This window comes from Macadamia integrifolia, chromosome 9 (genome assembly GCF_013358625.1).
Source record: "Macadamia integrifolia cultivar HAES 741 chromosome 9, SCU_Mint_v3, whole genome shotgun sequence".
Taxonomy (NCBI): Eukaryota; Viridiplantae; Streptophyta; class Magnoliopsida; order Proteales; family Proteaceae; genus Macadamia; species Macadamia integrifolia.
The window spans coordinates 20356807-20428027 of record NC_056565.1 but is presented as its reverse complement, the minus strand read 5'-3'; the positions used below and the strand labels follow the sequence as shown (position 1 = coordinate 20428027).

Below are 71221 nucleotides of genomic sequence, written 5' to 3'. Positions count from 1 at the left end.
TTTTCACGAAATTCACGTGGCTCCATCCTTGGTTTGGCTAGGCTCTGATACCAAATAATGTAGAACTAGAATCACAAGTGATCTTAATCCCAGAAAGGATCTAAAATTCTGGCTGAATAGAGAAGATGTCCTCCAATAGGCTTGGTTCTAGCTCTCAAACACTCTCTCACAACAAACAAATAAAAGGAAAAAAAAAATGAATAGAATTTGATGGAGGGTTCAGAAGGGGGAAGAAGAACTAGTGAATGGGCATCTCACCCCTCAGGTTTGGGCATCTTACCCCTCAGGTTTAGGCATCTCACCTAAGACATCTCACCTCCGACTCAGCACAGTTAAGTACTATCTTTTGTGGTCATAGTGCATCTGTTGCTTCCCAGGCCTGGATAATTGAGTCTGGGGCTACTGATCTCATGACCGTATTACCCGCATTTTTTTTCTACATATTGTCCATCCTCAGATAATTCCAAGGTTCGGGTAGCTGATGGTTCCCTTACCCCTATTGCTGAAACGGGTTCCATTAAGTTTTCACCCATTATGTTTCTATCCTCTATTCTTCATGTTCCTCAGTTTTCTACTAATTTTTTGTCAATTGGTAATATTACTAAAGATTTGAACTATAAGGTCACATTCTTTCCTACTCATTGTGTGTTTTAAGACTTGGTGATGGGGGATAATGATTGGAAATGATAGAATAAGTGGTGGTCTCTATTACCTGGACACTAAACCTTCAAGGGCACTTCATACCACTTCAGATTTGGCACTCTCGGAGCTCCTGAGTTGGCATCGTCATCTGGGTCACCCCCCATGGGGAACTTTATTTAGATTATTTCCTGCTTTATTTAAACATTGTATTCAGGACTAGCTTACTTGTGATGCATGTGTTTTTTGAAACAAACTCGGAATGTTTATCCTAATTCTGATAATAGCAGTACTGTTTCATTCGCTTTAATTCACTCTGATGTTTGGGGCCCTGTCCATCGTGTCTCTGTATCTAGATATAGATGGTTTATCACTTCTATTGATTGCAATACTTAAGCTACTTGGATTTATTTATTGCATCATAAGAATGAGGTTTTTAAGTGCTTCCGTGAATTTCATTGCATGGTTAAGACTCAATTTGATGCTAAGGTCAAGATTTTACGTATTGATAATGGCAAAGAATATATGGATGGTTCCATTTCAATCTTATTTGGTTGATCGTGGGATTATTCATCAGATGAGTTGTGTTGTTATCCCAGAGCAGAATGGGGTTGCCGAGCGTAAGATTAGACACTTATTTGAGGTTGCTCGAGGCGTCGCCAAGGCGTTCAGGCGGTTTTCCTGGGGCCTAGGCGACAGTCGCTTTGTTGCACTACATGTCGCCTTGCGTTTTTACCCTTATTTATGCCAAATATCATTTAAGTAAATGTTTTTACTTAAGATATTATTCATAAATAAGCAAATACACCCTATTTGAATCCAATAAAAATAGTTTAAAAATCAAATTCTAAAAGGATAAAAAAGTCATCCCCCCAGTCCAAGAACAAAAATTGGATTTTGGTTATAGGGGCGATTTCAACTTTTAAATGCTGGGGTTTTTCTCAATTATGAAAATTTTATAAATTCTATCATGTTAAAACATTACTACAACTAAAAGTTCAGTAAAGTAATCTTTTGTTTTGATATCCATAAAATTATTTTTATTCCGTCGATTTTAACAACATTCGTGCACTTAAAATTAAGTTTGATAGGAGCATAACTTTTTCATTAGTCATTACAACTCAGATTTAATTAATCTTAGACTTGTTAGAAAGTTGATTTTATGCTATAACTAATACAAAAAGTCTCATGTAAAAATAAAATCATCTGACCAATCAAACTTACTATAGAACAAGAGCATTTATCTAAATGTTGATTTTTTATAACTTAATGCTAATTTTTTATGATTTAATATGGCTAATTGTTGATTTTTAATGACTTAATGTTGCTTAAATCTTTATTTTTTATGATACAAGGTATATATAGCTTACTAGATAATGTTAGAAAATAGAGAAAATAAAAAATAACACTTGGTTGCCTTGTTCCCCTTAAGGTTGGTGCCTTCTCACCTAAGCGTTTAGACAACCCTCCACCGCCTTGGTTTGCCTTGGCACCGTGACGACTATGGATGCAGGTCTATGCCCTTTATTGGAGTGAGGTTGTCCTTACTGCTTCTTATCTCATTAATAGAATATCTTCACGAATGTTGGGGTTCAGGTGCCCTATTGAGATGTTATCTAGGTCACGTACCTTTGCTGTTCCACTTATGGTATTTCGCTATGTTTGCTTTGTTCAAAATCACCAAATTCCTAGAAAACTTAACCTTAGGGGTCTCCGGTGTATTTTTCGTTGGCTACTCCCAACTCAGAAGGGATACATGTGTTATCATCCTCCTTCACGGCGCCTCTTTGTTTTTTATGGATTGAATCTTTCATAAGACAAAGGCCTACTACTCACCTCTTCAGGGGGAGTCTTCTAATAGCGAAGAGGTTCTACAGGTTCCTTCACTTGATGATCCTTTACGTCTCCCTATGGATGATGGGGATGAAACTCAGAGGGATACAGGAGAGAAGACTAATGGTCAAGAGGTTCCCATTTAGGGGGAGCCACATAGTCAGGATCCAGAGGTTTCCACTCTGGGGAAGCCACATGTTCAGCAAAAAACACAAGATGGTCTAGTGATACAAGTGCTCTCTCATAAGAAAGGAGAACTGACACCACTACTCATACTACCACTGCTACTTAACTGCCTTGATCCTAAGTCTACTCTCCCAGGTTTCTCTTTTCACCTCACTTTTGATTAGTCTCTTGATGTTCCTATTGCTCATAGAAAAGGTAATAGGATAGTACTCAGTACCCCATTTCCAATTATGTGTCCTATAATGCCTCATCTCCATCATTTCGTGCTTTTGTGTCTTCCTTATCTTTTGTTTCCATTCCTCAGACCTAGCAGGAGGCAAATGCAGAACCTAAATGGAAGGAGGCAATCAATGAGGAGATGAGAGCACTCCACAAAATAGCACATGGGACTTGATTCCTCTTCCACTACAAAAATGACCAATTGGCTGCAAATGGGTGTTCACAGTTAAACGCAACATTGATGGGACTGTGGATAATATAAAGTAAGGATGGTTGACGAGGGATTTACTTAGACATATGGGATCGATTACCAAGAGACCCTTGTACCTGTATCTAAGATGAACATAGTTAGAGTCCTGATCTCCTGTGCAGTGAACTAAGGTTGGGAGCGACAACAATTGGATGTCAAGAATGCATTTCTTCATGGAGAGCTGACAGAGGAAGTGTATATGGACATTCCTCCAGGCTACTCTAGTGCAGAAACCCAAAGCAATGTGTGTAGACTGAAGAGGGCTTTGTATGGATTGAAGCAATCACCTAGGGCATGGTTTGGTCGGTTCCACAAGGCCATGATAGCAGTTGGTTTCACTCAAGTAATGCCGATTTCACTCTGTTCATTAAAAAGGTGGGTGATCAGATTACAATGCTGATAGTATATGTGGATGATATTGTGGTTACTGGCAATAATGCAGCTGAAATCTCGAAGCTCATGATCTATCTTAGTAAGGTGTTTGAGATCAAGGACCTAAGAAGGTTGAAATACTTTCTTGGAATTGAGGTGTTACACTCTACCAAGGGTATTGTTCTCTCCCAGAGGAAATCTACTTTGGACCTCTCTGAGACTGGTATGTTAGGATGTAAGCCCTCAGATACTCCTATTGAGGCTAACTCTCATCTCAGAAGCAAGGAAAATGAACATGTTGATAAAGGTCGGTATCAAAGGCTGGTTGGAAGACTCATCTACCTCTCTCACACTAGACCAGGCATAACTCATCCAATCAATTTAGTGAGTCAGTACATATAGGGTCCCCATTCCTCACATATGGAAGATGTGTACCGTATTCTTCAGTAATTGAAGATTTGCCCCAGGAAATGGTATCTTATTCTCTCCTTCAGGTCACATGAGGGTCGAGGTGTATACTGATGTTAATTGGGCAGGTTATCCAGACGATTGTCGTTCCACTACTAGCTATTATAAATGTGTTGGTGGCAACCTGGTTATGTGGCGCAGTAAAAAGCATTCAGTTGTGGCTTGATCAAGTGTAGAAGCTGAGTTCCAAGCGATGGCCCATGGTATATGTGAGTTACTTTGGTTATAAGATCTCCTCCATGATCTAGGTATGTCGATTCAAGTGCCAATGTTGTATACTGTGACAAGAAGTCAGCCATCAGCTTGCACACATTCTAGTTCAACATGACCATACCAAACACGTGGAGATTCATAGACACTTCAAGGAGAAGTTGGAGCAAAGCCCTATATGCATTCCTTTTGTGAGAAGTGAAGATCAGTTAGTAGATATTCTCACGAAGGGACTATTTTGTGCAAGTTGGGTATATGTGATATCCATGCACCAACTTGAGGGGTAGTATTCATTAATGATTTATTTTGTAATAATGGGTTCTAGGGTATTATTCAAACAGACCTTTAAGCCCACTTTAGGGTTATAGTTTATTATAAATAAAGAGGTTTGTTCTCATTATTGGCACAAGTCACAAGTTTCCCAATTCTTCAACAAATTATGGTCCAAGAAAAATAAATGGACTATTCAACTCACAACAGACTACCTATTAAGTACATTAAATACTAGCAATTCTAGGGCAGATTCCAATTACCCAGGAAATTATCAATGGCTTTAGAAATGCCCATGAGTACATTGTAGAAGTGACAAACAAATGTATGACCATGGGCCATTTGCCTGTCCACCCTGCTTGATGTCTTTGTTGGTGTTGCAATAATGAGTTTTAGAAAAGTGTCAGTTACAACGGACCCTAAGGGGTTTAATGGTCTTTGTAATTCTCTAGAACATTCTCTCCATTGTTATAAATAAAGAGGGCTAGTGTCATATTAGACATAAGTCATTACCCCATTCAACATGGTATCAAAGGCATAGAATCCGAAACCCTAAGGGCTCTCCCTCTTCTCCATCTCTTTGCCTGTTTCGCATTTCTCTCTCTCTCTCCTAGTGCCTCCTTCATCTGCACCTCCCTTTCTCTCTTCATCTGCTTCTCTCTCGTGGTGGGAGCTTCTTAAACCACCAATAGTGTTTCTAGCCTCCATCCATCCTTTCCCTGGGCTCTCAAACTCTCTTCTAAAATGATCTGAGAGACCCAGAAGCTTTTTTTATCACTTTTTCAGGGTTTTCTCCCTGAGAACGTTTTTTCATTGCCAGGATGCTTTTTCCCCTCTTGATGCTCCGATCATCTTGATGTTTGTTGCGATTGGTGCCTCTTATCCTTATAGTGGTATATACCGACCACATTTTCGTTTGAGGTCTCTATTCTAGAGTTATCCCCAAAATCGTTTTCTTAAGGTTTTACCCTTTATCCATTTTTTGGTTTTCTAGCTTTTTCTGACTATTTTGGTGCTTTCTCTATCTCCGGCTAGTGTCTCTTCTATTTGCACAGCCCCCTTGAGTAGCAACCATGTCTACCAACTCATCTGCTTCTACTAACAGAGGCACCATGGCTCTTCCTACCTTTCCTCCTTGTGCTATCAAGCTTGATGGCACAAACTACCTTATGTGGTCACGCTCGGTATATATCTCCATCAAGTCCCGTGGCTATTATAGGTACCTTACTGGAACCATGAAGCGTCCGACCAATATTGAGATTGAAAAGTGGGAGTGTGCCAACTCTCTGGTTATGGCCTTCCTTGTCAACTTCATGTTGCCATAGCTTTCGCGTGGTTATCTCTTCCCTGACTCCACTGCGAAGATTTGGAAAGATGTCCAAGATATCTATTCCCAGGCAGGGAATGATGCTCAGGTCTTTGAGCTTCGTCAGAAGGTTCGTGATCTGAGGCAGAGAGGGATCACTCTGTCACAATACTATTATGAGTTGTGGTCACTATAGACTGAGTTGGATTTCTATGAGGAGTTTACTCTTTCCACCCCTAAAGATGTCACTAAGTTTCAAAAGCGAGAGGACAAAATCAGGGTCTATGACTTTCTGGCAGGTCTGAATGTGGAGTTTGATCAGTTGGGGTCCCAGGTTTTGAGTCATGACCCCTTTCCTACCTTGGATCAAGCCTTTGCTGTGATCCAACTTGAGGATAGTCGACGTACCACTATGCTTCCACAGTAAGCTGCCACTCCTACTGAGAGATCTGCACTTGTTTCTGACACTCAGTCCCTTAGTGCAACCCCACAGTCTAGTGGCTCTTCTACCGGGACTCTAACGAAGTGAGATTACTATGGGAAGGAGCGTCACACCAAGGAGCACTACTGGAAGCTTCATGGCCGTCCTGCTGATACATCTAGAAAAGGGCGAGGGAAGGGTCGTGTCGGTACTTCTGGGCAGGCCAACCATACTGAGAGCCCTGACTCTAACTCTGCTCTTAGCTCCTTAGTAGCCTCACTATCATTTGACGAGCTTACTGCCCTCCGACTCCTCTTGACACGTCTAGACTCTCTTGCACCTGCCACTACGAGCTCTGCTCATTCCACCCCTTCTGGGTCAGGTATCTCCTTTTGTGGTCATACTATGTCTGCCCTTTCTACCCCTTGGATTATAAACTCTGGGGCTTCTAATCAAATAACAGACCACTTGTCTCTTTTATCACATTGCACTATTTGTCCTGGTAATAGTAAGGTCAAATTGGCTAATGGGACTTATTCCACTATTCTGGGGAAGGGCTCTGTTAGTTGTACCCCCTCTTTATCCCTTTCTATTGTATTGCATGTTCCCTCTTTTCCCACTAACCTTTTGTCCATTAGTAGTCTTACTTCAGTCTTAATTGCGAAGTCACTTTTTTCCCATCTCATTGTGTTTTTTAGGATCTAATGATTGGGGCAACGATTGGCTCTGGTAGGGTACATAGTGGTCTGTATCTGCTTGATGATGACTCAGCATTGGTCTCTGGTTAGGCTCTTCAGACATCTACGTCACCTCCCATCTCTGAGTTATTGCAGTGACATCGTTGGTTGGGACATCCCCCTTTGGGAACTTTAGATAGAGTTTTTCTTTTAAAAATTGTAATTCGAGTCAGTTTTTTTGTGAGGTATGTGTTTTGGCCAAACAAACTCGAATCACTTATTCTGTTTCTGGAAATAAAAGTGCCACTCCTTTTTCATTGATACATTCTGATATTTGGGGTCCATCCCACTATGTGTCTATCGGTGGTTATCGGTGGTTTGTCTCTTTTATTGATTGTCATTCTTGGACTACTTGGGTTTATATGATGCGAATCAAGGGCGAGACCTTATGTTGCTTTCAGCAGTTTCACCGCATGGTTCAGATTCAGTTCGGTACTACCATTAAGATCCTTCGAAGCGACAATGGTCAGGAATACTTTGAAGGGTCCTTTCAAGCTTACCTTTCCGATCATGAGATAATTCATCAGACTAGTTGTGTGGATACTCCGGCTCAGAATGCGGTTGCTGAGCGGAAGAATTGCCACCTTTGTGAGGTAGCATGCTCTTTTATGTTTGAGATGCATATTCCTCCCTAGTACTGGAGCGACGTAATTCTCACTACTGCATTTCTTATCAACCAAATGCCTTCTCGGGTCCATGCCTTTCATTTCCCTCTGGATCCTCTCCAAGGTTCCCCTGCTTTTCTTGTTCCTCCTAAGGTATTCGATAGTGTTTGCTATGCTCACGATCATCATCCTCATGGAAAGTTTGATCCTCGTGGTCTCCGATGCATTTTTCTAGAGTATGCTCCTACTCAGAAAGGCTATCGATGTTTTCATCCTTCTACTCGGCGTTGGTTTGTGACTATGGATATTATCTTTCACGAATCTGCGTTATACTACACTTATAGTTTAAAGTATCTCCAATACCGATACGATACCCTCCGATATGATACACATCGATACGATACATGGAATTTTTAAAATTCTTTTGTATTGATATATATCCTACGATACATACCGATATACACTAATATACTATTGATACGTATTGATACTCTGTGAAAAATATAAAATTGAGGTGAAATATACGTTTCGGTATGTATCGGTATGTAACGGTGAGTATTTGTATATATCGATCTGTACGTATCGATGAGTATCGGTATGTATCGGTGAATATCTATTCTCACCGATACGATACTCACCAATACGTACCGATACAATGCACTACGATCATATAATGGCCAAGATGGGTATTTTTTCAGAAAACATGATTTTTTAAGGGATTTTTGTTCCAAAGTTACTGCCAGCCATATTTCTCTCTAACTAAAGTGGAAATCAATGTTGGGAACAAGGATTTATGGGACAACTACAAACTTTGAATTCCTAGTGCGATACCCTCAATTTTGTGTTTATGCATAATACATGTTATCAATAGTTTTTTTTTAACAAATTTTTTATGCAAAAGTGTTTAAAAAGATGTTTCACATCCATTTATGTGCGTATCTTTAGCTTATCTTAGTGTATCTCCGATACGATACAATACACTCCGATACGTATCTTAATTTTGGTCGATCGATATGGCGACCGATACCTATACTTTAATCCTTGACTACATTGCGACACCTCTTCAGGGGGTCTCCTTCCATTGTGGAAGATGTGCCGCCATCTCTGCCGTCTCTTGAAATTGCTATCCCTGCTAGTATCCCGTTTCAGAGGGAGAGTGGCACTCCTATTTTGCCTCGGCCAGAGATACGTGTGTATAGTGGCAGACAACAGACTCAGACCACTACACATCCAGCATCTACCCTACCATGCCAGTCGTCTCCTCTCGATCCTGATCTTGTCCCCTTGGACCCTGGTAATTCTCCTTCTCCTTCTGTTGATCAGTCTCTTGAGTTGCCTATTGGTATTCATAAAGGCTTAGTTCTTGTACTCTACATCTTGTTGCTAAAATTGTTTCTTATGACTCACTCTCTCCTTCCTACTATAGTTTTGTCTTCTTTTTCCTCTGTGTCCATTCCTCATACCTAGCAGGAAGCGAGTACAAACTCACAATGCCAGGCAACTATGGCTGAAGAGATGCAAGCTTTGAAGAAGAATGACACATGGGATCTGGTGTGTCTTCCTTCACAAAAGAAGACAGTTGGGTGTAAGTGGGTCTTCACAGTAAAATAGAAGGCTGATGGCACAGTGGATCGGTATAAGGGTAGACTTGTTGCCAAAGGCTTCACACAGACTTATGGGATTGACTACCAGGAGACTTGCTCCAGTTGCTAAAATGAACACAATTCGTGTTATCTTGGCTTGTGCCGCCAACTTAGATTGGGATCTCTAGCATTTAGATGTGAAGAATGCCTTCCTTCATGGGGAACTTGAGGAGGAAGTGTATGTAGATATTCCTCCTAGGTTCACTTGCTCCAAAACCCAATGGAAGGTATGCAAGTTGAAGCGTGTTTTGTATGAACTGAAGCAATCCCCTCGTGCTTGGTTCGGACGTTTCCATAAGGCTATGGTCGCTACAGGTTACTCTCAAAGCAATGCCGACCACATTCTGTTCATTAAGAGATTTTGTGGGAAGATTGCTAACCTAATAGTCTATGTAGATGATATTGTTGTTATTGGTGATGATCTGGCAGAAATCTCTTACCTCAAGCGATACTTGAGTGAGGAATTCGAGATCAAAGATCTAAGACAACTTCGTTGCTTCCTCGGCATTGAAGTTGCCAGGTCTTCTCGTGGGATTTACTTGTCTCAGCGGAAGTATGTGCTTGATCTTTTCTCTGAGACAAGCATGTTGGGGTGTAAGCCGACAAACACTCCTATTAAAGCTAATGGTCACCTAAGAAGCAAGGAAGGTGATCCGGTGGATAAGGGGAGATATCAGAGATTAGTGGGGTTGTTGATCTATCTCTCTCATACACGCCCTAACATAGCATTTTCCGCCAGCCTGGTTAGTTAGTATATGCATGATCCCTACTCGATTCACAAGGAAGTTGTGCTACGTATTCTCCGGTACTTGAAATCTACTCCAGGATGTGGCATCCTTTTTTCTCCTCATTATCACCTTAGGTTGGGGGCCTTCACAGATGCGAATTGGGCAGGTTCCTTTGATGACCGTAGGTACACTTCTGGTTATTGCACCTTTGTTGGTGGTAACCTTATTACATGGCGAAGCAAGAAGCAAGTTGTGGTTGCCTGTTCAAGTGCTGAAGCAAAGTTCCGTGCTATGGCACATGTCATTTGTGAGCTCCTATGGCTTCATGGTCTTCTCACTGATTTGGCTAATCCTGCTACCATTACCATGAACCTCTTTTGTGACAGCAAATCTGCCATTAGCATTACTCACAACCTTGTCCAGCATGATCGAACCAAACATGTGGAGATCGATCGACACTTCATCAAAGAGAAGCTGGATGTGGGCCTTATCACTGTGCATTTTTTTCACTGTAATGAACAACTGGCTGATGTATTTACTAAAGGTCTTAGTAGTAAGATGTTTCATCCTATTATCTGTCAGTTGGGCATATGTGATATCTATGCACCAACTTGAGGGGGAGTGTTGTATAATGGGTTTTATGGGTTTTAGGAAAAGTGTTAGTTACCAAACAGAACCTAAGGGGTTTAATAGGCTTTGTAATTCTCTAAAACCTTCTCTCTATTGTTGTAAATAAAGAGGGCTAGTGTCATATTAGACATAAGTCATTACCCCATTCAACAGTTGAAATGGTCTAAAAGATACTAATCACCTTTTCTTCGAATTTCCCTTCTCATCCCGCATCTAGAAGACCGTCCTCACCAAATGCTGGCCAGCTAAGCATTCTCGTCTTCCCCTTCTAAGAGAGCGGATTTGGATCGACATGACTTTCTCTGGTAGATCCATTTGTGACACTGCTGGAAAGTTTGCATTTGGGGCAGCGATTAGCCACATCTAGATGGAACGCAACATTCGTAGATGGACTTCCAACTCTAGATCTTTCGACAAGATTTGGATGGCCATCTACTTTGATGTCTCCTCCAAGCTTGCCTCCCTCTCCCTTAGATCTGTTGTTAACTCCCTAAAGAACAGGCTCATTGTTGTCTCCTGGGGTCTGCCTCTGTCTATTTTGACCCCCCCCCTCTTTTCCACTGTTTTTAACTATATTATTCATCCAAAAAAAACAAATGTACGACCAAGCTGGAGGAATTGCTTGACTCCAATATATGGAAAGTAACTTCTGAAGAAAATTTAATGAAAAAAAGGTCTTCTATTTATTCTGATTACTTGCTGATTTCGTGAGGTTAAAAGATAGTGCTATTCAATAACACTTTGGGGCTGTAAATAGACATTGAAGATTTGAACTGCCCAAGCAAATTAACCTTTTCCTGAGTAATCAAAATAGTCCAGGAAAACAATAAATGGAAGATTCAACTTCTAATACATGACTTTTTAAGTACATTGGAGATTATTAGAAAACTGGAAGGGAGTGATTTCTAGTAGCAACCTTCTGAACTGGAAGGCCTTTAGTGTGTTCTTCTGAGTAACTTAAAGCCTGTAGTTCTGGCTTGTGTGTCTTTGCTGGCTAATAAAATTCTTCCCATTCCTCTATGAGTATGATAATGAAGTCTGTATTCCTTTTGTGAGTCCTTGCTTTGTTATCTGTTTTACCCTAAGGATATGCTTTTCAACTATTCATATTTCAGGTAAGGAACTCGGCAATTAGGACACTTTTTCAAACCCTTGGAAGTCATGGGCAGAAGCTTTCTAGAAGCATGTGGGAGGACTGCCTTTGGAATTATGTCTTTCCTACACTAGATTGTGTTTCTCAGATGGTACGTTAACAGGATTGAAAATTACTTTTCAGTTATTTATCTTTCATTTTGATTGTGCTGAATCAATGTTGCAGGCAGCGTCATCATCAACAGATGAATGGCAAGGTAAAGAACTTGGAACGCGAAGAGGAAAAGCAGTTCATATGCTCATACATCATAGGTACATAAATCACCAGTTATCTTCATCATGAAAGTTGTCTTCTTATTCACATTATAATACTCTAATTACCATCATTTACCTGTTTGATGACTGTGTAGTCGTAACACAGCTCAGAAACAGTGGGATGAAACACTTGTATTGGTCTTAGGTGGCATAGCACGCCTTCTGCGTTCATTTTTCCCTTTCCTTAGAAGTTTAAGCAATTTCTGGTCTGGTGGGTCCACTCATTGAGCTTACTTCAACTTACAGTTTTTCACATAAATTTTCACTGTCATAACTAGAGCTACTATTTCACAGGTTGGGAGTCTTTGCTAGTTTTTGTTAGGAATAGCATTTTAAATGGGAGTAAAGAGGTCGCACTTGCAGCAATCAATTGTTTACAAACAATTGTTCTTTCTCATTCTCCTAAGGTGAACTATCATATTGTCTTCAGTCAGTGATATTGCTTCTTTCGTAAAGTGGCTGGTGGTTAATTATCCATCTGTTACTTTTTGTTATGAAAAACAATGTCTTGAAATTGTCTGGATTATGTAACTATTGTCTCTAATGTACACATAGTTTATCCAACTAAAGAAAGTTTGGGTTGAATCAGGGGAACTTGCCAATGCCTTACCTTAAGTCAGTACTTGATGTTTATGAGCTTGTTCTTCAAAGACGTCCAAACTACAGTGGTAATGCAGCAAGCAAGGTGAAGCAGGAGATTTTGCATGGTCTTGGTAATGCTTCAGTATCCGTGAACTTAATTATTAAGCAATGTTTGTGTCTTTCGATTTATAGAGGAGTGTGGGTGTCTGTTCTCAACTCCATGAACTCCACTAGACTGAATCACTCCTGAGAGATTAGAAGAGCACAGGAGAATAAGAAAGGAGGAGAGAAGATTGGAGAAGGAGAAGAGGAGAGATGGAGATAGAATGTTGTGTGTTAGAGAGAGTCTCTAGACTACCACACCTATATTGCTTTATTAATAAGATGAGAATTACATACACCTCCCGAGGGAGGGAAAAAAAAAAGAGAAAATAATATAGGACAACTAGACATGTAATAAGTTCCTAAAGTACCCTTATTACATAAAACAAACAAGTGAGCTATGAAGTCATGCTTTAAATGATAGACAAGGACCAAAATAGCAAAGTTTGGGGCATTGGTTCCATAAATAATGGAATTTCCTGTATATTCTCATTTATTTATGAATTTGATAAAATTATTTTGCAGGAGAAATATATATGCAAGCACAAAAAATGTTTGATGAAGGAATGTACTTGCAGTTACTAGAGATCATACATTTGGCTGTCGGGCAACCTAAATGTAATTCTGATAACATGGAAGCAGAAACAGTAAGTTCTTTGGTATCATTACCTGATCTGATTACTTCTCTTTTCATCGGAATTTATTAAAGATAAAAGAAAAGCTCCAATCTCAAAAGAGATACTGGGGACCTGACTATTTGGTGCAAGACGCATCTAAACAAAATATTAGATAAAAAAGTATCCCATCCTTGCCTATTGAAATAAAAATAGTGCCTCACCGTGGTCTCATATCCTGGATATTCATCCGCCAAAATATTTCTTTGACCTTGAATGCCACCTTATCTCATTTACTGGATATTCATTTGCTAAAATAAAACCATTTTTCTGGCGTACACTGCATGAGCTGGGAAAGATGCATTATCTAGATTCTAGACTGCTGCAGTTCGTCTCCAACCATTAGAACCAAAGAAACAAGAAGCAAGATTAAACAACCTAATTTAGAGCTCTATGCTTTTAAGATTATTTTCTTTAGGAAGTCTCTGAATTTCTCCATATATGATATGGCTTATTAGATCCGACTAATTCCAAGGGCACTTTTTTTGTCTAATGGGATTTCCATTGATTTCTTCCAGTTACATGTTCCACTAGTGCAGCGTACTATGCTCGAAATTCTTCCACAACTGTGTCCAACAGAGCACCTATCTTCAATGTGGACCCTGCTTCTCCGTGAGCTTTTGCTTTACCTTCCTGGATCAGAAGCTTCTTTAGAAGAAAAAGAGGCTGAGACAGAGCAAGCCAGCTGCAGCAGAAATCATAATCAAGAAGGTGTAAAAGTGGCACCTCAACTAGATGTTGGTTCTGTAGCAAACAAACAGAATGTAGCAGTTGCAAAAACTATGCTCACAGAAACTCATAAGATTACTTCAGATTTCCCAAATGGTGTTTCTTCCACGTCCCAAAAGAAAACAGAAACTCCATTTCTCAGTTCTGGCTCCCTCACAAAGGATGTAGTAGCAGGCTTCTCAAGTAATTTATTTGGAGAAAAGCTTGTTCCAGTGTTGGTAGACATTTTTCTATTAGCTCCTTCTGTTGAGAAGTACAACATATTCCCTGAGATTGTTCAAGGTCTTGGAAGGTAAGGACTCTATGACCTATCAGATTTAAATTTGTTTTGGTGTAGTTGAAAGGCTTTCAAAATGTCAGTATCAAATAACTGAATTTTATGTTTTGTTTTTCTGCTGATTTGTTGTATGAATTCTTAGAAGAAGTTCATTTAATCTTTGTTTCAGGCTTGCCTTGGATAGTGGCAATCCATGACTTCTTTCATCAACTTCTGAATATTCCCTTCTTTTTCTCCTTGTTTGTCTGACAGAATGAACATTAGCCCGCTAAATTTTTTTTTTTTTTCCTTGAATAGAAGTTCTTGGTGGCAGAGATAAATTGTTTACATTTATTTACATATTCCATAGGGGTATATAAATGGTATATTTTACAAAATATTTCAATTTTTAACAATAAATACTTTTCATCTTCTGAAAACAGGTTACAACTAAATTAAGTACTAGGAAAATACTTTTTTTTTTGGTTGGCCATGTTATCAGAAAATTGGATGGATTCTCTTGTTCTTGCAGTGTGATATTGGAAGATGATGAACCCTTCCAATTAGGTTGCATACCTTCATTATCTCATTCTCTTTCTCCCCCCCCCCCCTTCTTTTTTTTCAGTCTCACTACTGATTGGTTTGCTTGATTCTTTGAGAGAACCAATAGTTGTCCCTATGTTGAACTTGATGCATGGATGCGGGTCAAGTTTTTGGTGCACCAGAGAGAAATCATAAAAGGATAAACATTATTCTTACTGCCCTAGTTTATATGGTCCACCCCTCTCAGCATTACGTTTTTTGCTTTACAATTTGGCTGCCTGTGTAAAGTTTATTTGAAAAGCTTGAGAAATGCAGCTATGCAGTGAAAGTCTGATGAGATTTGAGGCTCTTTGTGAAGGTGCATGGCAACTAGAAGAGACACTCCAGATGGTGCACTCTGGAGATTAGCTGTTGAAGGCTTCAACCGAATTCTTGTTGATGATGTCAATACCACGAACATAAACCATGGAAGGGATTCAAATGTTAGCAGAACTGCCAGGATACGACTCTGGAAAGAAGTGGCTGACATTTATGAAATATTTCTTGTGGGTTCCTGTGGGCGTGCTCTTCCTTCCAATGTTCTGTCACCATCAGCACTCAAGGCTGATGAGTCCCTAGAGATGACCATTCTAAATGTTTTGGGTGACAAAATTCTGATCACGGAGACTGGCATTCCTTTAGATGTAATCTTCTCACTTCAGTTTCTTAGTATTAATAGTGTATCGGACTAGATGTACATCAAGAAATCAGTAACTGCCAGTGTCTCACCTAGACCAGTGGATCTCATGGTTAAACAAGACTTTGATTTTATAATCACCTTTTTGTTTTTCTTTTCTTTTCTTTCTTTATTTATTTATGCAATGAAATGTTGACATCATCAGAATTTTGATTGGGAGATCTGTGGTCCATTGTGACCATTTACTTTTGAGTCGGGGACCCCTATATGCTCGCCACTTTTTATATTTCAGAAAGTGACGTTAGCTAGCACTATATACTCAGGATTAGTTTAACCTTCTTAAGTTGTTTCTTTTATTCTATTATTTTCTCCTCTACGTTCAAGTGTTGTCTGTTCAATTATTATTCTTCTGAAAATACAACTGTTATTCGTCTGAAAATATGACTGTTTGTGCAGATTCTTGAACGGCTAGTTTCCACTCTGGACCGTTGTGCATCACGGACATGCTGTTTACCTGTTGAGACTGTAGGACTATTGCCTTCACATTCCAGTAGATTCTCCTTGGCTTGCTTACAAAAGTTATTTTCTTTGTGCAAGTAAGTCCCCTTACTGCTTTGACTAATCCCATCCCTTGCATTATGGCTCTTAGTTTGGACTATAGTAATTTTTATTGATCCAAAAAAACAGAATTGATCAATATTTTTGCTTGAATTCAGTAACAGCATATTGATTCTCAGCCTTTTGCAGAAGGCAATCATTATTCTTTAAATCTTCAATGTATGTTAACCTGGTCATTTTAAAACCTCTTGTCAACAAGCCTAATTATCATTGGGATATTTTAAGGGGCTGAGAATCAAAACCCTAACCTTTTGGAAAGTGTTTCTGATTATTGATAACCAATCAGTCTTCGAAGTAGTCGGACTTCTTGACAGACTAGCTTATGAGTTGGTGCTTATTGACAGCATCATGCCACCATTGGTTCTGTCTGGCCTGTACTCTTAAATTAGCTGCTAAGCATCTTTTCACCACTGGCCATCAATTGCTCCCAATAAAGATATCCCTAACCAATGAGATTGTGTAACATTTTTCATTTCTAGACCTGAAGTTTTTTATGATGGTGGTTGTACTTTAATCTATCACTTTATCACTTCTCATCTGCTTCTTTTTTCCTTTTGGTGCTCTCCCAGTTATGCCTGTGAAGTGGATCAGTGGAACTCAACTAGATCTGAGGTCTGCAAAATTGCGATCATGGTGCTTGTTAGCAGATGTGAATACATATTAAGAAGATTCTTGATCGATGAGAATGACCTAGGTGCCTAGCTTCCCTCCGTGTTGCAATTATTATTCATTTTAGTTTCTAATATTCTATAGGGATCCTTTCATATATCAAATTGTTATAAAGAATACTGAAGCATCGACTCTGTATTCAGGAGAGCGTTCACTGCCTGCAGTGAGAATTGAAGAAATTATTTTTGTCCTTCAAGAGTTGGCCCGGCTGGTAATTCATCCAGATACCGCATCAATCCTTTCCCTACCTACGTACTTAAAGGATGTCCTAGCAATGAATGAGAATCACGATGGACGTGCACATCTGCTTGTTCTGTTTCCTTCATTTTGCGAGCTTGTTATTTTAAGGTCTGGAAGACAGTCTTTCAGAATTTCTCTCTTTTCAAAATTTCATTGACATATAAATTCTCCAAACAAATGCATGGATTTAAATTAATATGGTTACATAAGCATATGAATTTTGTCCAGATAGTAGCAATTATGAAGAGATAGAGCTGTTGACGTAAGCTGTTTGTTTTATGGTCAAACAGGGAACCAAGAGTAAGGGAGCTTGTTCAAGTGGTGCTTAGACTTGTCTCCGCAGAGCTGGGACTCCAAAAGGTCATCTAAACAACTTGACATGTTGAGAACGGTACTTCGTGGAGTACCTGTACTGTTAGCTCACACATCTTTTGTAGATAGTGCTCACTTGAGGAATTTTCTTTTCTCCTTTTCAGTTTTACTGTTTCTGTATTTAACATTTTTTGTACATTAGTAGGGAAGGAGAAGTAAGAAAACAAATGTGTGCAGGAAAGATTTTGTTGGGTTCTTTATTGTCTTCTGACAAGAGGGTTTTGGTAAACAGCTTGACCGGCAATGTTGTGCAAAATGAGAATCAATTGATTTCCTAACTCTTCTGATATTACTGGCCTGAAATCTAGCACAGCTCTTGTAGGTTTGGCATTCAGAGCATCCTCTTGCTCTTTGGGTTGCCGATTTACTTTTGGGATTTCCTATAGCAAATGGTAAAAAAAGGGGGTGCAGTTTCTTGCATCCATTTTCTGCCATGTGGCGTGCCGACTGGTAAACTCAAACCATGGATTGGGAAGAGGACACCATGTATTGGTCAGAAAAATTTGGCTCCTGATTTAATTTTGACTCTATTTGATTGCAAGGGAAATAAAAAGGAAGGAACTGAAATTTTCATACTTAAAAAAATATTTTTAAAATCATTACTTACGACTATATCATTAACTTCAAATTATTTCATATTTAGTTATCAAAATTTCACTTAGTTTATTAGTTTATACAATCACATGATATAACATGGAGTCATGGAGTAATGGTTACAAAAATTTCTTTAAAATTTTTTACTTTCCTTTCTCTTTAAATCTCCCCTAGAACAAACCTCTCTTTAAATTTCCCTTAGAATCAAACCTTTATCATCCCTCGTACTTTCTATTCAGTTTCACATATCTCCCCTAGAATAAAAAATTCTCTATGCTTTCTTTCGACTCTTGGCAAATATAGTTCGACAGGTAAGGTCTGCAATTGCTTACCTGGATGGATGCTGCGAAAGAATTTATTTTCCAACAGAAAACTGATCTTGGACTCATCTGTGTTCTCTGTTGGACACTAAACACACATGTTTCTTGCATAGCCGAATGCCAAAAACCATTGTTTATGATTCACCATTGTGGATGGATTTACTTGGAATGTCATTGCTTTTACTTCATTAAGATACAGGAAGGTACAGTTGAGTAATAAATCATCTAAGCAGATGGAAAAAGAATCTACTTGTCAACAACAAATCCATTGGATCAGGTGGTGGTTATGGGATATGTGATCCCCACTATTGTGTAATTGTCACAATTGTACCCGGTCCCCAGAAAAATTTCCATATATACTTTCTTTTTAACCTTCTAACATAAAACACCAGACTATGTTGCGACACTCACAACATACTCCAAGTGTGGATCAGATTCTTGTACGAGTAATCTAAAGATATATAAAGTCTATCTCAAGATTTTTATCCTGGTTGGATTCAATAGAATAGATCAATCCCATACAAGAATCATTCTCATGCGACATCCTGATCCGCCTCCTATTCATTCTCCGATCGAGTGAACCTATGTTACAATTTTTCAACCCCTCATTGATTGTGTTTATTAAGTACTCTATTCTAAAAACAACATTTCGTGTTAAAACAGAATTTTAAAATTTTATATTAAAATACTATTAAAAAAATAATGTTCAATAAATCTGTTTCAGAAATAATTATTCATTTTTATTATTTAAAACGAAACCGAAATTAAGGCAACACTTCAAAAACTTCAGTGCCTTCGTAGGCACACTTAAGCAACACTTGGAGACATGCGTAAGCACACGCAATACTCCAAAGCATACGTAAACACACTTGGGGCATTCAAAAACATGTGTAGGTAACATTTGGGACACGCAAACAAATTGACACCAAACGTTTTATTCTGTTTTATTTTCATAAAAAAAAAAAAAAGGGATAAACGTGTACGAAGACTGCTCGCAAAAGCCAAACATAACAATATAACATGTAGAAACGTAAAACTAACATACTAACTTACTAATACCACTTCCAAAATTACAAGCCAGACTTGCATCTCCAAAACCCTTCTAACTATACTACTCCTTCAGTTCTTCCTACACAGATGTAGATCGAGGAAGAGACAAGCTACATACAACCACATACAAAACAGAGCAGTTAATAGTCCGTACAGTCCAGCATCACTACCCTAAGGATTCTTCTGGTTAAGACTTGCAGCGGCGGCAACAGAAGCAGCCACACCACCAGGATGAGTGGCCAAATTGGGATCGTTCCTAATCTCGGCAGCCACCACTCCTTCAGCATCCTGACTAGTGGGCGCCTTATCGGCTGGCAACTTCGCCGTTGCACCTGTTAAAACATCTGCCAACTTAATCTTATTTTCATCTCGCATGGTTCGCTCATTCAGATTTGCTGCCGATTGAGCCGCAGCTGCGACCCCTCCTGGCACAATATCATTCCTCCTCGTCGCTCTCACCTCCGCCGCCTGTATCGCCGCCGCATCACTTCGATCCATTGGCTTATCACCTGCCGTCAGTGCAGACGCTTCTAATGCCTCTCCTATGGTTATTCCGTTCTGTTCAAGAACAGATGCCGTTGATCTCTGCTGCAACGGCTCTGGCTGCGCGTATTGTCCAACCACCTGAACCATTATAATAACATGGGTTATTTAAAAATCGAACCAGTGACCAGTGGTCGAACCGGGGTGTGAAAAAGAGAGGAAAAAAAAATTGAACCTGTCCGGCAACTGATTCGGAGATGATGCGGCCGACGGGGAGCTGAACCTCAGTAACGTTGACGCCTTCCTCAGCCGTGACATCGTTAACGTCAGTGTGACCAACGAGACCTGCCTCTTCGTTAAACTTGGAAGCTGATTGCATCACAGAGGCTGGGCCACCCGTCTTGGTCTTGCCTAAGACCAGGTTCTCGGCACTCTGCATCATGGCAGCGTCTTCTGGAGCGATGGGTTTGGTGGCGAGGTCGCCGGAGACTGGAAACACGTCGGAATATTTGATGGGTTGCTGCTGCTGCTGCTCCTGCCCGCCAGATTGTTGAGGCCTCTGTGGCTGTTGCTGACTCATTTTCACTATACGTTGAATGCTCTGACCTGATTTTGGTTAACTCTTGGCTGTGTTCAGTGTGTGTGTACCGTTCAGTGCGAATTGCAGAGAGTGAGGCTCTCTATGGTCCATATATATGCAGGGGAGTTGGGGATTGAGAATTCGAGACAGTGAATGAGGCTTGGACACATTGCCTTTCTAGGTGGAACGTGTCCAATGGAGCATTGGACGCGGTTGTCTTGTAATAATACACGTGGCTATCTTTCGGACAAGTGCTGTCTCTGTTGGCAGTGTCACCATTTGACGATGTTGTTCGTCTCCCAGGGCAGTTTCCTCTACCAGATAGAGTCCACCGACGTACGTCAGGTACCTTTTGGGATCCGGGTCGGTCGGCAGAACACCGATTCTTTAGGTATTGGTATGGGTATTGGTATCGGCCCATTCAGATTGGTATTGAAAACACCAATTCCGATTTGATCAATCCTGTATCGGTGTCACTACCCAGATATAAGATAAAAATATCTGAAAAAATGATTTTAAAACACAGGAGAGGATTGGCAGGGGCGGGGCTCCTATGCAATGGTGGTGCAATCAGTCAAAACATGATCTAATCCCAGGTCAGATTACGGAACACTTGGAATCAAGGTCGAATTCTTTTTTCTAGATGAATAAAAAATATGAGAAAAGATTGGGAATGCTAGTGGAATACATTCGAATTAAAAATGTTAGCGTTTATTAATTTTTATATTAGATAAATTAGATCTATGCCATTGATTAAGTATAGAGTGCACATATCTATAACATTCTCTTGTAACTCCTTGCAACTTCTTCTCCTCCCTTCCTCCCGTCTCCTTCTCTTCTTCTTCATCTCCGCCATTATCTCTGACGCTAGCTCCCTTGCCCTCTTCCACCTTCGACTCTGGCTCTCTCCCCCTCTTATTCCCTTATTAACTGGGGTTCTTCCTTATCCCTCCTCATATCACGGTATGTCTCCATCGGTTTCAAAACCTGTTTTAATAAAACCAGGTGATCATCAGAACAGAGTTCAAAAATTCTGAACTTCTGCAATCTTGGATGCTAAATAATTGGTTAAAAAGAGGTTGGCAGAATTTTAAATCCCAAACAATTGGGAGTGGGGTGGAGGCAAGGATAAACAAAAGATAGAGAAATTGAAGGTGGAGGTAGGGCGGTGAAGGTTTTGGAAAGAAGCGCAAGTTGCAAAGTGGGAGAGGGACACCACTAGTTTACCTATCCCTCTCCCATACCTTGGTTCTAATCACATTAATGAGAAACGAAGTGGGAAAAAACAACAATTTTACCAGGAAATTACAAATCATTCTACAGCCCCAGCCCCAGCAAGAATGAGAACAGAGCAGAGGAGACAATTGAGCTACAGAGGTGGAGGCAATTAATTTCTGCTTCGTGAAACGATACCCTTCTTGTCCTTCTTCATCCTCGTCGTCCCGGAGTGGCACCATCGGATGTAGAAAAGCATTTCCCCCAATAAATATTAAGCTCTTTCTCTCTTTCTCTCTTTCTCTCTGACTCTCTTCTAATTGACTGATTTGTAGATCTGCAATTCTACGAATTATTATTTGTAGTGGGATATTCCAAAAGGAAAAACACAGAAAGAGAAGAATGACTGAAGTTGACAACACAACGGGAGCTTTCAATTGGACGGAATTTGAGGATCCATGAGGCGGAGGAGGGTAATGAAAGTAGAAAGGAAAGTACGGCACAATTGGGTTCGGAGGAGGTGGTGCTGGCTAGTAACTCGGCGGAGGAAAATAGACATTGCCGCCTATTGCTCCACCTTATGGCGGCAGCGGCGAAGGATAGCTGTAGCCTCTACCATCGGTCGAGGGAGGTGGTGGCAAGTAGTAGTTAATGATTCTAAATCCTAGAATCATTTGAATGACCTACAGTGTATAGAATACAAGAATGAATAATGGAAAGAAATCGATTACATATCCGTTGAGCGTGAATGAAGTCTCTAAATCAAGGTTGACGCTTGTACCACGAATTATGATGAAAAACCACACAATATGGGTCATTCTATTGAGATCTTCTGCAGCCTCTTACTCTGGGATCTTCTCTCTATCTCTACACTTGAGAAAGCAGTACTCCCAAAGTATTATTATGAAAAATAATGGCTCCAGGAACCGTCAGTATTCTATATATAATAGAATCCCTAAACCCTATTCTATTTTCACAATAGAATATGACTAGAAGTTTCCTAATTAGAGTGGTCATTATTCTCTTAGGCCAAATAGGTCAATCAGTATCAGTTAAGCCCACATAAGAGTCCTAACAATCTCCCACTTGGGCTACACTGATACTAATGTCTTCTCATTGACATCTGGCCAAATAATCCCAAGATTGAATACCACTCAAAACAAACTTTGATCCAATCAATAATCTCTATTGTTGAACAATAGTAGAAAATACACCTCAATATATGATATATAATTATCTAATGTTATAAACAACAGAAAATTATCAATTCAAATCGTCTGGAAACATAGATAAAAGGAATTATATCATAACTGTGATTACATAAGATATATCCTTCTTTATAGGTCTGTTCCTTATCTAAAGATCAGCCTACCTTAAAAACTTCACATGTAGAGAACTTTGATATTAATCAACACTTAGGCAAATCGTCATTTTCTTGTATTAATATCTCACTTTGACATATAACCTATGGTTAACAACTACCTCTATGGATTTAGGCTAAATGCCGTTATAAATCACGAAACTTGACTAAACACCGTCATTAACTGTGACATGTCAAATTAAACCACAATAATCATACAATAAGATGATGAGAGAGAATATAAATGAATACTATAATGGAAAATAAACACCCTCAATATAGATTGTGTTCATAATGTATGATCTAACAAAATAATGTTTATTACAATACCACTATGGATAAGTAAACTCCCACTAAACAAGCATATCAAAAGATTTCATTACGTCCATGTTAGAAACATGAGTCTTAAAAACTCCCACTAAAAGAGCTTTGGTCAGAGGATCAGCAACCATTTCTTCAGTAATAATATGCTTAACAATGATCTCCCCAGTATTGATCTTCTCACGAACCAGAAGATATTTAATCTCAATGTGTTTGGAGCTACTAGATCTCTTGTTATTATTTACAAAGAAAATAGCAGAAATATTGTCACACCACAAATGAAAAGGCTTAAAGATGAAATCTACAACCTTCAGTTCAGATATGAAATTCCTCAGCCTCATTGCCTGCTCAGTAGCTTCATAAAGTGCCACAAACTCAGTTTGTATAGTGGATGAAGCTAAAATAATTTGTTTGGCACTCTTCCAAAAAATAGCTCTTCCTCCCAATACAAAAATATATCCAGAGGTAGACTTTCTATCATCAGTACACCCACTGAAGTCCAACTCAGAATACTCCATAACTTCAAATTTTTCTGATTTACTGAACACTAGCTTGAAGTCCTTTGTCTGTTGTAGATAGCGCATAACCTTCTTAGCTGTAGTCCAATGTGCCAGACCAGCATCAAATTGAAACCTGCCAAGTACACTAATTGCAAAGTTAATGTCAGGGTGAGTACAAATTTGTGCATACATCAAACTTCCAACTGCAGAGGCATGAGGCTTGTCATTCATTGAGCTCCTCTCAATATCATTCTTTGGACATTATTGCTTGTTCAACTTGTCTCCTTTACTGATGGGTGTTTCACCACCAGAACATTTAGACATGTTAAACTTCTTTAAAACTTTATCAAGATATGCCTGTTGTGATAGCCCAAGTAACCCCCGTCGCCTATCACGACTAATCTTGATTCCAAGCACATAACTAGCTTCACCCATGTCATCTATTTCAAAGTTTTCTGAAAGAAAACCCTTGGTCTCCATCAATAAGGTTTGGTTGCTGCTAGCCAACATAATGTCATCCACATAAAGTACAAGAAAGATGAAACTACTCCCACTGAGTTTCAGATATATGTACTAAAATCAAAAGAAGTCACAACTCGATCAAATTTCAAGTACCATTGTCGAGATGCTTGCTTTAACCCATAAAGAGACTTTTTCAACATACAAACAAAGTCCTCTTTACCCTTTTTCTCAAAACCTTCAGGTTGTCTCATGTACACCTACTCTGACAGCTCTCCATTTAGAAATACTGTTTTCACATCCATCTGATGTAACTCTAGGTCAAAATGGGCAACAATGGCCATGATAATTTTGAATGAGTCCTTTGATGAGACAGGTGAGAAGGTTTTCTTGTAATCTATCTCCTCTTGCTAGGTAAAACCCTTTGCCATGAGTCTACTTTGTAACGTTCTACTCTACTTTGAGAATCTATCTTGGTTTTAAAAACTCACTTAGATGCAATAGCCTTACAATCCTTTAGAATTTGTACTAATTCCCATACTCCATTGTTGTTAATAGATAATAATTATTCCTTCATTGCTTCTACCCATTTGTCTGAATGCTTATGATTAACTGCTTGAAGAAAAGTAACAGAGTCTTCTTCTTATCCTATGTCAAACTCATACTCATTCAAATAAGAAACATAATAAGAGTGCAGAGAAGGCTTGCGTACTCTAGTAGACCTCCTTATAGGTTCAGGTGGAAGACTGTCAATATTAGCAGTATCAGGAGGTGATGGTGGATCTGCAATAATAATATCTGTCCCAACTTACAAATCATATTCAATTGGAGTTTAAGTAACTATATCATCAGACAGGATGGGATTGAGATCAAGAAATGAATTTCTCAACTCAACAGGTGCTATCTCAGCGGTGTCATACTCCCCTTCTTCAAAAGAAAAATTACGAGGTGTTCTGAACTCTTCATTGCATTCAACAAATCTAGCATGAGTGGTCTCTATAATTTTGTGTCATCGGCCAGAACAATAGAATCTATACCCTTTAGACATCTCTGGGTATCCCATAAAATAGCAACTTGTAGTCCTTGAGTCAAAAAATTTTTCTTGAGGGTTAAAGATTTTGGCTTCTACTTGACATTCCTACACTCGCAAGTGTCTAAGGCTAGGCATTCTGCCACTCCAAAGTTCATAGGGAGTTTTATTCACAGACTTGCTTAGCACTCTATTGAGAAGATATACAACAGTTTTAAGTGCCTCTCCCCATAAGGATTCTGGTAAGGTGGTATTGCTCACCATAGAATGGAACATGTCTTTTAGAGTACGATTTCTTCTTTCCGCTATTCCATTCGGCTGAGGTATTTCAGACATGGAATATTGATGAACTATCCCAGGTTCTTGCAAGATTTTTTCAAAAGGACCAAGCAACTGCTCAAAAACACCACTTCTCCCATAATATTCTCCACCCCTATCGGATCTGACCACTTTGATCTTCTTGGAGTGGAAAAGTTCAACTTCAACTTTAAAAATCTTGAAAACATCTAGAACACTAGATTTTTTACTGATAAGGAAGACATACCCATATCTTGACCAATCATCAATAAAAGTAATGAAATAATTGTGCCTAGTGAGTGTAGGGACAGAAAAAGGGCCACAGATGTCAGTGTAAATGAGGTCTAATACTTCAATGCTGCGAGTAGCATTCTTTTTCCTAGAAATTGTCATCTTTCCCGTAATGCAATCTATACATGTTTTCATGTCTTGAAAATCAATATTTTTCAATATCCATTCTTTTACCAATTTTTTCATCCTCTTGGTTGAAATATGGCCCAACCTTCTATGCCATAACATAGAGGATTTCTCATCAATCAGAGAGCGTTTCACTCCCACATTCAGAACCCATGAAGAATTACAATTCAATCTATAAAGCCCATCAACAAGAGTACCACTACCAATAGAGACAGAATCATGTAATAAGCAAAAGCCAACTTGATTAAAATTAACAGAATAACCATTTGAACAAAGTCTAGAAACTGAAATCAAATTCCTCCTCATAGAGAAAACATAAACAATATCCTTCAAATCAATAAATAAGTCTGAATAAAAAAATAATCTAATAGTTCATATGGCTTTTACTTCAACTCTAGCTCTATTGCCCATGAACACCATCACTTCATCCTTGCTTGGCACCCTCCTGCTTAGGAACCCCTACAAAGAATGAGTGACGTGAATAGATAATATAGAATCTAACCACCATAAATCAATTGGTACATTAATCAAGCAAGATTCAAAATATACTAAGGATAGATTCATACCATCATCCTTCTTTTTCTCAAGGTAGGTCTTCCTCTTAAAACAATCTTTCTTCATGTGCCCTTTGGCCTTGCACCAAAAACACTCTATGCCACTCATGTATTTTTGTACCCCAGTTTCTTTGAAATTTTGCTTTCCCTTCTTGTTCTTCCCTCCTTTAAATGGAGTGAATTTTTCTTTTTTAAAGAACTTTTTGATCCCTTTGCTAGGTCCCATAGAAGATGAAGTCTTACCTTGAGTAAGATTGGCACTTTCAACTTTGGTCCTATTAATTGTTTCCTCTTCCTGGGTTACCACAGTGATCAATTCATCAAAACCTCATTTATCCTTCAATGTATTATAAGTAGTCTTAAAAGTCTTGTAGCTCTTAGGTAGAGAATTTAAAGCAATGGTGACCACGAAGTCATCATCAAAGTTAATACCTATACCTCTGATCTTGTTTCTCAGGGAAATCAGTTTCAGTATATGCTCTCTAGCTCTTCCCACTCTATCAAATCTAGCCCCAGTCAATTGGCTCATGAGATCGTGAGCCTGTGATTTCTTAGAGCTATCAAACTTAACTTTTATAGCAACCAAATACTCAGAAGCAGTATCTTTTTTAGTAACACTATCCTTAATAGACTTAGGCAAAGCACTTTTAATAACAGCTAAGGACTTTCTATTTGCAGTGATCCACTTGTCATAATCCCCTTTCTCAGTTTGGGTACTGGTTACAGTAGGTTTAGCTGGTTTGGTGATCCTAGTACATAGGTCTAGGTCCTTAAGAATCATGTAGACCTCTAAGTCTTCCATCCATTTATTAAAATTATCCCCCAGTAAGCTTAAGAATATCAAGTACACCAAAACTATAAGACATCCTGTTGAATATTTCAATAAAGAATATTCTATTCAACATACAGACATATATGTAAAAGAATAAGCATGTAACAATTAGTAAAATTAAACATTACATGTTCAATTATCAATTACTTCAAGAGTATCAACCGGAACTATATTCCTAACCTCTGGGTCTGAAACATACTAGTCCATTCAAGTTTCTGCTATTACTGCGAGACTTCTTCTAACTTTTGAAAAGTACTGCCATCTTTGGATGGACAGCATCTTTTAGGTTGAGAAATCCCTATTATGTTTTTTACTTGCTTTAACTTTAACTTTAACTTTTCTTTGATAATGTTATCTTTGGGTGAATATTAGCAACCTTGCTACCAAACATTATTCTCTGTCTTTTCAAACAAAGAAGATCTTTGATTTGTATTCTATTACGATAAGTTTGAACTTTACCACTTTGGTGGATTCCATTCAATCTTACTGTAATAATCTATAAATTCATTCCGATAGCTAAAAGTGGGATTGTTTAAGCATGAATAAAAAAATATTCATAAACAAAAGCATGAACTACATTATCAAGAATAAACAAGTTCATATTCTGATATGCAAGTAATGTATGAGTTGATTTTCTTTTATTTCTTCCAATTAATAGAAAAATGATAAAGAATCATTAAATACCCATACTTGTAACTTACACAAAACAGATCATAAAAGTTGATCAAAACTAGGCTCATAATATATCAAAACGAAGAGCACAAAAAATTGGACTCAAGTTAAAAAATTAGGGTGAAAAATTCTTCACCGTTTGTTCGTACGAGCCATTTGAAGTTACAAAATATTTTTTTTAAATTAAAAAAAAAAGATCAAAATCAATCCAAACCAACTGGTTCGGCCAAACGGTCTAATCCGGTTTGGGTATATTAGTTTCGGATCAAAATTCGGGTCATATGGTCAACGACCCGATCAACCTTTGACCGAGTCAAACAGGGTTAGTCATGAGTTAACCCGCTGCACCTCCGAGTCAACTCGACAGGGTTTCTGAGTTGACCTAGTGATGACTCATCGCCTTTTTTTTCTCCTTCGGTAGTCGATTTCTGGTGATGCGTGTCGAAGCGTCCAGAGATTTCTGGTGACTGACGACATACCATCGCAATCGTCTTCTTGTGCTCTACAACTTTTGTGAAGAAAATTTTCCCATACGAGATCTTTAACCGAGAGTAAGATAATGATTTTCATAAATTAGAATCCAAACCCTTTTTTTTTTTTAATAATTTCTTGATTCTAGCACCATAGTGTAGGCTCTGATACCAATTGCTAGTGATTCTAAATCCTAGATTTGAATGACCTATAGTGTATAGAATACAATAATGAATAATGAAAAGAAATCGATCACATACCCATTGAGAGTGAATGAAGTCTCTAAATCAAGGTTGACGCTTGTACCATGAACTATGATGAAGAACCATGCAATATGGGTCCTTCTACTGAGATCTTCTGCAGCCTCTTACTCTGGGATCTTCTCTCTATCTCTACACTAGCTCTGTGAGAAAGCAATGTTTCCAAAATATTATTATGAAAAGTAACGGCTGCAGGGACCGTCAGTATTATATATATAATAGAATCCCTAAACCCTATTCCATTCCCATAATATAATAGGGCTAGAAGTTTCCCAATTAGAGTGGTTCTTATTATCTTGGGCCCAATAGGTCAATCAGTATCAGTTAAGCCCACATAAAAGTCCTAACAGTAGTAGGGCCCATCACGCATTGATCATTCCAACTGCACCCTGGACTCCCTCCCCTTGCAACTCCTGGCGTCCTGTCCACCCCTCCCTCTTTGTTCCCCACTTCACCAAAGTTGGGTTTTGAAATTTAGTTTCTTTTGTTGCCAATTACCAAAACATGTTTTTCTAAAACCATGCGATCATCAGAACGGAGTTCAAAAATTCTGAATTTCTAGAATTTTGGATGCTAAATAGTTGGTTGAAAAGAGGTTAGCAGATTTTTAAATCCCGACAATTGGGAGTGGGGTGGAGGCAAGGATAAACAAAAGATAGAAAAATTGAAGGTGGAGGTAGGGGTGGTAAAGGTTTTGGAGAGGAGGCGTAGGTTGTAGAGTGGGAGAGTGGAACCAGAGACGGGGGGAAGGGAAAAGGAGTGAAGATGATGAAATCACAATAAAAAGTTCCTAGTCAGAGAGAGAGAGAGAGAGAGTTAACAGTGGTGGATTGAAAGTAGGAGTCTTGAAGGTGGAGGTAGGGGCGGTAAAAGTTTTGGAGAGGAGGTGCAAGTTGCAGAGTGGGAGAGGGGAACCGGAGATGGGAGGAAGGGAAAGGGAGAGAAATAATGAAATTATTAAAATAAGGTTCTTAGTTAAAAGAGAGAGGGAATAGAGAGTAGCAATTGTGGATTGAAAGTTGGGAGTCTTTCTTTTCATCCAATAGTTATATTTAAGATGAACAAATCCTACGGCTAATATCCCGCTAGCATTCCTAATTCCAATGTAACCTGTTAGCATACCTATCCCTCTCCCAAAAAATATATTAAAGTAGGAAAGAAAAAACAAATGCAAAATACAAAGTCAAATTGGCTAGACTAGAGTGAAAAACCTACTAATCCTGAAGAGATGTGCCTCAAATCTCTAAGAAAGGGAACAACCCCAAAAAGGAGGCCGGGGGGGGGGGGGAAGAAACAAGCAAAAGAAGGGAGGGATACAATAAAACAGAGGGAGGGAAAAAAACAAGCAAAGAAGGGAGGAATACAATAAAAAGGTGGGGGAGAAGCAATAAAAAAGAGAATGATACAAGAAAATGGGGGTGGGGTGATAGAAGATCTCAAGAAGATGCTTAATCTAAGGTGGAGGAGAGAAGAGAGGAAGGTCCTACGAATGATTGATTTTGATCATGATATTTGAATTCTTGATATCTTCCCTTTAAAATATATATATATATATGTAATAATAATCTCGATGCAACTACTCTATTTTCATACGAATCTCCACACAACTCTTCATGTTGACGATATGCTATCATAATCTTTGACATATATAATATAACATTTTATATGATTTATTAATTGAAGAGGATTAGGCATATTGCCAACTTTTGATAGACTAACAATATACATCAATTATAAGGGTTAAGCCAAGATGACAAGGGGTTCTTTTCCAAAGAGAAAGACACAGGTTAACACAGGTTAGGCATCCTAGCGACGTGCCCAAGCCTTTTTCTCTTTCATTATAAAACAAAGATAAAAGGATGGGAACACAAGTTGTGTGCCCCAACATTTATCATGCTTTCTTCTCTCTCTCTTTGGAAAAGACCCCCTTGCCCTCTTATATACAATCTTGTGATTGGTGCATGCCATTATTTTATCAAAAGCTAACAGTATGCCCAACCCCCTCTTCAAAACAAAAAATTATTTTTATTAAAAAAATATATATATCAATGACATACATCTTTATTTGTTTGCGGAGGGGGATTTGCGTGGTATTAGAAAAATCACCATATGTGGGTGGTGAAATCTTTTGTAGACTTTGTAAAAGCCATGAAATTCAATGTTAGTTTGTGTGGGGGTAGAAATTCTATAATTAGTTGAAAACACAAAGTTAATGTAGCCTATTTCATTAAAGGCAATCTTAAAAGGCCTGGTAAATCATTGTTTAAATAATCTATGGGGAAATGTTTGCCATGTGGGAGGGTGAGGCCCTTGTGCATGTGTGGGAGCTAATAGAGAAGCAAATAAACCCATTAGGTAGAGGGTCATTATCACATTTCATTGAAGGATTATTATTAATGAATAAATTAATTTTCTTATTCATAAACTCATATTCATATTGATTTTTAACAATTCTCTATACAACAAAAATCTTCTCACTAATAATGAAATCAATGGATAATCAATTCTTCTATTATTTCATAATCAATAATAATAATAATAATAATAATAATAATAATAATAATAATAATAATAATAATAATTCTATTGGATGCATTCAATTTGGTTATTGGATGGTTTGGTACGGTCTAGTTTTCAGTCGATCCCATTATACCTTAGTCCAAAACCACCCTAGTAAGAATCGGTCCAATTTGATTTGGGTATTTTCAGTCGATTTCGATCAATTTTATTGGTTCAAGCTAAAATTTGACACCTAGACATAGGCACATCAAAAAAGAATCTCGGGCAATGAAGATGTTTCCACACACCTTCCTATTGGCCCCGTGCACTAGTGTTTCCTACATGGTTACACCGGACTCCGAAGGTTCTTTCTCCTCTCTTTTTTTCCTCTTGGTACATCACAATCAAGTTTTAAATGTTAGGAAAAAAAAAAAGCTAAAGAACGGCCCAGCTAGTTATACGGAATATTGGCCTAGCCCAATCCCTGAAGCCTAAAGGCTAAAGGAGTTCCGGGCCTTCCGGCCATGCTGGGCTAGGGACAGGCCGGGCATTACCTTGAACGAAAGTAGCAAATAGTCCTCAATCCCACCGAGAAGAATCCATCAATCACCTAAAGACTGCGGTGAAGCGTGGGCCTCAGCACCGCGGCATAACGTAGCTAAATCCTATGTCGTTCGTCTCTAGTTTCCGACACGTCGAGGTTCAAGCATTCACCAATAAAAACATGCCACAGCATCTCGTAGCTGACGTGTAGATCAACCCATGAACCGTACACCAAAGAGGTTGAGAATAGACCTTGTTTGACAACCAAATTACATGATAACATTCCCAAAGTCAGGGGCTTAATGGCTTATCGAAGCACAACAAAAGGGGTATTTATGGAAAAAAATATTGGGCCTAAACGGTCGGACATTAGTCGGGAAATTTTTAGAAGCAATGAGGGTAATTTTGGAACTTAATCCCATAAAAATAAAATAGTCTTCGCCTTTTCGCGGTGGGCAGAAAGAATCCTGTAAGAAGTCCCATCCTCCTCCTACGTTCCTACCCTCAATTGGAGAATTACAGGCGGAGTTTCATGTTTATTTGAATTTTATTTCTTCGATCTGATATGTAAAAGCACCTCTCAAGGTCTCTGCAAGTTTCTAATGGCTTCTTGATTCCTGATACTTCGATCTCTGATAGTCTGATGGTTGAAAGGTTTTCTGATCGCCATGGCCGCACCTTTCTTCTCTACGCCTTTCCAGCCCTACATTTACGAGGTAAATAGTTCACCCTCCTTGTCTTCAAATTTCAGTTTTTCTCCCTTGGTTTTGTGCTAGATCGATTCTGTATTTACAAAGATCAAGAGAGAATTTTTCGTGGTTTGATGTCAATTCACTAAGACGAATCAATTGTAATAAGATGATAAGCAATTTTGTTGGAAATTTTTAAATTCGTTTAGCTTGGTTCTCCTCTGTCCCCGTTGTTCTGCAGTTCGATTATAAGGCATCGAAATTTTAAAGCTGGTGAAAACGTAGTCGAGTCCTTCATATCGTTTTTAATTTACAGACATTTGCTGGGGTGACCATGTCTTACTTTTGTTGTAGTAATTTCCTTTTGGTTGGGGCGTACCTAGATGTTGCTGTGTGATGGAGATGTCGAGTTACCAATACTGATTTTGTATACTAATCCTACCATATAGCCGTCTTTAAGATTTCAAATGTCAAGCCTTTCTTCGATCATTCATTTTAAAAGAACTTGAAGCTTGGTCAAGGATACCAAGATTTCCATATTGTATCATCATGATTCCCTCATTGTTCACTCTCTTGTTTTTCTACATATTATTGTGCACACTCTTGAGCATTGGGTTTTCCCCACTCCCAATAACAATTTAATATTTTTTGTGTTATGGAAGAACAATTGATTGTCCATTTTATTTTTTTGGCCCTCAAACTGTTTATTTTTATTTCCTTGCTTTAGTTTTGGATATCTTCGTCACACATGCTTGAAGCCCATAGGACTGAAATTTCATCATGTATGACTATACGGGTTAAAAATTTATACAGCGGATGAATTTTGTTCATCAAGGAAAACGAGGGAAAAAAAAATATAGGTTGAAGAGTGAAGCTATTTAGTTTTATTCGAAATGGAATATCCGTGAAGGTAGTTATCAAGGATTTAGTAATCTTCATATGATGAACATTCAGCAAAAGTCATTGAGCATTTATTATTTTCTACCAAGGTGGAAAATGGAAAAATAAAAATTTTAAATTGTGATTACTTTAAATCAACTTTTTGAGTAAAATTTTTGGAGGGAGTTGAAGGGAGATGGAGCTGGAGGAAAGGATTGTGCTCACAGAAAATCAACTGAAGATATTTAAAATGGACATACATTATGGAAATGCTTTGCTTATTATCAAGTGCCACAACCCTCCTCCCCAACCAACCAACCAAAATAACAAAAAAGAAGAAGAAAAGCTACCTTCCTAGCCAGAAAATGTTCTTAATTCAAAAACATATCCTATATCATTGCATTTTTTGTTGTTTTAATCATTAAGAGTCATGTTGTCTGACAAACTCATTGGTAAAAAGGAACTGTGTGGTGCAGATTGAAGGAGGTAGACTGTTTTTTTCTTTCACATCCCTTTGAAATGTAAGGCTCTAGGATGGAGAAAGCCCACAAAATTGTACTAACTGCGGATGCTTGTCAGCTGAGGAGAGGTGGACACTGCCTATCCCCCTCCTTTTATCTTGTCCAAGGAGGGAATCCATGGATCACTTTTTTTGTGTATGTTTTTCAACTAGATTCACCCTTTCCCTTTGATGTGGTGAGAGTGAGACTGAGACTTGTATGGTTTTGGCACTTGGATCCTTTGGGACTAGGGGAAGATTCTTTAATAGAGAGATACTGTACTAACACTTTGTGGTGCATTTTGGGAAGAGAGGAATGTGAGGTTTCAGGATGAGTTTTCATCAGAGATGTGTCTTTACAAAGAAAAGTGAAAGTGGTTCACTGGGCAATGGTGGAACCCAATTTCAAAGGATTGCCCACTAATGTAGAACTAGAATCGGCAAAACCAACCTAGTCCCAAAACAGCAGGATGCTCTCGAAGAACAAACACAAGTCAAATTAGGATAATAGCACAACAGATCAGATTACAAGAGAAATCAGATCCGAAACAGTTGAAGCTATTGAACCAAATACTAGGGTTTCTCCGATCAGATTAGGATCGATAACAAGGGCTTACAAGACTTCAAATAGGTCCAAATCAACTTAATACCATGAACCAAAGTCCACGAGAACAGTAGGAACTGAACCAGATCTGTCAATTTCAGTTCTGCTTTGTCACAGGTCACTAAAAGACAAGAAAAGGGAGAATTTTTAAATCTCTCAAACCACTGGTCAGAAAGAGCTCCCCTTTGGGTCGAGTTCTTCCCCAGGTAGGACCTATCTTTGATCCAAATTTCAGCCCAAACTGATGGCTGAAAGTGTTTCTGGCAGCAAGGGATCAAATAGGAAAAATATGAAGATTTTCTGGACAGAATTGAGAGAAAAGTGATTTAATTAAATACCTATAACAGTAGATCAGATTTGGATCACCTTGAGTATGGAAGAAAAGAGGGAGATAACTAGAAGAGAACCTCTTGTGCTTCACACCGCAGAGAGTTAATTGGATCAAACACCAATTCCATCAGCCTTGATCAAACACAAGACAAATCTCCATGTAGAAGACAATAGCAACAACCATTAATTTGTTTCTTAAATCATCTAGGCCTTTAGGAGCCTCCTCTTCTTTATTTATAATGTTAATGGGGGAGGGAATTACAAAATAGAAGGTTCCTCAAAAAGGAAACCAGATATTCTCCTAATACAATAGCTACTAAAAACTGAAATTAGAAACTAACTGAAATTAGAAACTAGTTGAAAAAGGAAATTAACTACTAAGGACTTGACTCAATTAATAACTTGACTCATAAGGAAACAAATATAACTCAAATCAAGCCCAACTAGAAAGGAAACTAACTAGTAATCCCGTACTCAATCTTAGAGCCCCCTTTTTAGACCCATAAAAGTGGTCTATTACACTCAAAACACATGGGATCAAAAGCCTAACATGTATGGAACCCAACCCTAGGCTTATTCCTAATAAAATAAGCCTATTTTGGTAATTAATCTGCATCACCCACCACATTCCTTTTCTCGGGTTGGGGACATGTGGTCCGTTCTGATGATCCAAAAAGAAGGAGACTTGACTGTTTTGGGGTCTCCTTCTGCTTGTAATGTAAAATTGAGATTTGATGGCTCCTCTTTTACTGACACTGTTGATGCAACATTTGGGGCACTAGCAGCAGTGCCAAGAGAAGAAGAAGAACCAATTTCAAAGGATTCCCTACCACATTCCTTTTCTTGGAATGGGGACATGTGGCCGGCTCCAATGTTCCGAAAAGAAGGAGATTAGATGATTTGGAGTCTCCCCTTGGCACTAGCAGCAGTGCCAAGAGAAGAAAAACATGTTGTTTCAGGATTTTCAGAATTCCTAGTTTCTCTAGGAATCTTAATCTCGCCGGGAATCCTATTCCTACTTTACTATGGAATTATGGAGTTCTATTTAACTAGCGTTCTGTTTTCAGTTTCTTTTCCTGTTTTGATTATGTTTATGTGTCCTAGTTTAGGCTGGATTTGCGAACAGTTGGATTTTTAGTAAATTTAGGAGTTGTTTTAAGTCTGTTATCCCTCTATAAAGTAGCCAGTTTGATTACTACTACTTTTGATTACTAGTTGGTTTAGGATATTTCTCATGTTATGAGTCATATTTGGAGAGTCTATATATAATTTTGTAACCAATCATTAAAGAGTACGGATTTTATTATGAATAAAGTGTGGCTTTTCTGCTCAATACTCTGTGAGACTCAGATTAATGGCTGTAGGATGCAGTTGTTGCCTGGTGGGATGGCTAGGTGGGTCAGTAGGATGCTGATCAGGGCTTAGGTGTGAATCTCAAGTCATATCTTCTTCTTCTTGACTGTTTAATTCCTGCAACAGGTCAGTTCTTAACCTAAGTTCATGTATGCTATAAATATGAAAACTTTCAGTTTCTTACTTGTTGCTGTTGTTAACTCAATTCTGCTTTCATGTTTCTATTGGATTCTACCCCGAACCTATCTATGGTTTCAATTTTTGAATCTGATCTCAGATCATCAGATTCCTAGTGTTACTAGGAGTATTGGGTTTTCTTAGTTTTATTTCCTGATTTACAATTTCCATTAGTAGATTCTGTTTTCCATTGTATCTCAGATTATTGTTTATTTTCTGTACTGAATTTTGTTAATGATACCTAATCTGAGTGATTATATGTGCTGATTTGAAATCATCCAATTACCGATATCGATTTTTGTTTTGGAAGTTCTATCTCAAGTAGGATTCCTCTGAAACTTTAGATTAGACCCTTGGATCAAGTTCAACTTTGAGATTCTGTTTCTATACTTGAAGAGAGTAACCCATTGGAACTAGGTTCAAATCTAAGGTCTAGATTACTGTTTATAACTGATTCTTGAATTCTGGTCCTTATTTATTCTCTTCGATTCTGGTTTATACTGAGTTTTTAAACCCTAGTTTCTAGCTTCTAGAAACCCATCAATGGGTCCATTTGAGGTTGGGGAGATTGGTTGGATCATATTTAATTAAACTCAACTCAACTCAACCTTATCCCAACTAAATTTGGTTGGCTGCATGGATCCTTTTCTCCAATAAGATCTATTCAAATCCATACTTGTTACTAGTCATAAGCTATGCATGTCTTTCCTTACCACGTCTCCTAGGGAATTTATAACTACCCTTGGCTCTTTTAGCTCCTTCAGTTTGAATCACATCTCCCCTCTGTACTGGAGCATTCAAAGGCTTCTGTTGCATATGTTCGTGCCACTTAAAACAACTTTCTTGGAACTTATCATATATTGAAGTTAGTCCTAAATTATGTCCTCTAATTTGTTCATTCCTAATTTTATCTGTTATAATTTTGCCACTTATCAATCTCAGCATCCTCATATCAGCTACATTATATTTGTTTTTATGTTGTTTCTTTACTGCTCAACATTCAACACCATGCATAATTTCCAGTTGTATAATTGGTCTAAATTTTCCTTTTTAGTTTTAAAGGAATACATTGATCACACAACACTCCGAATACACCCCCCTCCATTTCATCCACCATGTTCTACTTCTTTGTGCAACATCATCCTCTATTACTCCTTTCCTTATGATTGAATTTAGGCACCTAAAATTTTCACTTTGCGCTATCTTGTTATCTTCAATTTTTACCACCCCACTTTTAGTCCTACTGTTGATAAAGTTACATACCATATACTCTGCTTTTGTTGTACTTATCTTAATATATTTTATTCGAAGGTTGATCTCTATATTTCCAACTTCGCATTTATCCCTGCTTTTGTTTCATCCATTAAAACAATATCATCAGTAAAAAGAAATACACCAAGGGATCTAATCTTGAATGTCTCTAGTTAGCTCAGCTATGATTAACACAAACAAATACGAGGTTAGAGCTATAATCCTTTATGTAATCCAATTGTAAATGGGAATTCACTACCTTGCCCCTCCCCTCCACAATTTTTATACTAGTCACTAACCATTATACATATCTTTAACCATGTACACATTAACTTGGAAAACTTTTCTTCTCTAACACTTGCCAAATTAACATCTTCAGGGATTCCATCATAAGCTCTTTCTAAGTTAATAAAGACCATATGGAGATCCTTCTTACATTCTCTATATCTTTCCAGTACTCTCCTGAGAAAACAAATAGCTTCCGCAGTTGATCTTCCTGGAATAACCAAATCGATTATCCAAATTTTTAGATTTTTGTCCCAGGCAGGTTTCAATTACTCTCTTGCATAATGTCATGGTATGGCTCATAATTTTATTCCTGTATGGGTTGGTTAGATCATCTATAGGAGAATGCTAAAAGCATATTCTGGTACTTTGGAGAAGTAAATTCCAGCAAAGCTGAATTGCTTTCTCTTAAATTGGGCTGGAGTTATTAATAAGAAGATGGGCCTGGAGTTGGTACTAAGAGAGGGTTTCAATAATATCATTGTGGAGGATGACTCTGCTATCATTACAGCTTTGGCAAGGCATTCAGCAGAAGGGACGTGGAGATGCAGCCATATTATTAGACACATTCAGCTTCTGGCTTCTCAAGTAAAATTGCTTGTTTGTGTAGAAGCCAAGATCTGCTGCAGATGAGTTGGCCAAGGGTGGTGTTGGAAGGTCTGAGTGGATCTCAGGGAATTCTTTTCCCTTGCAGGGATAGTGGTGCCTTTTTGGGAGGTCTTTGTGGACATTTGTAATTGGGTGTTTTGGGTTACTGTATTTATGTCGAGATTTTGGTTCGTTTCCATATGTGGCCTTATACCTGTACTTTCCATCCATCTTAATTTATCTATTGCTTCTCACACAAAAATTCTTCAACCTTTTTAAATCCTCGAATACATGATGTAAAAGAGGGATAACATTTATATTGGCAATGAAGCTTTCTTTCCCTCTCTCTTTCACACACACATTGAAGTTTATTTCTTCTTGATAAAGTGTCTTAATTTGGGGGGGGGGGGGGGAAACCCTCTTGGCCTGTTGCCAAGGTTGCAAACAGTCATCTATGTGGATTGAAGATGGGCAGAGCATGTTATACATCATTACTTTATTACAATTATACTTCCAAGTAAATCGTGCATTGAGTAGCATATTATTGATGTTTAACTATGTGAATATCCTGGGTGCTTCACAAATCATAAACTGATGAGACAATCATATATTGCAGAGCCCACAATCAGCTCTTATACCCTTTCAAATATTGGGTGGTGAAGCTCAGATCGTTCAGGTATTTGGTTCATAAAAAATTTAATTTCAATTTTCTAATAGCTAGATTCATGGATCTCTTAAGATTCGGTATGTGACCCTCATGCTTTCATGATCAGATAATGTTAAAACCGCAAGAGAAGGTCATTGCAAAGCCTGGTAAGTCTCCATGTCGATGGTTTTTCTATCATTGGCATGACTGCATGAGAACTTTGGCAAAACCAAATGCTTTACCGAATCGTGTGGTTACTTAGTTAGGATTGAGTTTTTACTTATTAGTCATTTTGTGTGCACCTTACAGTCTTCAGATTTCTCTCTCAAACACACATGCACGCACGCACACGCATCACTTATAAATCCCTCCCTCTTTCAATAAATAAGCAAGGAGAGTACAAATGCATGAAAGGAAGCAAAGCCTGTATCCAGTTACTTGAGAATAGATTCGCCAGGATACAGTGAGGTTGCCACTTCTTTTCCTAGCTAGGTGATTCACATAAGCATTGGTTGATCTAGGCATCTAACAGAGTGAAGTATATATATGGATGCCCTAAATGGATCTACCATGATGAGGCATGATAATCTCCTCAACCCAATGCAAGTTAGCCATTTATCCCCCCTACCTCCACCCAAAAAAAGGACAGACAGCCAATGCCCCTCCACAGTAAGTCTACCCAATGTCATCCGTCCTGCTGTAATGCTCTGGAAAGTGGAAAGCACTTGATATGTCATCAGAAATTGGTGTTCATCTACATACTTTCGGCTGTCAAAATAATGGTGACTGTAAAAACCAGAAATGTGCCCTTTAGTGGTTCAATGCAACGGATATTAACTTGAAGCCCTGGCATAGAAAATCAGGCATATATCCAGAATTCCAGATCAGGTAATCCAGATAAGGGTAGGATAAGGATTGTACCAATCCAATCTGGAATAAGAGTGTATCAACCGATCCATGGACAATATTGGTTCTTTGCACACTTGATCAGCTAATTCACAGTGTATTGGCCAGCCTCCCCAGATCAGATTGGTAATACATGGGTAGAATTCAAGGAATGATCTTGGACTTATGTGTGACCATGTAATGTAGAACTAGGATTGACAAGTCAATCTAGTCCCAATGTTGCAGGATACTCTGTAAGAACTTGAGCAGATCAATAACACTTTGTGTGGTTGAGAGAAGAAGAAGATGAGTTAAGGAAGAGGACCTCTTATGCTTCACACCGCTGAGAGTCAATTGGATCAAACACCAATTCCATCAGCCTTGATCAAACACAAGACAAATCTCCATGTAGAAGACAATAGCAACAACCATTAATTTTTTTATCAAAATCATCTAGGCCTTTAGGAGCCCCCTCTTCTTTATTTATAATGTTAATGGGGGAGGGAATTACAAAATAGAAGGTTCCTCAAAAAGGAAACCAAATATTCTCCTAATACAATAGCTACTAAAAACTGAAATTAGAAACTAACTGAAATTAGAAACTAGTTGAAAAAGGAAACTAACAACTAAGGACTTGACTCAATTAATAACTTGACTCATAAGGAAACAAATATAACTCAAATCAAGCCCAACTAGAAAGGAAACTAATGAAAATGGAAACTAACTAGTAATTTCGTACTCAATCTTAGAGCCCCCTTTTTAGACCCATAAAAGTGGTCTATTACACTCAAAACACATGGGATCAAAAGCCTAACATGTATGGAACCCAACCCTAGGCTTATTCCTAATAAAACAAGCTTATTTTGGTAATTAATCTGCATCAACTCTCCCGGTCTTAAAAGAACTCGACTCCGTCGAGTTAGGTCGTGCTCCTAAGATTCCCTTGTAAATCGCTCGCCGATGAGGTGGCACATATCTCGAAACAGAAGGGAGCATAACTCCAAGAGGAGGGAGAGTAGGTTGAAGTGTCACCGGAGCAGGAGTCAGTCGACGTCGTGGCATGTCTGATAATGCATGTGGCCTCATTAAGTACATACGACCTCCTTGCTTCACCTTTATAGTGTTCCGTGCGCCATCATAGAGAATGCCTGCATGTCGCTGCCAAGGTCGCCCTAGAAGAATGTCGCAGTGCGCCAATGGGGTGACCAAGCAGGTGACATGGTACTGTAGTGGCCCAAACTGTAGATGTACTCGAACAACTGCAGTGGCCTCTTCTCGAGCTGTGGGTCCAAAACCTCGCAAGTGAATCTTCTTGAAAAGCTGCTTCTGTGGAAGGTTGTGTGCTCGAACAAATTCAACAGATATAAAATTTGCTTCTGCCCCAGTATCAACAATTGCATGAACATCAATAGGGTCGGAGCCGTGCAGGAGAGTACCCTTCTGTCTGAAGAGAGGAGCCTTATCAACTAGTCTATTCGAAAAAGATGAAAGGCTAGCTGAATGAGCTTCTACATCCTCATCTTCATCATCGATAATATCATTGTCCTCGAGGGGATAAGGATATAAATGAGATTCATCGTCACTCTTCTCTGTTGGCTGCTTCTCTGCTACGTTCACAGAACGAGTCCTGTTGGGACACTTGTTGGAATAGTGACCCTTCTCGCCACAACTATGGCATATAATATTCTTCACCCCAACACTATCCTTGTTGAACTCTGAATTTTTTTCTTCAACTCTGCGAGCTTCAGGCTTCTTTTCCTCCATACGCGGTGGAGGTTTATAAACTGAAGAAGTCTTGAGCATACCCTTCCAATAAATGGACTTCTCTTCAGTTGTCTTGGCATGAGCCGCTGCCACATCAACAGACCTGAAATCAGTGTTAGCCAACTCAAGTCGAATCTCAGTACTTAACCCACTAATATATCGCATCATCCGTTGCTGGTCTGTTTCCTGAAGCCGACACCTTGAAGACAGTTTGTGGAATTCGAGGGTGTAAGAATCCACATCTTTGTTCCCTTGTTGCAAGTTAAGTAATTTATGAAACATTACCTTTTCATAATTAAGGGGAACAAATTTTTCAGTCAGGATCTGCTTCATGACCTCCCAATTGATAACGGGTCCAAGTCTTCTGACAAACCTTGCATGTAGTACATCATCCCACCATGAACATGCATACCCAATAAACTTGGTGATGATGAGCTCACACTTCTTCACGTCTGGAAGAGACTTATACGCAAAAATTCTCTCCACTTTGGTAAGCCAGTCAAGAAATTCCTCAGGTCCCTTTTCACCACTGAACTCAGGAACCTCCACTTTGATGCCATAATCTCTGTCAGAAAATTGCCGGGTAACATCCTGGGGAACAACCAGATCAGATTGCTGCCTCTGAGGTGTGTCTTCGATCCGTAAAGTGTTGAGCTGAGGGGGTAATGTAGAGGATCCTTCTTCAGCTCGCTTGTCGGACCTCCTCATAAAGGCAATCATCTCTTCCATAAACTTATCAAACTTGGCTTCAGTCCTCTCAAGCCTAGCATCAGTATTCTGTTGGTTCTCGGCTAACTCACGATACAATTTGTGCAACTCAGCATTGGTGATGTGACTTGCCATGGTTAGAAAATTGCAGGAAAATTTGCTCTGATACCACTTAATGTAGAACTAGGATTGACAAGTCAATCTAGTCCCAATGTTGCAGGATACTCTGTAAGAACTTGAGCAGATCAATAACACTTTGTGTGGTTGAGAGAAGAAGAAGATGAGTTAAGGAAGAGGACCTCTTATGCTTCACACCGCTGAGAGTCAATTGGATCAAACACCAATTCCATCAGCCTTGATCAAACACAAGACAAATCTCCATGTAGAAGACAATAGCAACAACCATTAATTTTTTTATCAAAATCATCTAGGCCTTTAGGAGCCCCCTCTTCTTTATTTATAATGTTAATGGGGGAGGGAATTACAAAATAGAAGGTTCCTCAAAAAGGAAACCAAATATTCTCCTAATACAATAGCTACTAAAAACTGAAATTAGAAACTAACTGAAATTAGAAACTAGTTGAAAAAGGAAACTAACAACTAAGGACTTGACTCAATTAATAACTTGACTCATAAGGAAACAAATATAACTCAAATCAAGCCCAACTAGAAAGGAAACTAATGAAAATGGAAACTAACTAGTAATCCCGTACTCAATCTTAAAGCCCCCTTTTAGACCCATAAAAGTGGTCTATTACACTCAAAACACATGGGATCAAAAGCCTAACATGTATGGAACCCAACCCTAGGCTTATTCCTAATAAAACAAGCATATTTTGGTAATTAATCTGCATCACCATGGATCTAGCCTTTTAGGTCTTCAGTGTCTCAGGGCAGTCAAAAACGGTTGGACTCTGCCAGACTTTATGACATCTTGTTGTGCATGACCAATTTAGAATTTAGTATAATTTGTCACTCAATTCTTGAAAGTTTATACATACTTCCATTTATGAGACAGTAATTAGCTATAACTTTTATCTATCCATACGCTCTGTCGCTCTCAGACTGTAAATCACCCAATCCTAGGTGAAGGTAATGGTCATGACTACCTCTGTTCATTTGATGTAATTAATACTTTGTAGGTTCCATGTGCTACACGTCTGGATCTATTATGATGGAAAACATTTACCTCCCTGAAAATGAAGGAGGAATGTTGCAATGGATTTTTGGAAAGAGTGTGACTAGCATAGTTCTCCTCAATCCTGGTCCAAATGATGGCTTTGTTGGAATTGCCGCGCCTTCACTTGCTAGAATACTTCCGGTCTGTATTCAGAAACCATACCTACCATTTAATGCAAAATTTTACATTTTGGATCTATCTAACTGTACTCATCATTGGCCATACTTTACACTTCATTTGTAGATTGACCTGGCAAAGTTTGGTGGAGAAATTCTGTGCCAGGTAGGGTGGATTCATCCACACTGCTGTTTTTATTCTAAGAAGTTGGATAGAGTTCTTTCCCTCTTGGCTATTTTAAATATTTCATTCTTTTCTGTACTCATTTTATTGCTTTTTCAGACTTATAATTCACTTCTTTAAAAAACTTGTTGTAGCCAGATGCATTTCTTTGCTCTGTCAATGATGTAATGGTCACTAATGCAGTTGATCATAGGGCCCGTAATGTTGTGGCTGGTGCAGAGGTGAGGCCATTGATAGTTGTCATTAATGCAGTCATACAATGGATGTTAATCTGCATTGAAATGTTTATTTTTCTGTTCTCTCCCATTCAATCACTTCATCACTCTACTGTTTTAGTTGAGCTATCATTGTCTTTTTTTGATTTCCTATATATATGGACAGGGAATTTTGAGGCAGAAGCTGACAGGCCAGGGGCTAGCCTTCATTATTGCTGGTGGATCTGGTATTCATCCTTCCCTTAGTTGTAGTGATTCATTCAAGGTCGCTTAGGGGTGTTCTGAATCTGGCTTATTGATGGTTCTATTCTTGTTAAAGTTTTGAATAATTGATGGTTCTATTCTTGCTGTTGCTGTGATGAAAGCCTCCTATGCCAATTTGGGAGTCATTGTTGATTCATTATCTTTTAACCTTTACTCTTTGATTCTAATAAGCACAAAAGTATTATAATTTGACATAAATTTGGTAAATTTTGAGTGATTGTGGGCATAAATGAGAGAGACAAGAAGATAATTGATAATCAGTAAGGGGAACTGCTGAAAGACTTTGGCGGGAGAACTATGCTTGCCTTTACGCTTGCCTTTACCCCCCTTACTGTCCAACTGAAATGATGAATTATATGTTGGGATTATGATGCTATTTTCTGGACAACTTGTGATCTCTTTGCGCATCTGCAATTCATAGAGCAGGATGAATGCACTACTTGGAATTCTCGAAAATATTTTCTTCAGATTATGAGACCAGATTAATAAATATCTGGGATAGGGATTGTTTCCTGAACTTCTCATTGGAGAGTTCAGATTCAGTCCCTTAATATATCGTAGATTTGTATTTTGATGTATGCTTGTCTTTATGCTCAAAATGTGTTCAATAAAACGGAAAAGCTGTATATGCTGATATACTATATCAACTTTGCCAGGGACTCTGTACTTTTCGTGCAAGAATAAGGTCCAGTTATAGTGTTGGGTGTAACAGTTGCCAGAATTTGATCTGGAGACTGTAGGAAGAGTTTGGTCCTTGTTGCGATGGTTCCCGGTTGAAGTTCTGTTCCTGAGATTTTCCAAACTTGGGATGTTTGATATTCCAAAATATGTAAGTTGGAGCTTGAAAGCTGCATGGAAAATGGCCATGCCTGCTTTCTGTCCCAATTTGCAAGGTTGTCAATTGTCAGGGAGATTTTCAGGTCATTATATACGTCCAGCTTGCATGTAAACTTTATTGTCATCCGCACTCTCTTCAAGCCCTTAGTTTCCAATTGCAGTGATTGGCTTACACAAACATGATTACTTTAAATAAATTTTGCTGTAGTATTTAATGTCATCTGTAGTTCTTCTATTGTTCACAGTAGCTGAAAAAAATCCAACTTGGAGTTAACTAATCAGTCGATTTCATTAATTTCCTTTATGTTTTCAGATAACATGAAAACACATTCCTAAATTTCTAATAAACATAACAAGGGTGGAGGTTTCTATACTCTGCTACACTTAACATGTTGGTAAACTTGGGCTTTTGCCTTCCTCATATTATGCTTCAAAGACCGGTCAATCATAATTAAAAAATAAAAAATAAAAATAAATAAATAAATAAATAAATAATAATAAATAAATAAATAAAATAAAATTTGCGGGACCCTGAAGCTCAGAATTCTTGCTCAGCTTCGTCTAATCTCAGTTGCTTTCATTAGATTATATTGCTGCTTTTAAACCTCCAAACTGCATATCTACCTACCTTTTAAGTTTTAATAAATTCTCTATTTTTTATATGCTTCTTCTCGGACTAACCTTGGTTGATCTTGGGGACTCCCTTCCATGCTAGTTGTACAGAAAAATCTTGACGTGGGGGAAGTACTCATCGTCGATGCCTCTTGCATTGTTGCCATGACAGCTTCCATCAATTTCCAAGTAAAATACTCCGGTCCCATAAGGCGGGTGGTCTTTGGGGTGAGTTGATTTCTCATGTTTAATAATTTTCTCCCACCACCTTCTCCCCCTTTCCCTTCCCCTTCACATTTTTTTCCTAAACACCACCTCATCTTATTCCTAGATATTTCATGCCATTGTTTTCAGTTATAACTTGAGATATCAATACATGTCTTAGTTCCTGTTAGCTTCTGTTCCTGTCTTCTATTTGTCAAATTATGGGGATATGGTAGTTTTCTGGTGCACTCATGCTCAGTTTTGATAGTACAGTTGTTCATTTTATATTGGCCTTATAAGTTTTCTGAGAATTACTAAAAAGAGCAACCCAGTGCACGAGGCTCCCGCTACTGCAGGGTCTGTGAGGGGGCAAATGTACACAGCCTTACCCCCTTCCTCACAGGAGAGGCTGTTTCCAATTTTCTGAGAATTAGTCCTATTCCTATATTGTATTGGGGGAGTGGGGTTGGTAATTTTTTTTTTATAAAAACCAACATCGTCGTTTTTCTCGGTTTGGTTTTGCTACTCCCAACCTAAACTTGGGTCATATTCCAGATTAGGCATTACCCATCATGTACATATGGACACTTTTATTTGCAAAAGAATCCAGGTATCCTAGTTGATTTCTGTCGGTTTGAGGTGACTATTCTTAGCCACTCGTATAATTCAACCAATGCTTTAATGGCAGAGGTTATTCTGTTGTAGAAAAATTGTCACTTGATTTTATTAACTAGTTCTGGTTGATAGTGACCTAGGTTCTTGTAAATGCCCGCATTGCTTAGTTTTATTGGGTTCGACCCATCTGAATTATTTAAATCTTCTAAACTCATCTGGATTCGACTGTTCAACCTTGTGATCGCTATGCAGCTAGTCAACAAAATGAGCTTCAGTCTCAAGCTCAGGACTATTATTAGGGGAGTAAATTTGGCTTCATATTTTAAAAGAACATGTCACACTATGTAGCCTCCAGTGTCTGGCATCCTCTGTAAATGTGTTTTTTAGCATTTAGCAATGTCCATAATTGTATCCAATTTATCTGGCTCACCTGTGATATATGGTTTAAATGCCATCTTGCAGGGTGACAACCTAGTTACGGCCGTTTTAACTGGACCAGGCATAGTCTTCCTTCAGAGTCTGCCCTTCTTACGACTTTCTCAGCGCATTGCAAGGCAAGTACCTTCATTCTGTAGACCGTAATCGTATAATTTCTCTTATATTGTTTTCAAATGCTTACAAAATAAATGTCTTATGGTTGGCAGAGCGGTTACATCACCAAACATGAGAGAAAATCCGAAGTTCTTCATTCAAATAGCTATATTTTTCCTTTTAGCCTATGTTATGATTGTATCATCATTTATCTTAACAGATGTTTGACATCTTTTTTTTTCTTTACTTCCTCTCTACTCGTTTTGTTTTTTTTTTCTCTTTCTCATGTTGATTCATAGGTTGCATTTTTCCTTGATTTTAGTAGAAGTAGCTAAGCAGGCTGGCTAGTTATGATTGTGACATCAATAGAGTACTAAATGTTATACTTTGGGGAAAGTTACCCCTCTTTTCTCAATAGAAATTTGGAATTGCCTAGCAGGATTAACCAATTAAATGGTTTTGGTTACAACAGATCAATTGGTCGTCCAGTAAATAGTAGGAATGTGTGGATTCTAATGGAGGAAAATGAGTTTAGATTTACACTAAAGCATTCAATCAGTCTCATAGATATGTTGAAGAGATACTAAAGAATAAATATTCTACTTGGCTTTCTATATAGATCATTCTTGTTAAATTACTTAATGTTTCAACATCTTTCATTTGAACAAGATGGAGACTTTCCCATTCTCTTGATGTGTGAATCGTAGACCAAAGACGACTGATACGATGTAAAAGTCAAATAATTTGAAAGTTATAATTTAGTTTTTACCAAAAAAACAAACATATTTAATCGTTATTTTTAAAAATTTGGTTTTCCATTTATTTATTTATTTTTCCTGATATCAAATTTCCTACACTTTGTTCTCGAGTCGGCTGGTTGTGGGTTGAGTCTTGGCATGCCCCAGTATCATCCATTGGTCCTGTGGAAGTGTCGCTTCCCGTATGGGGGCTATGATCACTACCATGGAGCATCATTTTTTCATTATCATAAAAAAAAATCATCATACAAGAACAAAGGTCCTATAATACATCATTTTGCCTAGTGAGTACAACGCTTCACTATTTGCATTTGGCAATACATGAATTAGAGGACTTCAATATTTACCACTTGACACTCCGAAAGCCAAACCCAATCTTCTTGCTTAGGAGTTAAATACCCCAAGTCCTTGAAACTTGTCCAGACTCCGACTTCGAAGGATTCACTAGCCAACAGCAATGCTACCTTTTCCATTGAAGTAGCCCCCTAGGCTATGTTTGGCAGCCAAGAAGAGAAGAGAAGAAAAGAAAAGAAAAAATATTATCGAAAAGAAATGAAAAGAAAAGAAATGAAATGGTGAGAAAATATATATATATATATATGTGTGTGTGTGTGTGTGTGTGTGTGTGTGTGTTTGTGTAAGATTGTCTTTTTGGGAGTAAAAGAAAATTTCCTAATTCCCAATGAGAATTTTGAAATTCAAAAATTGAATCCTCTCTTGGATTAGAACATACCAAGCACAAAGATAAGTTCTTGTCTTAAACCGTGAATCCAATGCATAGTGCAGGTTGCAACTTATGCTTGTAGAGCAGGTGCTAGGTTTGTGGTCTAAGGATCAACTCCTATTACATTCCCCCCCTTTCCTATCATCCTCCTCCCTCCCCTCTTGTGTGTGTGAGTAAAGTCCCCTTGAGAAGTTCTTTAGGATGTTAAAAAAAAAAATCTTAAACTAAGAAGAAAGTACAATTTTTTCTTTTCTTTCTCTTGGCTAACAAACACAGCCTTAGCGTCTACTTTCACCTTGCTTCGTGCTGCACCATACACTATAGTTCATTAGAAAAATGGTTCCAAACTTCACTAATAATGATTTTACTTATCCGAAGTGGGTAAGATATTGCAATGATCATAAACTCTTACCTTCTACATTGCATTTGTTATACATGATAGAAATAGCTTGTTTTTGAGAGATAGTAAAGATACGCATAAAATCGAGCAAATGCTATCGACTATACCCCAACAGTATTCGATTTTGTAACATAAGGAAAAAAACTAAGAATCGATTTTGTAACATAAAGAAAAAAACTAAGGATCTGGATTAGAGGACTTATTGTTTTTTCTTTTGAGGTAATTCGTTTTTTAAGGATTTCATGCTTATTTCCTTCTATAACCACATGTAAATTTTGACAACCTAACTATATGTTGAGTGTAAACTTGTTCTCAAAAGACACTACACAATATAGACATAGGTAAAAATTTAAATGTATTTCATTTTTTACAAGGTGAACATCATAGTTGGAAAATCAGGAATTTTTCATTCGATTCACCCTCCTCAAAACCGAGCTATTCGAACAAGTCAAACATGATCATTTTTTTTTTAATTTAATATAATATGGAAGAAAGAACTATTTGCTAGTGTGTCTAGACATAGACACAACAAGAGCGAGAAGATCGCGTTGCCCCCACGTTGAAGATGCTTTCACACATCCTTCCATAGGCCCACACACTAGCATGCAAATGTGCCAGTGAGGCAGTGTTCTATTGCCCGTATAATAAATACATATAATGTATGAAAGTATCAACACCTATAGCCCACCTACTAAAAACCATGGCCAGATCTATATTAGGGTAATTTATAACATCACCCCATAGAGAATGACAGTATTACAAGAATAATCCTTATTTAATATCAAATTGCATTCAAATCCCCTATCTAGGGGATCCTTACCAATGGAAAGATGCACGAAAGCATTTTCAATGATGGGAGTAATGTAGTGCGTGTGTTTGAGGGTTAGGAACGACAGACCGGTAGGTTTTTTTTTTCTCTTAAGAAAATTAATGTAGAACTTGATTCAATTATGACGTCACAATACAATAACATTAGCAGTTTTTAAATGATAATGAAAGATCAAGTTAAGCAGATTTGGGCCTATAGTTGGCCGGTATGCAGGGCCGTAGGCCCAGCTCCCCATGGCTCCTTACCCAACTTACGCATCATTCGATGACGTGGCACTGAGGCCCCCTATGACGTACGTAATTTAACCATGGTTACCTTTTGTGAACTACACTACAGATTTTCCAGCCTAGGACTTAAACCAGGGTTTCACTCATGGGAAACATAGGCCCCAATTTTCCCGGCGAAGATCGGAAAAACCGAAACTCTCGGTGCTCTGCGTCGCCTTTCCGTTGTGCCTTGTTGATCTCTCTGGAGCCCTGTTTCTCTTCATCTCATCCTCACTCGTTCAAAGGCTCCGTAGGTTCGATATCCATTGAGTTTTCATAATCAATTTATTCGTTCATGCTAGATTTTGGTTCTGGAATCTGGCTCCTCGAGGCACTGTTTTCTTTCGGGTGGAATTAGTCCGTGGCTTGTGTTGCAGATCTTTAATCTGGTGTTGAGGTGGCATTGCTAGGACAAGATCGGTTCGTGGAAGCGCGGTTGTGGTCATCTTTTGCGCTTCGATACTGTAATTATCAACTTTTTCTTCATCAGGCTTTTTTATCTGAAGAAGATCGATTTGTATCGGTTTTGTTGCAATCTCATCGGAAAGCGTCAAAATTTTCAACGCTCGGTGGAGTTCCTGTGTTGTAAAGCTACGAGTTTCTCGTCGGAGGCTTCGATTGGTATTCATCGTTTGGGGAATTCTCTTGTAGATCGGTACGAGGAGGATTTGCCGTTTTTGAAAGCATCATAAAATCAAATTTGAAGATTGGACCTCTTGGAGGTTGCTTCTGTTTCGAAGAGATCCCCGTCGGTTCATAGGGTCATTGTTGAATAACAGAAGTCGCTAAAGAGGGGGAAAAAGGAGATAATTACTTGTACTCATTATCATTTGATTTTTTTTAGTTTTTGAAGTTCAATATCAGGCCCTTTTTTGGGGGCTTTTTACGGCCTTTCAAATTTTTCTGCCTGCTTCGGCAATTGTTCTTTTCAATTTCTCTTAGTTTAGAGCAGAGAGGAGAAAAAAGAAAAGGAAAAATGGCTGTATACCATAAGTTTAAAAGTGCAAAAGATTTCGACTCTATTACCATTGACGGTCATTTCATATCAGTTGCGAATTTGAAAGAAAAAATATTTGAATCCAAGCACTTGGGCAAGTGTACGAACTTTGACCTCATGGTCGCCAACGCCCAGGCTAATGAAGGTTCGTCCTTTTTCCTAAGGTTTCATGGATTCATCTTAATATTCGCATAACTTTCATCCGTTCATGTGGGTTTCGTTACAATATGTCCTTTCCCCAGTTTCAGTAGTTGTAACATCTTAGATCTTGCTTGGACGGTGGTATTCTCATCTTGTGATAGGTGTATTGATAATTGTTGATCAATATACGACTGGAGAATACTCAAGAGCATCTGTTGGGCGCAAGAAGACTTGGGATTATGGTCTGAGAGAGATTATGCTTTCCTTACCAAAAAAAAGAAAAAAAAAAAAAGAGAGATTATGCTTTGAAGATTTAAGGCTAGTGGCTGTCGTCTTGAGGAGGGATTATGACTTGTGAGATCGTGCTTAGAGTTAGATTGCATAGTTAGGTTGATTTGGTCGGGTTTGGGACTATGTTTCAATCATTAATGTGTTTGGTTACATGGGTGGATTAATAACTTTGCATTATTTTATAGACGTCTGTTCTTTGATTTGCAATTTCAGAGTACCTTGATGAACCCATGCTGATACCAAAAAATACATCTGTTTTAATTCGTCGGGTTCCAGGACGGCCTTGCATGCCCATTGTTGCTGAACAAGACGAGTACTGTCTCAGATCCTTTAATCATGACCATATCTTGATTGCTCATATTGTTTAGGTAATATAATTCTAGTTTTTATTGTCTCTATTCCTCTGCTTACAATGGAACCTGTCTCATTGCTTCAGCTTTCTACCATTCTGTAGTTATTCTGGTACCTTTACCCCCCAAATATGTTCTTGCTTGCAAGGTAAGTTCTGAGGTTATGGTTGAGTTTTGCAACTTCTTGTTTGACTGCAGGTCTAGAGTATTAGAGAACAAAGTAGAGGTTGCTCAACCTGTGAAGAGCAGTTACCCTGTGTCAGATTCTCTTGTCACAAGATTTGTAAGCATTAGTTAGTTGTGTATCTCGTAGATATAATTCAGTCCTTGCATGGTTTGAATAGGCAAGCCTCTGATACAATTATGTGAATATTTGTTTCATTCGATTTTACAGCCCGAGGAGTCAGACTGGGATGAATTTGGTAGTGATTTGTATTCCATTCCAGAAGTGTTGCCAGTTCAGTCCAGAAATTCTGTCCAGGATGCTCCTCCCCAAGATAAAGCTGATGAGGATAGCAAGATTAAGGCTTTAATTGATACTCCTGCCTTGGACTGGCAGCAGTAAGATGTTATCCTTGTAATTTAGCCGATGCGAAACATTGATTGTTTTCTGCGGACAATATGGAAGTTTTTAATGTTTGAAATTTTAATTTGGATTTGTAGGCAAACTCAAAATGGCTTTGGCTCTGGTAGAGGTTTTGGAAGGGGTATGGGAGGAAGAATGATGGGTGGCCGGGGCATAGTTAGCAAATTCGGATTCGGGAATTATTCGGGCGGAGAATTATTCGGAATAATTCGGTTGATTAATTTAAGGATTCGGTCAAAAAAGCGGTCAAAAAAGCTTATTGGGTTTTTTTTTAATTTTTAATTTTTTTTGTTTTTTTTTTTTTAAATACTGTTTAAGCGGACCGAATAATTCGGTTTAATTCGGCTTCGGTCCGAATTATTCGTGTTTTATATTCACTTTTGAAAAAATTGTGAATTTTACCGAATTTTATTTTTAATTCAGATTCGGTCAGAATTTTTGATAAAATTCGGAAAAATTTGGTTCGGCCGAATAATACGCGAATTATTCGGCTGAATTGATAACACTGGGCCGGGGTTTTGGTAAGTTTTGTCTTCTACTTAGTTTTATGGAATTTTAATTTTAATTGGAACTGTATGACAAGTTATGCTTTTAGTAAGTCTATATTCTATGACTTTCTTACTGAAGGCTGTGGTGGATTGGAGCGAAAGACACCTCCAGTGGGTTATATCTGCCACAGATGCAAGGTGCCTGGTATGTTATAGTGTATTCTTCATAGTTCATGTTTTTCTTTTTCTACTTGTTTATTTCTTAGACTTTATTTTGTTTATTTATATTTTTGGGGTGGGGTGTTAGTATTCTAAATGTTAATGTGTGAGAGTGTGCATGTGCTGTATAGGGCATTTTATTCAGCATTGCCCTACGAACGGTGACCCTAATTATGACATCAAAAGAATGAAACCTCCAACTGGTATTCCAAAATCAATGTTGATGACAACCCCAGATGGCTCATATGCCTTACCAAGTGGTGCTGTTGCTGTTTTGAAACCAAATGAGTAAGTGAGATGTTTGTCACTTATCTTCTGTTGATAATCAGTTGTTTATGCGGATTATGAACTGATTGCAATCTTTTGAATTCAAATCAGAGCTGCTTTTGAGAAGGAAATTGAAGGTTTTCCTTCCACTCGATCACTGAGTGAACTCCCTCCAGAATTTTGTTGCCCATTGTGCATGGAAGTAATGAAAGATGCTGTTCTAACAAGCAAGTGCTGTTTTAAGAGTTTTTGCGACAAATGTAAGTGTTCCAGTTTTTACCTGCCTACTATATGCTTTAATTTTGTATTCCTAGCTACGTTGATCTCTCTTTCATGATGTTAAAACTCGGCAATTTTGTATATGTCTTTCTTTGCTACTAGCGGACTTGATGCAGAAAGGAATGGCTGTGAAAGGGGGAAGAAATCTGTTAAAAATCATGATAAATTACTAACATGATACTATTTTTAAGGAGAAATTTATTATAAATGTGTAATACTTTTTTCTTATTGGAAAATAATGGATTTTTAATGTGAGGCAAAACGTTGAAATATCCCAATATTTCTATGTAAAACTGACATGTGCTCATTCAGTATAGAGCTAGCACTTGTTCACACCCTGGAGTTACTCTTCTGTGTTGGGCCACTTATGCAGGAACACTTACCTGGACCAGGTTGAACCCATTTGAGAACCCAAGGCGAGACCCGGGTCCAATCTTGTGTTTAGTCTAGTAGGATATTTTGGGACTTTATTCATTTTATTTTATTTTTATTTGTTAGGAGATAGCTACATACGAAATTAGTAGTTTCCTTGGTTGAATAAAATTAGTTTTCTAATTGTGTTAATTTCTGTTTCTTGTTTGGAGTTTTATTTATATATTGGCCTGTAACTGATGATACAGATTATATTGAAATAATGAATAGTTGAGTTGTGTGGAAGCCTGTGTGGTTGTGAATGTGTTCAATTCTCCTCCCTCCACCTTTCTTACGCGATTACCTCTCTTCCCTGCAATTCTGAATTTCTTCCCAAACATCCCCCTCTCCTCTAACTGGCCCTCCACCAATTTAGTATCAGAGCCAAAGGATCACCCCCTCTTTCCCATCAATCTCTTTCTTTCCCTTGAGCTGATAGCAGCCCCTCCCAACCCCCACAAAAAAAAAAAAAAAAAAAAAAAAAGAAAGAAAGAAAGAAAGAAAGAAAGAAAAAGAGACAAGTTCCTTCAACCAAAACCCCAACCCCTTTCCTTCTGTTTTGTAGAAACTCTCTCTTATCTCCCATCTCCCACTGAAACCCTAATACCTCCTTTCAATTCCCAGGAACAACCCCTCCCCACCGCCCTCCTTTTTTCTTTTCCCACAACTTCAATGGGCCCACTGCTTTAGGGTTCCTCTAGTAGCAGAAATAAAAATAAAAAATAAAAAAATAAAAAAGAGGAAGAAGAGAGAGAATGAGACACAGAACCAACAAAAAAAAGAGTTGAGAGTTTGACTAACTTTTTCAGAGGTAGCCATTTAAATTAGATTTTGTTGTCCGTTTCTCCTTTTGGGGCTGGTGATACAACATCTGTGATTATACTTGTAAATAATGGGATATGGCTTGTTTTGAGTTTGTAACTGACGGACCTCATGGTTGATGATTCTGAATTTTGTTTTGTTCTATTCTTTGTTCTTCTAAGTCTGGCCATTACTTTCTGTTTGTAGAGTTCTGAGATGTGAATTTCTTGTGGAAATTTAATCAGGTATCAGGGATCACATTATCTCGAAGTCGATGTGTGTTTGTGGGGCAACAAATATACTTGCAGATGATCTTCTGCCTAATAAGACACTGAGGGATACCATCAATTGGATTTTGGAGTCTAATAACAGTAGTGTGGAAAATGCAGGGAGCATGTCACAGATACAAGGTTGTTGAATGTCTTTTAGTCATGTGACATTTTTCAGGTTGACTATTTTAAAAGATATATATTTTTAATATAAACTGCCTCTGTCTTTAGATATGGAATCTGCTCGACCTAAAGTACCATCACCTACTCTTTCTGCCACTTTAAAGGGTGACCATGTACCACTACCAGCTAAGAATGTTAATCCGGATTTGAATGACACCATGACGGAAAAGAAAGCCACTGTGAGTGCCCCACAGCCATCTGTGGAGAAAGGTGGGATCGCAAAAACCATGGATGTTTTTGAATCTGCACGGGTGCCTGTAAGCGTGAAGGAAGCAACATCACAAAGCGGTGCACCACTTCCTGAGGAAGAAGTGCAGCAGAAGTTGCAAGCTGGTGATCCAGGTGAATCACATAAGAACTATGGATGAGTTGGCTATCACTGTTTGTATGTCACCGTGGCCTGAGTTCCTTTTGCTCATTTCTTCTCTTTCCAAGGTTCTCTGAGATTTAGATGCTTTGGGCTGTGAATACCTTTTCTCCATTGACTTCCCTTCCTATTAACATCCAGTTGTCTCATGTCAACTATCTCGTAACTTGGGCCATACCATGGATAGATTAGACTAGAATCTACTTACAGATCTTTCAAAGGATTGTGATAGACTTCATAAGATTTTGTTTGTTGAAGCAAGGTTAATCAGTTTTATATATTGACACTTTCTTTGTTTACAGGGAAAAAGAAGAAGAAGAAGAAGGCTTATTTGCCGTTAAATGGTTTGTTCTTCGCACCGCAATGTTGTTCAGCTAAATTCTTCCAATGTAACAATTCTCAAGTCCCGTGATATATGGGATATTGATGAAGAACTGTGCATTGCAACAGAGAACTATAAAAACCTAATAGGGCTAGCAAGTGATATCATCTATAACAGATAGTAGGGAAGAAAATATGCCAATGATTAAGCCTTGAGGTCAAGGTTTCTTGGGTTTCCTTCCTTTGTGAATTTACAACTGAAGTAGGGGGTTTTTTCGCAATTTCCTTTATTCTCTTGTTTATGCCAGAAAAATTTAACAAATGAGTTTTTTGATGGTTGCAGCTGCAGATATGCAGTGGAGAACCTCTCAGGATTTTGCAGCTGAAAATTATATCATGCCTCTTGGTCCTTCGGCTTATAACCCATACTGGCCTGGCATGCAACTTGGGATGGATGGATATGCCACTCCTTACTCTGGTGCTGTGCCCTATATGGGTTATGCTGCCAGCCCCTTTGATGTACCCTTCGGTGGAATCGTACCTCAAGACCATTTTGGTGGAGGCCAAGGATTTATGTTACCTGTTGTACCACCTCAAAGGTTCGAACTATTGGGAGATACTGTATTTCCTGGCACTTGAACTTTAGCTTTTGTTTATCTGGTCAACCAAATTTCTATACATGCCATTGTGGTGCTTTATTTTGTCTAGCACTTTACAAGTCTGCATAGAAAACTTCAAAATTTTCAGGGATCTCTCGGAGTTGGCAATGGGCGCTAACCCTGTACCGCCAGTCATGGGTAGGGAGGAGTTTGAGGCTTGGCAGGCTGACCTGAGAAGAAAGCACGAAATTGAGCGACGTAGTGAAAGGTTTGATGCTTGAATATTTGCTTCTAATTAGTGGTGGGCTAGTCTTGAACATTACTTTAATGAAATAATGTGTGGTTGTTATTCCAAAGTGCTTTAAATGTAAGCTGTGTCTCCTGTCCTAATTATCAAGTACTGGTCATTTTGAAGCTTGTCTAGAAGTGGAGTTCTGCTACTTTTGAAATTCAAGTTAGTTTAGTTCTGTATTGCCTGTGACTGCCAATGAAAGCAGTCAGAATTTTCCTTTTCTGATACAAATTTGCATTTTGAATTTGAAGTGTTGTGTTTTCTTATGCAGCAGGGAATTTTCAAAGGTACGAGGTGGTGGTAGGGACTTTAGCGGCAGTGGTGATGTTCCTTCAATGAAATCTAAACCTGTATGTCTTTTTTATTTTTTGAACTTGCTTTGTTCCTCTCTATTCATGTGTACATCATTGTTGGTCTGTTTCATGCATTATGGAAATTTGGCAAGAATACGGTATTTTTCTTTATTTTCCCCTCTCTAATTTATTCTCCTTGGAGAAAAAAGAGAAAAAAAGAATGTGTTTTGTTGCTGGGATCAAGACATTCTGATTTTCTAGAAGAAAAAAAAATGTGAGGCTATTACTGATAAAGATCTCCGTTGAGACCACAGACACAATTGATTGAGAGTCGGGGACTAATTGGGTAGGTTGTACAGTCTAATAGCACGACTCCCGGCAGGTGTCAATTTCGTCTCCTTGGCTTGGAGATTTTCTTCAAAGTTCATTATTTTGGAGTCCTTTTCACTACGCTAGTCTTTGAGTCATCTTATTTCCCCACCTAATGGACCAATTGAAAGCACAAAGTTTGGTATAATTGAAGACTCTGAATTGCATGACCTGCCTGAGGCTGTTGACCTTTCTAGACAGTCGGGACATCTGCTGCCATTTGAGGTTTTAATTAGGTTTGTGGCATTAGTGATGATTTCGGAATGTTGAGTCTCCTGCAACATGAAATTATGGAGTGACTTGGTACACTGAATAATGTCATACAGTAGTTGAATAGTGCTGTAGAGGTCTGTGAGAAACACAGCCTGTATTAATATGTTATTTCATTAGAGGAGCAAAGAGCATACGTTCTTTTTGCTACTTTGTGGGGATTAGCTCCATAACAGCGGCAGAAACTCCTGCATTCTGAGAAGGCACTAGGATTTTGTTTAATACCTGTGGGAAGGCATATTGAATGGAGCAAGTCATTTCTGTTTGGTTTCTGTAGTAGCAAGGGGACACACAATGTCATGCACAAAATGGACTCTATCTCTGTTATCAGGGCTTTTTTTTCTTTTTTTTTTGAAATTTCTACTATCCTACTGAGCGTCGCTGGCCAATGGCCACCTACTCCTATACACACTCATAAGACACGGTTTGATACCACTACCTCCTCCCTGGGCGCTGGTTCTTCAAGCTGAAGCTGTCACCAATAGTCTAAGCTAGTGTTCTTATATCTGTCATCATGGTGATGCTCATGAAAGTAGCAAATGGTCTTGTCAGGGGTTTTCATTAATTGAGCTATTTTAATCACTTTCAAGTGATGACTTGGGATGAATCCTTATTTGGTAAAGTTCTCATGTACCGAACTTGCTGCAGAACCATAATGAAATGCTTTCATTCGATGTGTTTCTGTTCTCTGGAAGTCTTGATGCAGTTTACGGGAATGTTAATTGGAAATGGTTTGGATGTTAATGTGAATATTTTTCATGGAGCATCCTCTGCAACTCAGGTGGACTAGGCATCCGATTGGCTGTTGGATAAAAATCGTCTATTTTTCCCCATACCTGTTTTTCTTGTTTTGCTACCTGCAGAAGATGACGTGTGGCATTATTTTAAGCGAACGGTCAAGATTGAGTTAAAAACCAAACTCATTTGTAAACTGGATGTAATCTTGACCGTTGATGATAAATTAATGCCACATCTCGTCTTCTGCAGGTAGCAAAACAAGAAAAACAGGGATGAAGAAAAACAGACGGTTTTTTTCCCTATTTCTTTGGGGGTAAGTGGTTTGTAGTTAACCATTAGTTGACTTTTGGGGGCCAGAAATGACTTAAGATCCTCTGCACGAATGTTCATTTGCACCTCACTTTTTATGTGCCATTTAAAGGGTGAAGAGCGGTATTTATAGAAGCGAAAGAGAGGTGTTAGCACTTGTACATGCGGAGGATCTCAATTAACTTGATTAGTCGTGAAGTGAACTTTTGTTGTCTGAGTTAACGAGATATGCTTAAGCATTTATAAACTACAGTGGCGTGAATCTTCACCTCCCATACGTATTGGGGTTCTGTCCTTCGCTATGGAAGATACGTCACATATGACCACGAATGGGCGTGCAAGTGAAGGCCTTAGAATTCAGATGGGAACAAGGAACAGCTTGAGCGATTGCTTTTTCAAACGTTCATATATGATTAAAACAAACTCATAATCCTGAATCTGTATATGCTCTGCATTAACAAGAGGGTGGACTTCAGTGCAACAGTAAGGTTGTTCTATTGTAACCTAGTGGTCACAGGTTAAGTTGGGAAATAATTTCTCCATAAAGTGGGTTTAAGGCTGTGTACATTATGATCCTCCATAGACCTTGCAGTGGAGGGAGCTTCACCTATACCCATTGAATGATCCTACCGGTTTACCTCTTGCCAATGTTAATCGAAACGGGTCCTTATGGGGTGCAAATTTTGACGGTTATATTGATGAGTGAAAATAAATGATTATTCCCAATTAATGTAGCTAACCCTTAAAAGCCCTAATAATTGGTTAGAGCTTAAAAACAAAAATCAGCAACATTAGCAGCAGCATGGGACAGTACGCAGTGATTACTCGTTACATTTGACAAAGGGAAATCGTGGGACTAGATTAAAAAGTTTTTAGGTGAGCCCTGTTCCTTCTTCCTGATTATCCAAACGGTTCTTAATCAAAGGTATTAGTTGGCACTGACTGTTTTCAAATTCGTGGTGCAGATGTCTCTATCCCGTATGGTGGGCCCGGATCGGCCGCACCCCCGCTATCTTCACCAACAATCCGAAAGAGCGTTGAGCCCGTTACGGTTGGCACGCGATTCTGAATCAACCCAGTTCGGAAAGAAAAGACCGGAGCACCACCACCAGGACGACGATTATTACCACGAACACCGCCACCACCAACACCACCTCGATAAAGCTCCAACGGCATCAGCTGCGGAGGCACTCAAGGCTGCTGGCGTGGAGGACCGCAAGCAGAAGAAAAGCGTGTTCTGTCGTATTAGCTTTCCCGACGGAGGTAGTAAGAAGAGGAAGCTGTCATCTTCCACAGGAACCAGTAAGGAAGTCGTTGCCAACGGTGATAAGGACTACGAGCCCTCTGCATCTCTTCATATTAAGCCGTCTTCAAATGGGTACCGTGACGAGTGGAAGCCTCCCGTGAAGGGTGCAGCGGTGTCGTCATCGAGTGCTGGAGTAGTAGGACGGAAAAGTACAGTGGACCACGACTCTAGCGATGACGAACGGCATTTCAAGAGGAGGCCGTCCCGGTATGAGCCGGAGCCGCCACCGCCACCGCCACCGCCACTGCCACCGCCACCGCCCGTGGAATGGGAAGATGAAGCCCGGCCTTCGCGAAGCTCAGTGGAGCGAGAGCGAGATCGCGGGAGAATCCAGGACCGCGAGTATAAACGCGAACGGGGACGCAGCAGCAAGCACAGATAAGAATGGCGTCTACTGGTTGTCCACATCTCTCTCTCTCTCTCTCTTCCACGGATGCCCAGACGGTTGAAACTCTCGGGGAGGAGAGATCGAGTCCTGCAAGGAACCTAAATGAGAGAAGGAATCAGCTCTGTATATGCTCTGCGATCTGTTCTTGTAACATACGGGTTGATTTTGTTCAATAAATTCCCATAAATTAAAAGATTTTTTCTGCTACTTTAATTACTTGTTTTGTTTTAAGATTTGAAGCTAGCTCTCTCTCTCTCTCTCTCTCTCTCTCTCTGCTGCCTGCTACGATGTTAGAGAGGCTTGATTACATTTCTTCATGATCTTCGTTGCAATATTATTTCTGATCTACTACAAGAGAGTCACAGCTATAAGGTTCTCAGCTGTTTTCCTTTGTTCATCAACACGGGTATCCATGAAACTGAGGGAGAGAGAAGCTGTAGTGGGGAAATTGAAACGAAGGAAGCGAGAAAGACTAGTTGGGTAGAGAAGGCTAAGGGTAGATCGAGGAAGAGACTGACGGTAGAAAAGAATTACAGTGAGAGAGAGCTGAGAGAACGAGTTTAATTGGGAGAGAAAGGGGGTGTTGAGGTGGTTCAAACTCCAAATACATCAATCAAATTTCCTGGTCACACTAAACCATCCAACTAGCAAGGAAAAACCAGTCTAATGGGGGCAAGTCAATGATAAGAACAGATCTGCAGTCTAACTAACAAGAACACAGACTGCAGTGTTGTATGATTTTGAATAAAGCTGATTGGAGCGTAAGGATTAATCTAGTCTGAACCCATGTCATTGGGATAAGGCTATATTATCTTGAGGAAGATATCATACTTGCTTTCTTATGTATGAAACAGATGTACATCGAAGCAAAATATAGAACTACTAAAAAAGACTTCAGTTTCCTTGAAGAGGGAACAAGAGCAAGGCCTGATTTATGGAAAAGAAATATTTCTTTCCATCGCGCTGTGTTTAATGCTGATCATAAGCTCCACACAGTTTTTGGTGGAAGGTAAAAGACCTTAAAATGGCCATTTGCTCTCATATTTATTTAGAAGTTAGAACACTATTTGTCTAGATTTAGATCCTCTCTAATTCTTAATTGTGCAATTCTCTCTCGACATGCGGTACCTATACATTTTCAAAATAGAATGGTTGTAAATATTTTAGGTATTTGAATGGTTAAAATGAATTTGAATTACAAAAAATTTCTACAACCATTGGATTTTGAAAATATATAGGTATTGCCCGCACAGAGAGAATTGCACAATTATTGCACGATTAAGAATTGAAAAAGATCAGGATCCCTATTTGTCTACCTCGATCGATGGGTGACCTAGTTATTTTTCGTAACTTTGATCATAACTAGGCTTTGATGTAAAGCTTAGCATGGAGACCATCAGTGATGATGCATTATGGACAAAGGTATTGAAAAGCAAAATTCTTTCTGAATGGCAAACTACTTCACAAAGGTATGGAAAAAAGCAAAATTCTTTCTCAATGGCAATCTACTTCGTTGTATTTTGAAGGAATTAATGGGTCTATCTTCGAGTGAGTAATGGAGTTAGCATAGTGTTTGGTCAGATCCTTGGATTCCTGACATTGAGGGGTTACAAGGTATTGTCCACCGCAATCAAAAGGTCTCATATTAGCTAGGTATCTTGTGCCGCACCAAAAATAAAAATTGTTGGGAATATTCATCCAAAATATACATGTTAATATATGTAAAATGAGAAATAAAATACATAAGGAATCAGTGAGCACCACACACATATTCATAAACCTAAAAACACATGAGGATCAACCTTTAGAAAACGGTGAAGATGAGGCATGCTACTAGTCACTCTCCTTAAGATTGTTGATAGTCCATGTGATGCAAAGCTGGCGTCTTCCAAACCAACCTTCATGGTAAAACTACACCAACTATCCATCTAGTAGTTATTGCACTCTTTTACTTGGCTATGACAGGACACTTTTGAGTTGTGCTCAATCAATAAGAAAAGGGAACTTCTAGGAACTCATAAATCCACTTGAAAATAAGTAAACTCAATCAAAGAGTAATGAAGAGAGTAAGAGAGAATTTCTAGATTTATCTCAACAACCATTTTCAACCTCTATATATAGAGAGAGCGTCCCTTGGAAGATCATATGGAATTGCAACACATTACCGAAGTTCAAATCTATCCTTTGGCGTGCATGTTTGAATGGTTTGGCTTCAAGTGATCGGTTGTGAATTCGTCAAGTTCAAATTGAGCTGCTATGTTTGCGATGTGGAGCTGAAAATGAAACTATTGATCACCATATACTTCCTCATTGGCCACACGCAAGAGTTGTTTGGTTTGGTCTCTCTCTCTCTCTCTCACCGAGTTTCAATCTTTCTGTGGTTGTCCAGAAAATGAGTTCATTTTTAAGAGAAGCATTCACCCAGAAAAAAATGTAGTATTCATAAGGCAGAATCCTCTTACCAGGAGTTTAATCGAGCCCAAGCGTCTCCCCTATGTTGGTAATCACGTTTCAACAACTCCATTTGATCAGTGCATCTAGATCTCTTGGTATCCCCCAACCCATGAGATTTTCAAGATTAATGTTGATGCATCCATCAACAAAGTAGAGCTTTCTAATGAGCTAGGATTTATCCTTAGAGATCACTTAGGTTGTTCTCTTCTGGCAGTTTCTTGGCTTGCGAAAATTTCTTCTATTCTCATTGGTGAGGCAGAGGCTATCAGAGCTGCTATCTTAAGTGCGATCTTCGAGGGCTTCTCTCGCTTTATTGTTGAGTCGGATAACTTTGAAGTGATTCAAACAGTCATTAATCCTCACAGTTTAGCCCCTCTAGAAATCTATTAAATGAAGGAAATAAAGTGGGTTCCAAACCCATGGACCAGGGACATATGAGATTATTCTCATACATGAACATCATCGTTGAAACCTTTTTCAGCTACTCCCATATACTGTTCCATTACCCATATTCCTAGGGTAGCTAATAGCATTGTCGACCACCTTGACCGATCATTATTAGTTAATCACTCTAATTCATTCTCAAACTTGGATCCATTGAGAGAGGGAAAAAAAATTCCCTTAACCCCTTCACTCACAGTGAGAGGCCAAAGGATGAAGAAAATAGAGTGGAGTAGAAAGAAAAAAGAAATAGCTGGCTTAGAGAACCTTTTCCATATTCCTTGGGCTCCTTGTCGATTCTTACCCACACTCTTTTTCTTTTCTTGAAGCATCTCAATTTGAATGAAATGTATTCTTTTCAGTCCAGTAGAGTACACTGAACACCAACCCAATCTCGATGGGTAAAATATATTGCACCATCGCCTATACTATATGAGATCAAGGGCCCACGAAAGGTGACTTCTCAATGAGGCCCAGCCCCGTGAGTGCCCTAGCCAAGCGATATCATAATTGATTGAAATGAGTCCAACACATTCAATGATTACTTACGCAATACATTGCGCAATTAGTTGATCAAAATGTTTTCTTTTTCACAAAAGAATGTTCTTGAAATTTAAATGTAAACATTATATAGAGAGAAGAACAACATTGAAAACTTTAGAAGTCAGAAGAAACAACAATGGCCAAGTAGTTTTAAAAGTTACTCTATAAACAAAAGAGATTTATGGAATTAAAGACCTTGGACATGAGGAACATATGTTCTTCTTGGAATCATCACATCATCCTATCCACATCGTCCAAGTAATAGTGCACACCGAAAGTGAATATCTGATGTGGAGACTCATAGGTACTCAGGCACCCTCTTCTACTAATGGTATTGTCAAAGGTGGATGGTTGAAGCAACTTTGAGCTAGTTTTTAAGCCATCCGGGTATGCCAGGACTTTAATTAAGTAATTTTTCTTTATTTTTTAATTCCTTTTTTCTGACCCTATAGAAGAAAAAAAATGCCACCATGACATATTTTTATGCATGATAAACCACAATGACACTAGCAGGAAGCGATGATTAGCGCTAGCAGTATCTAATCAACCAAATAAGAAAATTATCAAACTGAAAAGAATCCCCATCAAACTAAGAAAGAAGAAGCAGAATTTATAAGAGTGAACCTCTTCCTGCTATCATTTCTTGTTGAAGTTAAGAACTAAACATTCCCACCTTCATTCATTTCTCAATCTCAAAAAAATCGTCTATCAAACCTAAATATAAAAGCCAGCAAGGACCCTCTTCCACTATCATGGATTAACTTATTATTATTATTATTATTTTGTTCCCTCCCTATTTTGTAAGTTCTTCCATTAGGATGTTTGCCAGCCAAACAATTTTTGGCTACTAGACTAGCGAAGCCCAGTTACTATGGATCATATAATAGAACAAAGTTAAATAGGTTTAGTCCCTTATTAATTTTGAGGGGAGAAGTAGCCTAAAAGGCAGCATGGCTCTTATGTCTAGACATAGAGATTGACGAAATGATCGTACCATCCCTAATGAAAGATGAAAATTTTCACACTTATTGATGCTCCTGTTAGTGCTCCCATTGACCACATTTCTACCTTTAAAAAACCCTCTCCCTAAATTTAAATAATTATCAAGGGAAAAAAAAAATACCTCATTAACAAAGGAGAAGGAAAGATGCAATTAGATTTGGGGAATCAACATAAATTTGTAATATGATTCAAACCCTAAAACAACAAATATTTTAAGGCCAGCACTTAAGCGTCATAACTAAAGGAAAGATCATTAAAATAAGAAATAATATAGGAAATAAGACCTAATTTATCTTCAATCCAAGATCATGTGCCACTTAATCTTAGTGATTCCCTTTCTATGTCTTTTACAAGAGGTAGAAGTGGGAAAAAAACCTAGCGCTCCTATCATTAGATTGATTAATCTGATTTTTTTTTTAGTATAATTTTTTTTGTAAGGTTGCAATTAGGGTAAAACAGGATCGGATTGGGCTGAGTTTCTTGAAACCCCAATCTAACTCTAGGTCCCCAAAACTCAACCCAAGCCCAACTCAATCCTGTCCGGTTTATGCTTAGGCCCAACTCTACCTAATTCTTCATATCAATACATGACAAGAGACACAAAAACAACTTACGTAAAGAAAAGAGGGGCAAATAGTTTGACGATTTGGTCGTCTTAGCTCAATAGATAAAAGTATGTGACTTGTGCAATGCATGACATGGGTTGAAGTTATATATACACATGATGTGGGCTGAAGTCATACAGATAGCTTATGTAACTATTGTGTAACATATGATGTGGGCTTAAGGAAGGAGAACACTAACTAAACACAATAATAGATCAATGTTAAAATCAGGTCGGAGTAGGCCTAGGTCTCAACCTAGGCTCAACCCAACCTTGATCAGGATTGACTCGGATTGACCCTCATAACCGAGTTAGACACGATTCAAGCTCAAGACGAGCTAAAATAGGTTTGGGCTGTCAGGACAAACTTATACTTTTAGTTGCAACGTATTCTAGACCTTTATATATATATATATATATATATATATGATCTCCTCCTTCCTTCTCTTGGGCAATGGGTATGACCTTTCTACCAAATTATAAAGAAAAAATAAATAAATATATCATATGAGTCATGATCATCATGGTTTTTGAAATCAGAATCAAGCAGGACCTTAAGACTTACATTATCTTTTACAAACCATCAACTGCTCTCGTGTTAGAAAGGGATTCTTCTCCTTTTGACTCGGACTTGTAGTTTCTTCTCTATTCACTAGCTTGGTTACCGTCCAACGGAGTTTAGCTGTCAACCTTTCCATAGTTACGACAAACCAAATTTTGAGAGATTTAGAAAGGGATTCTTCACTACTTGACTCGGACTTGTAGTTTCTACTAATGTTTGTTGTTTCTCTTATTTAGCAGTAGGAATCATGGTCTTAGGTATTTATATTGTATCATATCATATTGATATCAAGTGAGATCTATCCCAAAATTTGAATAATTTGAGCTTGAGTATCATATCAGTATCAAGGTAAAAATCATTAAAAACTCATTTTTTTTTATGAAAAAAGATAAGTAATATTAATCTATCCAAACAAATATAGTTCATCTCAAATTGATATTATATCGGTATCAATTGAGACCAATATTAATATATACGGATAACTAAATCCTTGGTAGAATCAAATTTAAGAGGGGGAGAGATAAATGGACGGCGCATCCACGAGTCCAGGGTCCACGAGCGGAAAAGAGGATGAGTTAATACTCAATAGCTGTAGCTAGCCGTTGACAAAGATACAATCATACACGTCATATAGCTGTCTTACTCAACATTCCATCACCAATTTTGTCATCACCACGCTTACTTTACCATATATCTGGAGACATTATAGGGTGATACTACGTATGAGAGAAGGAGAATTGAAGATGGGCGGCGTATCCTGAGTGTAGGGTCCGCGAGCGAAAAAAAAAAGATGATGTAATATTTGTAAGAAGTGTCGACATAGAAAAGAGAGAGATTACAGTATTACACACTCCACAATCCACATAGCTCTCTTACTCAATCATTCCATCATCCATTTTGTCATCACCGCGCTTACGTGTTCATATATATCCGGAGACATCAGCGAGAAAGCGATTATTCAGATTTTAGACTGTTTGCCTTTGCTTTGGGTTTCTTTGCGGTTGAGAGAATTCTCTCTCTCTCTCTCTCTCTCTCTCTCTCTCTCTCTCTCTCTACCCTGTGTTCTCTGCTCATTCGATTACTATGGATGATGACGAGTTTTTATAAGGAGGTGGGGCCCACTGTCAACCTCCTATTCACAATCATAGAATCCGTGGCCTTACAGATGGCGGTGACGCCGATTGGATATTTGAATATTCCTCAATTGTTATGTATTGACCAATTTAATTTGGAAACGGGTGATCCTGTAATACCGAGTTCACTTTTTTGGGTAATCTCAGGTATCGGTGTCAACCCGATATCGATCTAGATCGATCAGTTTTACCTTAATCCCAACATTGATTATTACGATATTCGTTCAAGATCGGTCAGATATTGAAATCGGTTTCAATCTGATCAAACTGATACCGATACTTAAAAGCCTAGTTTAAATCAAAGTAACAGACTTTTTCTTTTGGTAAATTTCAAAGCAACAGACACTTCAGATGTCCGATTTGGATTCCTTTTTTGACTGATTTATGTGGGTCCACACTGTTTGTGGGATCTAGATGACGTGTGATTGGTTTATCCTGCCGGTTTTGAGGGAGGGTGGCTTTGGTCGGTTACGTGGAACGTTCCCGAGGTGATGCGGTGACGGCAGCCGTGTTGAAACGGTATTGCGGTGATCGCAATACCGTGAATTTACAGTATTGCGACGAAACGGTATTGTGAGTAAATTGTTTTTGATTAAATTTGACGGGCGAGTGGTGGGAGCACGTACGTATTGCAATCTTATTTTCACTTTCTTTAAATATAAATCGTCCGTTTAATAAGAATTAATCTAAACCATCAAATAATTTTCTATGTTGTAACCGGTTCCAATTTTTAGGGTGGAAAGATCAGGTTATTCTTATATTTAACCTACTGTAATGGTCACAGAATGGGTGAGTGACAGCCTCACTTGGTACGTAACTGCCCCAACTTCTTCCCTTCCAAATAATCAGGAAGAGTAGAATAATGACAGTTGGTTTTTCTCTCTCTCTCGCTCTCTCTGCAACCTTTTTTTTTCTCTCTCCATCAATGGTTTCTCTCTAGAACTTGCCACTTTTATGTAGACGATCCGTCTCCATCCCGCTAATTTTTTAATTTCACAACACAATGTCAATTCACACAAATTGGGTGAAAGCAATCCATGGAAACAAAAGATAGAACATAGAAATCAGGTATTTACCTTCACTTGTTCTGAACTTACTTCTGCAAAGTCTGAATTTCAATTTTTTTATTTTTTTATGGTGTACGCAAGTAAAGAAGGAATCAAACCTCCCGGCCTGCTCCTTATTCCCGTCTTTCTCGTCTCCAATCTTTTTCTAAACACTACAGGAAACACCTTGGTATCAATAATAATAGAAAATCAGAACAGAAAAAGTTCAGAGACTTTGTAATGGCACCAACCGTGCGTGCTGCTACCACTCGCCCTTTGGGCTAGCGAGATATAGATATAACTGGTGAGTTACAACTCTCATTGGTGAGATTTTTATCTCACTGGCGAGATACAGATATCATCGGTGAGACTCTGTGATGCAATCCTAGACCATAACTGTCTGCCCTCTTGGAAGGATTGTGGAGTCCCTTCAAGCAAGGCCTTGCGAGGTGATATTATTGGCCGGTAATGAGATTCTCCAGTTTCCTTCAGGAAGTTGTTTGCTATGGCATTGCTTATCTTTATCTGTTCAGAGAATAGGCCTGTACCACTACTCTCAATGGAAGCCTTTCATTTTGTGCAGCATGCACGCAAGCATCCATGGATAGCTTCTGACAGTCCATCACGCGGCAGAGCCTCTTTCTCTCATGTTCAGAGAGTGTTGGATGAGCCTGTGAGTTTATAAATAGAAATAAAATCCAATCAGAGAGAGAAAGAGAGATAAATGAACTTATCTGCCTATATATTGTGTGTATTTACATATATGTATGGTCATAATATGACTACCGGTTCTTCACATGGATTAGTATATGCTACCAAGAGCCCTATTCAATGAAATAGTAATGATAAGAGTACTATAATTTTTTGAATTCTGTTCTATCCAAATTATGGCATTGGTTTTCTATCATGTCAGCTTGTTTGTTTTGTAATTCTTCTGCTGTATACAAATCATTGCAATTGTTTTCCATCAGGTTAATTTGTTCGTTACGTCCCCGATATTTGATATTGATGAATTCATGTTTATCATATGTTAATTTCATCATCAAATATTAATCAACTTACATAGGAGCAGAAAGGCTAAACCTTTGTAACAGGAGATAAGGAACTCAAGACTTGAATTACCTGAGGGTACATCCAAGAGAAAAAAGCAAACTGTGCAGAGAAAGCAAAACCTTGAATTACCTTTAGATATGAATCAACTGCACGATAAAGTCCATCATCACAAGTTCTTGGTGATTCGGGTAAGGCCTCTGCCAGGACCTAGAACTTTGTCAAGGAAAGGTTTCTGTCTCTGGCAACTTCCGTAAGGTAAACTATCCACGAGCCTTGCCACTTTCATCTTTGCATTAGGTGGATTACTTCTTGGATCCCCTTCATATGTTTGATTCTCAGAGAAAGACTGCCTGCTTGGACTCAAAGGTTCTGTCTGTTCCTGAACCAAAAAATGTTCCTAAAGCCTATGAATTGATACTGTACAATTAACTTTGTTCCAGGTGTAGAACCCTGCTATAATTTAAACTTAGCATTAACTTGTAGTCAAGCATAATTTGAAATTATACTGTATATCAAAAATGTGGTGTGCTTAAATACAAATTAGTTTTCTTGGCTTTCAATTTATAATAAGACCATAACAAGTATTATGATATATGACATTCATTCTTCCCAATGAATTCCACCGTAGTATATCTAATTGACCAGAGCTGTCATAATATATTAAGTGTTTCATTCTTGGTTCCTCTGACTTCTGCTATATGAGGTTATTTCACTCAATATGTAGCCCATAATTTTTAGAGTCAATAGAAAACAGGTAACAGCTTTCATATGAGAATGCCTAGCGGTAAGGTTCTTGAAACTGCATTACTGGTTGGGTTTGTTAAAGTTGTTCCCCACTCCTCTCCCCACATTTTTTAAAAATTCATCCAAGCCTTTCTTTCTTTATCATTTTCTCTTTTTTAATTATGATACTAGGGAGAGATGTGTGAAGTTTTTCACTATTGGTCTCTACTTTTATCTCTTGTGACTGTCTGTGTTTGTCACTTGTTCAATATGATATATTTGCTGAAGTTCCTTGATTCAGTTACAGCTGGACTAAGTGTCAAAAAGGTAGCGAACTTTGAATTCTTAAGAGTTGATGAACAGGTAGCCCTACCAGCGGTCAAGCTGGAACATTGAGCAATATCTGGCCTATTCTTCATTGAATGCCTCTGTAGTTTCAAACTAGATGTCTTTGTTAAAGTCCTTACTGGTTTCAAAATAGTTGTCTTTGTTAGAGTCCTTGCCGGTTTGTGACCAGAAGCAGATGAAGGTTTTATATGAATAAAATTGTTTTCATTTGGACTCTTGCTAGGACTAGTTTGAGAACCTTGGGTGCTTACCTGTGATTGCTCCTTCCTTGCATCGGAACTGCTTGTGGGCTTCATATAATTGCGCAAGAAATATGTAGTCATGAGGCATTGGTGCCCTGGAGTAACAGCAGCACTAGATACATTGCCAGGTGATCCGTCACCATAGCTAAATGTCTGAGTGAGTCTTAATTTGTGAAATATTTTGAAAGTTAAAGCTATGGAATGTCTAACATGGCTTTTCGATGTTCATATGTTATTTGTGTTAATATTACTTTTTTTTTGTTGCAGATAATTCTATATTGGAAACAATGGGTGGAAGTCT

At 38.5% G+C, this 71221-nt stretch overlaps 4 protein-coding genes across 8 annotated transcripts in view; 3 read left to right on the top strand and 1 right to left on the bottom strand.

The window, feature by feature from the left end:
* LOC122088070 (protein MON2 homolog) overlaps nt 1-17674 on the top strand; it is a 78838-nt gene extending 61164 nt beyond the window's left edge. For all 4 annotated transcript variants that reach the window (XM_042657212.1, XM_042657210.1, XM_042657211.1 and 1 more), the window contains exons 32-43: nt 11633-11761; nt 11836-11921; nt 12020-12135; nt 12219-12331; nt 12514-12637; nt 13134-13255; nt 13801-14303; nt 15169-15493; nt 15943-16082; nt 16674-16798; nt 16917-17121; nt 17304-17674. In XM_042657212.1, coding sequence (XP_042513146.1) covers nt 11633-11761; nt 11836-11921; nt 12020-12135; nt 12219-12331; nt 12514-12637; nt 13134-13255; nt 13801-14303; nt 15169-15493; nt 15943-16082; nt 16674-16798; nt 16917-17121; nt 17304-17382 — 2067 coding nt within the window. In that variant the 3' untranslated portion in view covers nt 17383-17674. The remainder of the gene's footprint in view (nt 1-11632; nt 11762-11835; nt 11922-12019; nt 12136-12218; nt 12332-12513; nt 12638-13133; nt 13256-13800; nt 14304-15168; nt 15494-15942; nt 16083-16673; nt 16799-16916; nt 17122-17303) is intronic.
* A 1648-nt stretch (nt 17675-19322) lies between these two features.
* On the bottom strand, nt 19323-20487 carry LOC122088618 (late embryogenesis abundant protein D-34-like). Its single transcript, XM_042657932.1, has 2 exons — nt 20068-20487; nt 19323-19973 (listed from the first exon to the last, which is right to left on the bottom strand). The coding sequence occupies exons 1-2, from the start codon at nt 20410-20412 to the stop codon at nt 19521-19523; spliced, it is 798 nt and encodes a 265-aa protein (XP_042513866.1). The 5' UTR covers nt 20413-20487; the 3' UTR covers nt 19323-19520.
* Nucleotides 20488-32288: 11801 nt separating this feature from the next.
* Nucleotides 32289-47707, top strand: LOC122088029. 2 transcript variants are annotated; one of them, XM_042657168.1, is made up of 10 exons: nt 32289-32558; nt 39114-39173; nt 39271-39310; nt 43643-43821; nt 43924-43962; nt 44115-44201; nt 44362-44422; nt 46012-46136; nt 47190-47281; nt 47372-47707. In XM_042657168.1, exons 1-10 carry the CDS (start codon nt 32511-32513, stop codon nt 47484-47486), a joined length of 846 nt encoding a protein of 281 aa, XP_042513102.1. In that variant the 5' UTR covers nt 32289-32510; the 3' UTR covers nt 47487-47707. The 2 variants fall into 2 exon arrangements, with proteins under 2 accessions (XP_042513102.1, XP_042513103.1); XM_042657169.1 differs by lacking the exon at nt 32289-32558 and adding an exon at nt 36215-36322.
* Nucleotides 47708-50302: 2595 nt separating this feature from the next.
* Nucleotides 50303-61012, top strand: LOC122089463 (E3 ubiquitin ligase PQT3-like). The gene is made up of 16 exons (XM_042659216.1): nt 50303-51377; nt 51878-51977; nt 52213-52297; nt 52409-52575; nt 52678-52744; nt 53109-53121; nt 53228-53293; nt 53439-53595; nt 53686-53834; nt 55311-55475; nt 55566-55859; nt 56187-56228; nt 56549-56804; nt 56953-57072; nt 57368-57446; nt 60041-61012. Exons 1-16 carry the CDS (start codon nt 51212-51214, stop codon nt 60761-60763), a joined length of 2649 nt encoding a protein of 882 aa, XP_042515150.1. The 5' UTR covers nt 50303-51211; the 3' UTR covers nt 60764-61012.
* Nucleotides 61013-71221: the final 10209 nt, after the last annotated feature.

What these genes read in the sequence shown, in the direction of transcription:
- LOC122089463 (XM_042659216.1), top strand. Translation starts at nt 51,212, where the DNA reads ATGGCTGTATACCATAAGTTTAAAAGTGCAAAAGATTTCGACTCTATT. An exon ending in CCACAGATGCAAGGTGCCTG is followed by an intron (nt 53,294 to 53,438) that starts GTATGTTATAGT and finishes TGTGCTGTATAG; the next exon opens with GGCATTTTATTCAGCATTGC. An exon ending in GAGCATGTCACAGATACAAG is followed by an intron (nt 55,476 to 55,565) that starts GTTGTTGAATGT and finishes CTCTGTCTTTAG; the next exon opens with ATATGGAATCTGCTCGACCT.
- LOC122088618 (XM_042657932.1), bottom strand. Translation starts at nt 20,412, where the DNA reads ATGAGTCAGCAACAGCCACAGAGGCCTCAACAATCTGGCGGGCAGGAG. An exon ending in CCGAATCAGTTGCCGGACAG is followed by an intron (nt 19,974 to 20,067) that starts GTTCAATTTTTT and finishes ATAATGGTTCAG; the next exon opens with GTGGTTGGACAATACGCGCA.
- LOC122088029 (XM_042657168.1), top strand. Translation starts at nt 32,511, where the DNA reads ATGGCCGCACCTTTCTTCTCTACGCCTTTCCAGCCCTACATTTACGAG. An exon ending in TCCAGCCCTACATTTACGAG is followed by an intron (nt 32,559 to 39,113) that starts GTAAATAGTTCA and finishes CATATATTGCAG; the next exon opens with AGCCCACAATCAGCTCTTAT. An exon ending in TAAGGCGGGTGGTCTTTGGG is followed by an intron (nt 46,137 to 47,189) that starts GTGAGTTGATTT and finishes GCCATCTTGCAG; the next exon opens with GGTGACAACCTAGTTACGGC.